This window comes from Mus caroli, unplaced genomic scaffold (genome assembly GCF_978045245.1).
Source record: "Mus caroli unplaced genomic scaffold, Mus_caroli_1 scaffold_9, whole genome shotgun sequence".
Taxonomy (NCBI): domain Eukaryota; kingdom Metazoa; phylum Chordata; class Mammalia; order Rodentia; family Muridae; genus Mus; species Mus caroli.
This window is the reverse complement of record NW_028227264.1, coordinates 94,936,122-95,001,137: the sequence shown is the minus strand read 5'-3', so window position 1 is coordinate 95,001,137 and position 65,016 is coordinate 94,936,122. Positions and strand designations below refer to the sequence as shown.

Here is a 65,016-nt window from a genome sequence, read left to right as displayed (position 1 = left end):
GAGAGACAGAGAGAGACAGAGATGAGACAGAGAGAGAGAGAGAGAGAGAGAGAGAGAGAGAGAGAGAGAATTTCATTTAGAAAACAGTCTGTCAGTCACCTTTAATAGAAGTCCTGTTTCAGTTCACAACAGTCAGCAGTATTTGTTTTCGAGTTCCCTTATTGTTTCCGGCAGTGTAGGGAAACTGTTTTGTGGGCGGTCAAGACAGAAGTATCTGTGAGGGAAGGGTTCATGTACACTGACTCAGGCAGGCAGTGGGTGGGGAGGAAGAAAAGGCTGAATACAAAACAAGACAAGGAAAAAATGCCTACTGCCTTACATTCGTGCCTCCAACGTAAGACGCCAAACATGTACAGACGGTTGAGCAACATAGGGCCCAAGGAATGTGAGGAGAGTCATCCCGAGGCATCACCAGTCCAAAAAGGCTCAGTATGCAACAGGGTTTCTCAACCTGTGGGTCACGACCCCCAGCCTCAACTGATTTTTTCATATGGGTCGCCCAAGACCATCAAAACAACAACAAAATCCAACACCCTCCCCAAACCAAACCAAACAAACAAAAAACTCCACCCAGATAATTTACATGACAGTTCACAACAGTTGCAAAATTATAGTTATGACGTAGCAACAAAAAAAAAATAATTTTATGATTGGAGGGTCACAGCAATAGGAAGGTTGAGAACCACTGATACACAAAGGAACTGCGAGGAGATTAGTCCCAGGAGGTTCTGGGTAATAATAGTAGCCTTTGTTGGGGCTTTCTGTTTTCCAAGACACGAATTTCTCTCCGTGCTGTGGGCCAGTTCTCAATGGAAAGAGAATCCCAGAGGATGGTGACTCAGTTTCTGGCAACAGGCTTTGCAGGAACAGGTAACAGCAGAGCCTCCCCACTGCCTCTGTGCACCACCCTCTCGGGTTTCTAGAAGTCTCGCACATTCCGTGTCTCTGAGCTTCTTCCTGATGACTGTACACTCAGCTTGCCTAACGCAAACTGCCTGGTCATTATTTCCTCCCACCTAGGATGCCCCACCAAAGTCTGCATTGCAGCACCGTCCAGCATCTTTCCTTACCCAGCAGCAGGAGCAGTCTGTCTCAGGATCCAAACATTCCCCATGTGTGTCAGTCTTCAGGAAATGACCCATATAGTTCTAGAAGGACCGAACAGAGTTTTGAAGCCTTTGGGGTTGGTTGGTTTGTTTGTTGTTTTTGTTTTTTGTTGGTCTTTAGGCCGGGAAGCTCAATGGGAGAGTGTTCACCTACTATTTATTTATTTATTTATTGGTTTGTCGCCCACCATTCATGAGGTCCTGGATTCGTGCTCGGCACTGGAAAGAGAAAAATGATGGAGAAAGGGAACGAGAAAAAAAGGAACAAGGCTAGGTTAGATTGAGCTGACCCAGTTTCTTGGTTTTTTGGGTTTTTTTGTTTTTTTTTTTTTTGAAACAGCCTTGGCTGAGCCGATCCTCCCTAGGTAGACTAGGTTGGCCTTGCCTCCGGAGGGTTGGGATCAAGGGCATGCACCACCGCTCCCAGCTTCCAATTCCTTGTTGTGGACTTCACCAGTCAGAGATGTAGGTATGGAATACAACGCTCAAGATCAAGTACAGTCTGGAACAGAGGTCATCAGACTTGAGGCTTGTTTCCTCCCTTCAGAGGTGAGACAGGTAAGTAACTATGGCATCCCCCTGCAAGACTGATCTGCAGCGTTTCAGATGTGAGAGCCTCTGCATCCCTGTATCCAGCCAGCAGAGGAAGTAACAAACACGCTGAGTTTATTTTAAGTAGGCTGTGATAAATAAAACAATGCTCGGAGCTTTAAAAATGAGGATTAGGTGAGCAAGGGATCACGGGACAGAATTTTTAAAATTGCACGTCTGTCTGTGGAATTAGTTCCCTCATTCTATCATGTGGGCTCCAGAGATGGGACTCAGGTCATCAAGCTTGGTGGCAAGTTGAGAGAAGATCCCTGCTACCTAACCTCCTGTTTCCCTAACAGAGCCCAGCCCCAGGGTGCAGAGAAGTCAGACCCAGTACAGCTAATAGTCTCCACAGGAGTTAATGTAAAAATTACCTATCTGGGGCTGGTGAGATGGCTCAGTGGGTAAGAGCACCCGACTGCTCTTCCGAAGGTCCAGAGTTCGGATCCCAGCAACCACATGGTGGCTCACAGCCATCCGTAACAAGATCTGGCGCCCTCTTCTGGAGTGTCTGAAGACAGCTACAGTGTACTTACATATAATAAATAAATAAATCTTAAAAAAAAAATTACATATCTGTCCCTCTTCACTGAAAAGACCTTTTTCTATCAGATTTCCCACTACGTGTATACTGCGGCCCTAGTATACAAAGTTGGCATCCTCAGTCCCTCTTGCACACAGTGGGAGATTTAGAAATGTCTGATTACCTGATAGGAGTGACAGGGATGGCCAGAATGGTCAGTTACCTCTGAGCTAACTTAAACTGTCCCCAATTCAGTCATCCCAAGGTCCTCTGACTAACCTGACAAGGAGGTCCTTGTACATTCAGCTTCTGTTACTAAAGGGAGACCATTAGTTTTGAAGTTTTATGTGGAAAAGGATGTTAACATTGGTGGCAAAGCAAAATGGACAATTTAAAGAGAAAGGACAAAGAGCATCAAGAAGAAGCCCTCCCATGTGAGGGACATTCAAAACTCTCACACACGCAATCGACATTGGGTGTGGATGTTTTAAAGCTTATGAAGCCATCTGGTCTCATAACTTACTTAAGGACAAAGAGGGATGACAGAGAACATATGACTCAGGTCACGTGACAGAAGGCTTTCTAGAAGAGTGGGATTAGGTCAATTCCAACTGTTTTAAAAGGAGTTTAGTGAGCAAAACAGGGTTGCCTCGCCTCAAGTGACCCCAAGTTACCTATTTATTGCTTTAGGGAGGCAGGGTGTGAAAGCAACTAGCTGTGACAAGCAGGATTTTCACATGCTGTTTATTTATGAGCCAATAGGCTGACTATGAAGCACAGATTAATAGACTTTCAGGAAAAATGATCTTTAGAAAGGAAGCACATTTATTTGTTTAATGGCCATATCCACAAGGAAAAAAAACCCTGAAAAATTAACAATGATTATCCTTCTAATTTAATGACTTCATTTTTATTTCTAAATTTTGAGAATTACTAAAAAAAAAAAAGTTAAGAGGTGTAAATTGTAGTGAGTCTAAATGTTCTACATGAAGGGGAAAGCTACTCTCTACCAGTTCACCTAAATTCTTCTTGGATCTTAATAACTGATGACCAGCCTAGATCTTTTACTCAGCATTTATGCATGTCTGTATACACACACACACTCACACGTTCATACACACACATATGTATATCATCCTTTAAGCCCACACCAGGATCATTCTCTGATGATTCAGGCTTTCTTCTTTCTCTATTTGTGATCTTTACATGTTGATAACAGCTGCATGGTATTCATAATTGAGATGTAGCATAATGTATTAATTCTTCTCTAGACTGACATTTAAATTTTGTCCCCCTTTTATGATTGCAAGTAGAAAGCAGACAGAATAACCAAATGCTCTAAATATTCTATATTTGAAAAACCTAAAAATATTTTTTTGTTTTTTGAGACAGGGTTTCTCTGTGTAGCTCTGGCTGTCCTGGAACTCACTTTGTAGACCAGGCTAGCCTCAAACTCAGAAATCCGCCTGCCTCTGCCTCCCAAGTGCTGGGATTAAAGGCGTGTGCCACTATGCCAGGCCTAAAATTATTTTTTAAGCATTAAAAAAAAATCTAACTTACTTTGGACTGGAAATGAATGTTTCCAGATAGTTCTCTTTGATATCGCCCATTTTACTGCCTCCACCATGATCCTTAGCAAGCGATTTGAAAAAATGATATTGTGAAGAGAAACTGCCTCTAAAACCTGTTGCTAGGGACATGGGTTTTTCATTCCTATTTACAAGATAAAGAAAATCAGCTACAAAGGTAAACTTAACTACTACAGCTCTCCCTAATATGGCTTTGTTCTTCCTATTTGCCACATTGTCAGATGCTGTCTCTGCCTGCTGTACATTGTGGATACTCCTCTTCTGCAGGATCCCAGCACCATGATGCTGTGCCCAGGGGCATGCACCAAACAACCATAAAATAAATCCTGTAAAACCATGAGTCAAAACAAGAACTTCAATACTTTAAAGTCATTTCTATCGAATACTTTACTCAAAACTATGCACCCCCCCAAAACCCAATACACCTTGTAATATGACTGCCTAGTTGGGTTTGAGATTATAACACACAAAGACACACAAATATTGGTTCTATCTAAGTCTCCAGTTGGCATCTGAAACAGGAGACAGTCTTATGGGACTAAGTTTTAATTTGTAGGAAAGAGGAAGTCCAGAGAAGTCAGGGTAATTATTGTCTCAGGTGGCTCCTTCAAGGTCACCTCATGGTGTCAGTGCTCTTTGGCTATGTGCCAGCACCTCTCAAGGGGTTTGGTATTTGCTTCCTTTTTACCTTCAGGTCTAGAGGTTCTTGAAGGAATGAGTCACACTAAGCAGTGTAAGCAAACCTGGGGTATATAAATACTATGTTTTCCAATTCTATAAATCACCCATACATCAGTGCCTCAGTGAAGAATACCTTATGGAATTATATCAGAATCACATCCCAATTTTGGTATATCATCTGTTTTCTGATAAATCCTAACAAATACAACTTCAAGCTAGAAATCATTAGATTTAGACATTAGATGAAGACATTCCTTTTTCCATTTTTTCTCTTCCTCCTTCCTTCCTGTCTTTTTTTTCTTTTTTCTTTTTCTTTTCTTTTTTTTAACCAGGGTGGCCTCAAATGCAGAGATATAGCAGCATTTTTTTCTGTCCAATTACATTAAAATATTAGTGCAGCAGGAGGCCTGGGATAGGACAGGGAAAAGGGAAGCAGATCTAAGAGTTGCAGAGAGAGGCAGAGAGTGTCTCAGGAGAGGAGGAGAAGCCAAGATGGAGACGGACGGACAGGAAGGAGATCCCGATCCCGCGTGGGTTTAAATACTCTCAGGTGGTTATGAATATCACATAGGGATAGAATAATTGGGTTAACTTGTCTGATCTAGGTGGGCAGCTTGTATTATTATCAATTGGCTCTGAAATTATTGTGTAGGCATCTTGTGAATTGAGAATTTATTGATATATAAATCTGACTTGTTAATTATGAGCTTTACTGTAATGTGGGACTGCCGACCACAGGGGGTTATGGCTGAGAGGGTACAGGCAGCATTGAGGCAGTGAACCGACCGAATCACGTGGGGAACGCCAGGGTCAGTTGCTGATGGGGCTAGTTTAGAGGCAGAGGCCCAGGGATCATGCCAGGGCAGAGAGTTGCCGGCAGTAGCGTGGGAAGCCTGCTGGTCATTTTTAATATTTCCCGCAACACAGAGATCCATCTGCCTTTGCCTCCTGAGTGCTGGGATTAAAGGCTTGCACCACCATGACTGTTCCTAAGCTCTTAAGAAAAGACAGAAGTGCAAATATAATGTCAATTTGTCATACAAACTTTGAAGGCAAAGTAAACTATAACTCATGATCTGTATTAAACTCAGAAGCATGGAAAAATTTATATTTCAACCAGACCCAACTTTTGAATGTACTTTCAGAGTGTAGAAAGTTACTGACCACTATGCAAATTAGGTTGGAAGGGTTGCCTTGGTGGGCTCATGATGAGGTGTCCCCAACCCCACCCTCCAGGTACCAGCCATAGCACAGGTTTAGCATAGAATAATTTGGAGGCATGAGGAGGGGAGTTGAGAAGGGGGTAGAGGCAGAGAGAGAGACAGAGACAGAGAAGAGGAGGGGGAGAGAACCGGGGGCAGGGGGGAAGAAGAAGAGGCCAGCCAGGAACACACTGGGGGGGGGAGGGAAAGAGGAATGGGAGAGAGTGAGAAAAGGGGTCAAAGAGAGAGAGAGAGAGCAAAGAGAGGCCAAACAGACACTTTAATAGCAAGACAGGTCTACCTATTGGGCGGAGTCTAGAAGGAATACCAACAATTATTTGTTGGACTATCTCTTTTCAGATATTCCCATGCTAGGTGGCCTCTTAGGTGATATCTGTTAGATTTCCTTGGCCCTGTTTGGAGCCCTCTTCCATTTTAGCCACATCTCCATAAGACATTCCTCTGCTCGATGCTAGCATACCCAGGGGAGGGTCAAACTCTATTACTCCAAAGAGAGACTTTCCAGGATGAGTGAGTCCCTTGGCACTGAATTTAGTTTAAATCAAACACCCCGGTGGGTCTGAAGTTCGAGGAACAGGAACACAGGGACTACCACTCAGGAGCCATTTAAAGACTTGCATCAGGAGGAGTCTCCGGAGTAGCGAGGTCAATGTGTTGACCAACTCATTATTCTCATAGCTTTATTCACGTTTTTGTGGTGCCAGACATCAAACCCAGGGTCTCAGGCATGCTCTAGCACCAAGCTCCATACCCAGCCCTCGATCCTATGGCTTTATACTCTTATCTAGCCCAACCTTTACTCTCTAAACAAATCTCTCTACCAGCCTCCTTCAATATATCGCCACTTGCGTGTCTCAGGTGAATCCCCAAATCAACAGCTCCTGAATGGAATCCATTCCCACCCTTACCAGACAACTTCTAACCTGCTCTATCAGTCTTTCCTCTCCTGTAGGTTGTTGACTAACCTTCAAGCCAGTCGACAAAGCCACACCCGGAATATTCTCCTTTCAGCTCCTACATCTATCAGATCCATTGGTTGAGAAAGCTTCTCTAGGTTTTCATTTCAAATATATCAGTCCTGGGCCCCTCATTTGAATTCTCTGGCATTTTGTCTTCTCTGAGAAAACTTAATTGATCCATTATGAAAAACACATTCATCCTTTTGGTTTGGAGCTGAATTTGGTGCCAATAGGCTCATACATTTTAAAGAATGTTAATATTCTCTGAATAATAGTATAACATTGGTTTTGATGTTATTTTAAATAGTTCCTGCTACTAAAATCGGGAGGGTAGCGATTTTGTTGTCTGGTCACCTTTGGGAATCCTGAGTCCAAGGGGCCACAACAAATGCAGCCTGGCCACAGCTGCCCGCCCCGCCTTCCTTCTGCAACCAGGGCTACTTTCCTGGCAGAGACTACAACTCCCAGAGTGCCTCGCGGGCGTATAGCGCGCGCTGGACGGCGCCTTTAGGACCCAGAGCGAAGCAAGATGGCGAGCGCGCGGTGAGTAGCCGTGGAGGTACCGCTGCCCTCTCCTTACAGGCCTGGAAGGCTTGTCCGTAGGCATTGAGGGCTTTAATGTCTGTCGTTGGAGGCAGGACGAGGCTGCCGGTGTCCCCAGGCTCCATCCTGCAGAAGGGCCGGCGTGTGGTTGCGCCCTTCCTGTAGCACATCTCGGCGTGCATGCGGGCGTCAGTCTGCACCAAGTTGACCTTGCGACTCCTGAGACTCCTCCTGATTCAAGTCTTTAAACCGGCTCCTGGGTGGTAGTCCCTGGGTTCCTGTTCCTAGAACTTCAGCCCCACTGGGGTGTTTGATTTGGAACTGAATTCAGTGCCAAGGGGCTCATCCTGGAAAGTCTCTCTTTGGAGCAATAGTTTGACCCTCCCCTGGGTATGCTAGCATCGAGCAGAGGAAGGCCCCCCACAAACGTTTGATTTTGGACTTGTAATCAGAAAACGTGGGTTTTCTTTCCATGCATAACACCAGTTAGACAGTGAACTACCAAAATAAAGCATTTGACTTTTCTCAGCCTTCGTTCCCAATAAACTGAAAGAGCACAGATTAAAGTGGGGTGCAAGGCATAAATAACCAGCTGAATGAACTCAGGGTTTGCAATTCGCAGCGCTCTTAGGATGTCTGGCATCAGCGTGCAAATATCAGCGAGCCCCTATCCTAATCCCTTTCTTGCCTATAGAGGGTCACTGAGACCAATAGAGTATAGGGGCACAGTAATTATATACCGTTTATTTACAACATCTCATGAAATTTGTGGTTGCTTCTCGAAGTTTACCACTGAAGAATTGGAAGGTCGTTTAGTTAATGACTTGCCTCAAATCTTCCAGTTTGTAAGTGTGCAACACTAAAGTCTTTGGAAGCAAGTCCTTATAAATTTTCATGATTCGAAATAAATACGCTTGCTGCATCTTTAAATGTTATGTGACAGAAGATGAGATAGTGACATTGATGGGTTCCTCTTAAGTTTTTCATGTTGAATATTTAATTTCATCAGAAACAGTATTACTGTAAGTGATAGGATCCTATGGGTGGGACTTGGGAGCTAGTATGTAGACTAGCATTTGAGGAAGAGCTTGCAGCGTGTATTATGTGTGAGTGACTTTCTAATTACGTATTCTGCTAAGCGCTCAGTAAGTGAAGCAGACTGTGCAGAGTCCTGAGAAAGTTGCACTTAAGAGAAATGATAGCCGACATAGTTGCTCTGTTTCTCACATTTTGATCTCAGTGACTTTGTCCTGTTGTTAAATTGGAACGGCCAAGTTTAAAAGCCTTGTTTTCAAGTGATGAGCACTAGCTAATGGTGTTAGTGTTTCACTTTACCTTTGTAGCTGATTTTCTTTCTCTCTTAAACAGAAGCGAAAATCTGTGTGCCTAGTGGCAGCTTTCACTTTACAATATCGTTTTTCAAATTACTTGCTAAGGATCATGGCGGCGGCAGTAAAATGGGCGATATCAAACAGAACTATCTGGAAGCATTTACTTCCAATCCAAAGTAAGTGAGATTTTTTTTTTAATGCTTAAAAATGTTTTGTGGTTTTTCAAATATAGAATATTTAAAGCATTTGGTTATTCTCTATGCCTCCTATTTGTAGTCATAAAAAGGGGACAAAATTTAAATGCCTGTCAAAGAGGGGATTAATAAGTTATGCTTCATTGTAACTATGAATATTATAAAGCTGTTATCATTGTGGAAAGATCACTAAATAGAGAAAGAAGAAAATCTGATTTATCAGAATGATCCTGTTGTGGGCTTAAACGATTGATGATGATGATCACTAAATAGAGAAAGAAGAAAATCTGATTTATCAGAATGATCCTGTTGTGGGCTTAAATGATGATGATGATGGTGTGTGTGTGTGTGTGTGTGTGTGTTTGTATGAGTGTGCCTTTGTGTATATAGATGTGCATAAATGCTAAGTGAAAGATCTAGGCTAGTCATTGGCTTATCATTACGATACAAGAAGGATTTAGGTGAACTGGTAGAGAGTAGAACATTAGACTCACTACAATTTACACCTCTTAACTTTTTTTTAGTAGTTCTCAAAATTTAGAAATAAAAAGGAAGTCCACAGCCCCATCTTCCAAGGATCATCACTATTAATATTATAGGTTTTTTTGCCTTGTGGATATGGTCATTAAACAAATAAATGTGCTTCCTTTCTAAAGATCATTTTTCCTGAAAGTCTATTAATCTGTGCTTCATAGTCAGCCTATTGGCTCATAAATAAACAGCATGTGAAAATCCTGCTTGTCACAGCTAGCTGCTTTCACACCCTGCCTCCCTAAAGCAATAAATAGGTAACTTGGGGTCACTTGAGGCAAGGCAACCCTGTTTTGCTCACTAAACTCCTTTTAAAACAGTTGGAATTGACCTAATCTCACTTTTCTAGAAAGCCTTCTGTCACATGACCTTAGTCATATGTTCTCTGTCATCCTTCTTTGTCCTTAAGTAAGTTATGAGACCAAATGGCTTCATAAGCTTTAAAACATCCACACCCAATGTCGATTGCGTGTGTGAGAGTTTTGAATGTCCCTCACATTCTTGATGCTCTTTGTCCTTTCTCTTTAAATTGCCCATTTTGCTTTGCCACCAATGTTAACATCCTTTTCCACATAAAACTTCAAAACTAGTGGTCTCTCTTTAGTAACAGAAGCTGAGTGTACAAGGGCCTCCTTGTCAGGTTAGTCAGAGGACCTTGGGATGACTGAATTGGGGACAGTTTAAGTTAGCTCAGAGGTAACTGAACATTCTGGCCATCCCTGTCACTCCTATCAGGTAATCAGACATTTCTAAATCTCCCACTGTGTGCAAGAGGGACTGAGGATGCCAACTTTGTATACTAGGGCCGCAGTATACATGTAGTGGGAAATCTGATAGAAAAAGGTCTTTTCAGTGAAGAGGGACAGATAGGTAATTTTTACATTAACTCCTGTGGAGACTACTAGCAGTACTGGGTCTGACTTCTCTGTACCCTGGGGCTGGGCTCTGTTAAGGAAACAGGAGGCTAAGTAGCAGGGATCTTTCTCTCAAAAGATGAGATGCCACCAAGCTTGATGACCTGAGTTCCATCTCTGGAGCCCACATGATAGAATGAGGGAACTAATTCCACAGACAGACGTGCCGTTCTTAAAATTCTGTCTCCTGATCCCCTGCTCACCTAATCCTTATTTTTAAAGGTCTGAACATTATTTTGATAATCACATCCTACTTTTCTGTGTAGCCCTAGCTGTCCTAGAAGTTGCTCTGGAGACTAGGCTGGCCTCAAACTCAAAGATCCACCTGCCCCTATTCTGAGTGCTGGGGTTAAATGCACGCGCCACCAGTGTTCAGCTTAAAACTAGTTCATGAGCACAGAATATTGCCAGTGATTGTAGCCACAAACTAAAGTAAGAGCCATACGAATTAACTTTTGATTATCTATGCTTTTAAAAGTTTTTTGTAAGCTGGGTGATAGTGATGCATGCCTTTAATCCTAGTGCTTGAGGTAGAGGCAGACAGATTTCTTGAGTTTGAGGCCAGCCTGGTCTACATAGTAAGTTCCAGGACAGCCACAGCTACACAGAGAAACCCTGTCTTGAAAAACAAACAAACAAACAAACAAACAAACAAACAAACAAACAAATGTTCTTGTAATGGGCTGGGTGTGGTAGTACACCTTTAATCCAAGTACTCCCGGAGGTAGAGGCAGGAGGATCTCTCTATGTTTGAGGCCAGCCTGGACTACATAGTGAGTTCCAGAATAGCCAGGGCTACGTAGAAAGACCCTGTCTCAAAGCAACATCCAAAAAAGAAATCACTGTAGTGTGATGGACATGTTGGCATAAATCTATAATTCCTACCATTTGGGAGGCAGAGCCAGGTGGATTTCCATGAGATCAAGGCTCATCTGATACACACAATGAGCTTCAGGCCAACCAAGACAACATAGTGAGACTGTCACAAAATACTACTAATAAAAAGTAAAATTGCTGTAATGCTTTTTACTTCGAGCTATTCCAGGCAGCATTGATTACAGTGATCTTCACTGGATGGTGTGGAACACACTTTTAATCCCAGCCCTCGGTGGGGCAGAGGCAGGTGGGTCTCTGAGATTAAGGCTATCCTGGTCTGCAGAGCTAGTTCCAGGACAGCCAAGGCTACACAGAGAAACTCTGACTCACAAAACCAAACCAACCAACCAATCAAAACCAAACAAACCTGGACCAACAAACAAAAAACCCCAAAAGACCAACACCCGCCCCCACCCCGTTTTCCTGCCTATTTTGTGCATACATTATCTTTGTGACTCACTCGCTCACCCCATTGCTCCTCCTCTTCATTGCTGGCTTCTTTCCTCTCCCTAACAGCCCCCTTTTGTGCACTCATTTGTACATATGTTTACATCTAGATTTCCATATGAGAGAAGATATAGAACATCCCTCCCTTCATCCGCCTCCTGTTTCTCCCCCCGCCCCCTTCGCCTTAGACCTCTTAGACCTCTTCCCCTCCTCCTCCGTTTCTGTAAACCAACAGAAAACAGAAAGACGTACTGGGTGATGTGTAGGCTTACCTTTATGCTCAGGCGAACTAAACTGTTTTACTCTGGGTTTTTTGCAGACGGAGCTTTGTCTAGTGCTTGTCACAAATCTACATTCTCTTCTCTTCCGGATGACTACAATTGGTACGCATGAAAATTCACATAGCCGTTTTAGCTGGATCTGAAATGATTTTATGCTTGCTCTTCTGTTTATTCTGCCTTTAATTTTGCTTTTTAAAGTTGTCTTATTTATGTGGTATCTGGATTGTACACATTTTAGATAAAAAGGATTGCTGTTGTGTTGTAGTGGATACTCACATCTGTTAGAATAGACGTGCTTTTTCTTTCTGAAGCAGGCTTTAACTTTTTGCAAAAGTTAATTTGGTTTTATAGTTTTATATTAGGGCTTACATCTGTTTATCTGTCTTTTGTTTGACACTGAATAATTCCAGATTACACAGTTGAATTCATACTATGTGTTTGGTATTTATTCAATTGAGTTACTGTTCTAAGAACCAAGAAAAGTATACAATGTATTCATTTTTATTTCTATTTTACAGAGTTGATGTACAGAAAATACAATATATTTTCTTTTTTTAATTAATTAATTAATTTATTATATGTAAGTACACTGTAGCTGTCTTCAGACACTCCAGAAGAGGGAGTCAGATCTTGTTACGGATGGTTGTGAGCCACCATGTAGTTGCTGGGATTTGAACTCAGGACCTTCGGAGAGCAGTCGGGTGCTCTTACCCGCTGAGCCATCTCACCAGCCCCAATATATTATCTTAAATCATGTAGGTTTTATTGCAAATTTTAGTAAGTAAAAAAAATAAACAGACCAACAAAACAAAACAAAAAACCCCAAAAAGCCAAAAACCAAAACCAGCCCAGCTAGACTCAAACTCTCTACACAGTTGAGTCTGGCCTTGGATTCCCGTTTTCTTCTCCCAGAACTTATATATGTGCTACCATGCCCAACATTATTTATATTTTCTTTTAAATGTTTTTTTTTTAATTTATTTATTATGTGTAAGTACACTGTAGCTGTCTTCAGACACTCCAGAAGAGGGCGTCAGATCTCATTACAGATGGTCGTGAGCCACCATGTTGTTGCTGGGATTTGAACTCGGGACCTTCTGAAGAGCTGTCGGCACTCTTAACCACTGAGCCATCTCGCCAGCCCCTAAATGTATTTTGTGTGTGGGTATTTTTGCCTGCATGTATTTATTTGTACTATGTGTGTTCCTGAGGTCTGGGGAGGTCAGAAGAGGGTGTCAGGCCTGCTGGAACTAGAATGACTGACTTCCTTGTTAGCAGCCACATGAGTGCTGGGAATTGAACCAGGGTCCTTTGTAAGAGCAACAAGCTGTCTCTCCAGCCCATACTTTGTTTTTTGACACTAGTTCTAATTGTACATTTCGTGAGTACTAAGAAGCTAGTGATGAAATTAGACTAGATTATATATATATTTTCATCCTGAACACATTGAGTGATGTCAGTGTTTTATATTATGCAAAACTTCCTAAAGCCAGCTGCAGTGGTTATCCTAGCACATGGAACACTAAAGAGAGGATCATGGGTTCAAAGCCAGCCTGGACTGTCCAGCTGAGGTACTAGTGAGACCTTGTCTCAACCAACAGTGGTGGAGGAGAGGTGGCTCAGCGCTCTAAAGTGTGTGCGGCTCTTGCTCCTGCCCAGCACCCACGTGACGACATACAACTCATTCACAGCTCCAGTTCCAAGGACCGAATTCCCATCGCTGAGGACACTGGGGACACCCGTGAGGCACATACGTGCAGGCAAAACACCCATACACATAAAATACAGCCAATATATCTTTTTAAAAATATTTAGCTACTCATTCGGGCTGGACATGGTGGCGGACTTACTTCATTCCCAGCACTGGGGAGGCAGATGCAGGTGAGGCCCTGTGAGGTCCAGGTTAGCCAGAGGTACAAAGCAAGACCTTCTTTGTGACAGAAACAAACTAATAAATAAATAAATAAATAAATAAATAAATAAATAGAATTTGATAGTGGAAATGTTATTACAGTTATGTTTAGAATTCAGTGGTAAAATCAGTAAAACCATTTAATGCAGATGAAATATAATTTATGGTCTCATTACTGTTTATTTTTTTTTTATGGTAGGTAAGCTGGCATATTCTGCTATGGTCTTAGTTGTCACTTATGCTATAGATACAGGGTTTTCCAATCAAGCAATACATGTTCCCTTTAGCAATTTGTGGTTAATTAATTTTATTATTTAAATTTAAATAATTTGTATTCTTGTAGCATAAAGTATATTCAACATAGTTTCTCAGTCTGAAATTAGCAACCTTCCACAAATACATTTTTTTTTTTTTTGTTTTTTTTGTTTTTTTTGTTTGTTTGTTTTTCGAGACAGGGTTTCTCTGTGTAGCCCTGGCTGTCCTGGCACTCACTTTGTAGACCAGGCTGGCCTTGAACTCAGAAATCCGCCTGCCTCTGCCTCCCGAGTGCTGGGATTAAAGGCGTGCGCCACCACGCCCGGCTTCACAAATACATTTTTTATTACATGTCTTTCTTTGGATGCGAGCATGTGCGGGCCATGGCATGCATGGAGAGGTTAGAGGACAACTCTCTTTTCACTGTGTGGGTCCTAGGGCTCAAACTCTGGGTGTTAGTCCTGGCAGCAAGCACCTTTACCCACTGAGCCCTCTCACCAGCCCCTGTCAGTGTGTAAACTTTCAGTTCTGTTAGTGCATGAGTCTCTTTAAGGATAAAATTGCTCAGAGCCTCTTTCAGATTCGATCCAGCTATCAGAATCACCAGTTAACATTTCAGTTAGGCTAGTAAGTTCAGCAATTCTTTTTAGTATTTTTTTCTTTATTGACCTTCTTTGTCTAGAATATTTGTCTTAAGTTTGAAGTAGCATCTTTGTTTTTGTTTTAGTTTTTTTATTTTATTCTTTTTTGTTATTGTTGAATTTTGGGTTTTGTTTTGTTTTTTTGTTTTTTTTTTCTGTGTATAGCTCTGTCTGTGCTGGAACTCACTCTGTAGACCAGGCTGGCCTCAAACTCAGAAACCTGTCTGCTTCTACCTCTCAAGTGCTGCAACTAAAGGTGTGTGTGCCAATACACCCAGCTTAAAGTAGCATTTTGAAATGTGGGATGTAGGACTAATACCCTACAAGGCTTCCTCAGAATACTCCAGCCTGTAGTCTAGACTACCAATCCTCTGTTGTAATATGGAACTTCCAAGGTGGATTGACTTGTATGGCAGAGGTATACATGGCTGTATAGCTAGCAGATGTGTAGCTATCCATGGCTTTATAAAAGTCATCCCAGAAGCTCTTGGTTTGTCCCCTGATGGCATATGCTGCTGTAGCCATATCCTTGGGGCTGCATTTGACCTGAGCCACTTTAGCATACTGGCGTATGTGGGTGGAGCCTTTACCACTGCCAGGCTTTATTGTCCTTGCCCTTCTCTAGCAGTGACCAAGCCAGCTCAGTCAGTCAGCAGGTTCTCCAGCGCAGGAGCAGGGATTAAAAAGAAAAATGACAATTAGACAACATTGCAGCATGACCCCAGCCAGTTCTGAGGCTGAGGTGGGTTTATTTTTATTTTTTTCCCAATTCGCTTTTATACCATTTTAATTACATGTGAGTAATAAGGTCAAGCAGTACAATAAACACAAATAGTCAAGGAACAAGCAAGGCAATAAACAAAGTCCCAGGATCACTGTTTCTAAGAGCTTATCAGGATGACCAAGATATCTGAGCCTACTTCCCTGTCTTAGCCCAAAGTCATAATCTTGCCTGAAGCTTCTCTGTTCTAGCCTGAAATTAGATTCCTGCCTGAGCTTACTTCCTTGTCCTGGCCCACTGTTGTCAGATTCTTTTTTTTTTTTTTTTTTTGGTTTTTCAAGACAGGGTTTCTCTGTGTAGCCCTGGCTGTCCTGGAACTCACTTTGTAGACCAGGCTGGCCTCGAACTCAGAAATTCGCCTGCCTCTGCCTCCCAAGTGCTGGGATTAAAGGCGTGCGCCACCACGCCCAGCTCACTGTCAGATTCTTGCTAAGCAGCCCCCAAAGCTCTCCACACAGCAGGCAGAGGCTTAGCTTGCAGTGTAGCATGCTGGGTGATTTCTAATTAATTTTCTCATTAAGAGTATTCGGGGCTGGAGAGATGGCTCAGCAGTTAAGAGTACTGACTGCTCTTCCAGAGGTCCTGAGTTCAATTCCCAGCATCACATGATGGCTCACATCTGATGCCCTCTTCTGGTGTGTCTGAGGACAGTTACAGTGTACTCATATACATAAATAAATCTTAAAAAAAATATTCTAGCTGGGCATACCTGTACTCTTACTGGGAGACGAGAGTTGGGGGTGATTAAGAGTTTAAGGTCATTCTTGGCTACATAGTAAGTTTGAAACCAGTCTGGGAGACATGAAGTCTTATCTCAAAACAAAAGTTATTCTGCTAGATATGATGGTATGTGTCTGTTTTCCAGTCACTTTGGAGGCAGAGGGAGGGGGATTGCCATGCTTTGGAGGCCAGTATGGGCTACAGAGTGAGTTCTAGGACTAGCTGGGCTACAGAATGAGACCTTGTCTCAAAAAAACAAAACCAGGCCTAAAAGTAATCAAGCTGCCTTGAGTACGGTTTAAGTGTATTTCCTAAAACATTCCCTTTCAGCAAGGTGGACCTCGCCTTGACAGCCGACGGCAGGACAATAGTGTGCTACCACCCTTCTGTGGACATCCCCTACGAACACACCAAAGTACGTACCGGAGGGCTGTCGGATAGCCTTCCTTGTTTTGGGTCTTTTAGCTTTTCTAGTGAACTGTTTTGATTTTTATCTTCTTTCCTAAAAAGTTTCTTAGTATACAAGGGAACTAACTATTTAATGGGAATGGGGACATCATTTTTCTGACCTAAGACATTTGATGAAAACTAGGCTTTGTGGCAGAGACCTGTAATCCCGACCACCTGGCTTGAAGCAAAAGGAATTCAAATTCATCTTAGCAAGACCTTGTTTAAAATTTAAAATTTTATGAAGTTTTGTGAATCTCGGAGATTGGTAGAACACTCATCAGGTATTTGTAAGGCTTTGGGTTGACTCCCCAGTATCACACTCACACATGAAATAAACCTGTAAAGTATATTATATATCCCATACTACCATATATCATGAAAGACTTGTATTTTAGAGTACCGTCTTACAGCTTTTGTGCTGTTGATTCTGATAATCTTTTCAACTTTTCAGAGTCCGTTCATTAGTGTGTGTGTGTGTGTGTCTGTGTGTGTGTGTCTGTGTGTGTACATGTCTTGGTGCATGTCCATGCCCTGTGTGGAAGTTAGAGGATAACTTTCAGAAGCTGGTTATGGTTATCTACAGCCACCAAGTGGGTCCCAGGAATTGAATCAAGTCCTCAGGCCTGGGCCAAGTGTGCTTTCCTGCTGGACTATTATAAAGATCCAAATACTGGCCCCATAGGCTCATATATTTGAATATTCTGCTATTAGGGGGTGGCACTACTTGAGAGGGATTAGGGGGTGTGGTCTTGTTGGAGGAAGTCACGGGGGCCTTTGAGGTTTCCAAAGCCCAAGCTAGGTCCAGTGTCTTTCTCTTCCTGTTGCCTTTGAGTCTGGATGTAGAACTCTCAGCAATTTCTCCAGCTACTGCCTGCATGCTGCCATCCTTCCCGCCATGATGATCATAGACTAAACCTCTAAAACTGTAAGCCAGCTCCAATTAAATGCTTTCCTTTGTAAGAGCTACTGTGTCATGGGGTCTCTTCACAGCAAAAGAACAGTGACTAAGACACATGGACTGAGTGTGGAGGCCAGAGGATAACTTTGTAGACACAGTTCTCTCTTTCTATCTTCATGTGGGTACCAGGGATCAAACTCAGCCGCCAGGTTTTTTCAGCAAGCACTTTTATCTGTTGTCATCTTACTGGCCCCAAACACCTTTTTTTTTTTTTTTAAGATTTATTTATTTTTATTTATGTGAGTACACTGTTGCTGTCTTCAGATACACCAGAAGAGAGTATCAGATCTCATTACAGATGGTTGGAGCCACCATGTGGTTGCTGGGAATTGAACTCAGGACCTCTGGAAGAGCAGTCAGTGCTCTTAACCACTGAGCCATCTCTCCAGCCCCAAACACCTTCTTTTTAATATTTACAAACATTTTTTTTTTAAATTAAAGTGGGGAAGTCTAGCCAGACTATGGTGGCATACATCTTTAATCGTATTATTCAGGAGGCAGAGGCTGGTGGATCTCTGTGAGCTTGAGGCCAGCCTAGTCTACAGAGCATGTCAGAGAACAGCCAGGGCTACACAGAGAAAGCCTATCTTGAAAACCAACAAACTGTTGGTAAGGCTTTTGAGGTAAGTCTCACTGTAGCCCAGGCTGGGTCTCTTTATGTTATCCAGGCTATCGTAGAACTCATTCTGTAACTGAGAGTGTCCTCAAATTAATGGCAGTCCTCTGTCTCAGCCTCCCCAGTGTTGTGATCACAGGTGAGTGCCAACATGGCTGCCTTAAAACATTCGATCATTAGTAACAAATACCAAAACCTAAAGAAGAAAACTCTTGTTTAAGGTCCTGTCAGCCAAGTAGCAGCAGGCGTAGATACAGTGTATTTGCTAGAACCACACAGAAGAAATGAACGCTGCTGTACTCAGTACGATGGAACAACCTTTCTGAGGGCCAGCTGAAGAGGATCACAGGAGTTTGCCACACCAGTTCCCCTCACAGGAATCAGTAACAAGGGCTGCTGTAGCTTGAGGCCAACCAGGCAGTTGCTGGGCAGCGTGTAATTTTGGTGGATGTTTGCAGTTTGTAAGTTTGGACTTTGTGCAGGGTTGTGGTTTCTGTGAGGCTCGGTTAGTTCTTGCTGTCAGATGTATGTATGTGAGAGCTTCTCAGAGCCCCCCATTGTTACACATACACTTTTGTTTTGCTCCATTTCGATTCTGACAGCTTGTACAGTCTAATGCTATGCTTGTTAGACCCTTTCAAGGGATAGTCATTTACAGTGACTGATACTCAGCTTTGCATAAGAGTCGGTCTTCAAGATTTTTAATTGTCTAAGGAGTACTTCTTTAAAATGTACTTGTAGCACTTGTATCCTGTGGGGGACTTTAGGGGAAATGTCACTAAGTACCATCTATTGGAATCTTTAAGAACTTGAGGACTCTCAGGCACACTACATCACCATTCACTTGGTCTGTATCAACCCTTATGTTACTCTTATCAACCCGCTGTTACTCCTGATTTCAGAGCGGAAAGTAAGAGCTTAGCTGTATGGCCAGAGACCAAGACAGCTTTATGAAAGAAATCGTTTCGTTGGGGGCTTGCTTACAGCTTCATAGGGTGAGTCCCTCATGGCAGGGAGCATGGTGGCAGGTAGTCAGGCCTGATACTGGAACGGTAGCTAAGAATTTATATCTAATCTACAAGCGGAGAGGGAGACTGGGTCTGGCATGGGCTTTTGAAAGCCCACCTCCAGCAACACACCTCCTAATCCTTCCCAAACAGTTCCAACTAGGAACCAACCTTTCAAACATACGAGCCTGTGGTGGCCATTCTTACTCAACCCCCACAGAGGTCTGGTATATATTTTTCATTGTTTTTTCCTTAATAATATGTAAGGTAAACTGCCACATTGCAGATTAAAAAAAAATCATATGGGCCCCAGTATATAGGAGAAATAGGAAAAAAATAATAAGTACCTTATCAATGAGGTAAAATAATTGAGTAAGAACTTTTATTATTGGAAAGTGAACCTAAAATTTTTTTGTGTATAGACGAGTCTTTCTGACTTTGGATAATACAGCTACCTGAAGGTGCCCTGGTAACTTAACACTGGATGGCAAGGGGGTGCATGGCTGAGGGCAGTCGCTGTCTCATCACAAAGCCAGTCAGTTCCCGGCTTATGTTTCTACACTTCATCGTTGGTAATTTGCTTATTTTATAGCCCATCCCTCAACCAGATCTTCTGCATAATAATGAGGAAACCCACGAGCAGATCCTGAAAGCCAAGTTAGAAGTTAGAAAGCGCAAGCAGCTGGAGCAAGGGCCCATGATAGAACAACTGAGCAAGGTGTTCTACACCACGAAGCATCGCTGGTACCCGCACGGACAGTAAGTTCATCCCGCCCCTCGGCTCCCACCGCACACGCTCACCTCTGTCTTTGCATCAACAGCTTCTGCAGTGGCGCTGTGTGGGAACATTGACCAAGTGTGCCATGGTATATTTCTCAGTCTGCATATCCTGGAGTTCAAACAACATTAACACTTTATTAATGCAAGTCTTTCTGAAATTCTGCTGGCTTGTGCTAGTCCTTTATTACAGTTTTTACATTTTTCTTTCCTGATAATCTTACTGATCTTATTCTGAGCACTTTATCCATTTCTTTATTCTAAAGGTTTATTTATTTCCTTATCTTGCGTGTATGAGTGATTTGTGTCTGTGTAAATACACTACATGTGTTTGCCCCCAGAGACCTGGGGAGTACACCAGATCCCCTGGAACTGGTGCCACCCTGTGGCCACTGGGAACAGGGCCTGTGTCCTCTGCAACAGCAGCAAGTGCTCTTAACCTCTGAGCCGTCTCCGCAGACGCCCTTTATGCATTTCTAACAGAGTTTTGAATTATTACCCCCCTCTCCCCAATTGTGCAGGCTGATTGGTCAGTAAATGTCCTTAATTCCGATAAAAACTACTTGCAGTTCTGTTTACAATGCTCACATAGTGTTTTTCTCCCTCCCTCCCACATTCCCTCCCTTTTTTTCTTTTTGTGTTTCAAGACAGGGTCTTACTATGTAGCCCTGGCTGTCCTGGAACTCACTGTGTAGGCCAGGCTGGCCTCGAACTCAGAGATTTTTTCCGCCTCCAAGTGCTGAAGGTGTGCCCCATCACTGCCCAGCACATTGTGTTATTCTTGTCCTGTGTCCTACTATAGCTTTAGTTTCCCTTTCCTTGCGTGATTAAATTAGTCTGTCTTTGTGTGCGTGCATTTTTATGCTAGTGTGCGTGCACATGGGAGCCAGAGGTGAATGCTGCGTGCCCTCCTCAGCCACTCTTTACCTTATTTACTGTCGTCGCCACCCCCCACCCTATTTACTTACTTTTAAAGATCTGCTTATTTTTATTTATGTACACGTTTTGCCTACTTACAAGTGTGTGCACCACATGTATGCAGTGCCCCAGGAGGCGAGGCATTGCATCTCCTACAACTGGAGTTAGAGATGGTTGTGAGCCTACAAGAGGGTGCTGGGACTTGAACCCAAGTCCTCTAGGAGAACTGCCAGTGTTCTTGAGCACAGGGCCATTCTCTTGAATCTGATCTCACTGATTACACAGACTGATTGGCCAGCATGGCCTGGGATGCCCCTGCTTCTGCTTCCTCAGTTCTGGGATTATGAGTGTCCACTGCCTTACAGGCTGCTTTCTACATAGGTGCTGGGATTTGAACTCTGGTCTTCATACTTGCATGGAAGATACTTTAATTGAGCCAGCTCCCAGGCCTTTCTATTTACTTGGGTTGGTTTTTTTTTGTTGTTGTTGTTGTTTTTGGGTTTTTTGGGTTTTTTTAGATTTATTTATGTATAAGTACATTGTAGCTGACTTCAGATGCACCAGAAGAGGGTGTCAGATCTCATAATGGGTGATGGGTGGTTATGAGCCACCATGTGGTTGCTGGGATTTGAACTTAGGACCTTTGGAAAAGGAGTCAGTGCTCTTACCACTGAGCCATCTCACCAGCCCTATTTACTTGTTTGTTTATTTATTTATCTTTTCTTTCTATCTTTCTTTCTTTCTTTCTTTTTTTCTTTCTTTCTTTCTTTCTTTCTTTCTTTCTTTCTTTCTTTCTTTCTTTCTTTCTTTCTTTCTTTCTTTCTTGTTTTTTTCAAGACAGGGTTTCTCTGTGTAGCCCTAGCTGTCCTGGAACTCACTTTGTAGACCAGGCTGGCCTGGAACTCAGAAATCCACCTGCCTCTGCCTCCCAAGTGCTGGGATTAAAGGCGTGTGCCACCAGTGCCTTATCCTCTTTACAAATACAATTTTATTACATTTATTTGATTATTTGTGGTGGGGGAAGCATGGGCCAATTGGAGGACAACTTGGGGAGTTGGTGATCACCTTTCATATGGGTTCCAAAGATCACACTTAGGTCTTGAGGCTTGATGACAAGGCCATTTCACCACCCCTACACCCCATTTAAATAAAAGCATGTTTGCTTTATTTACTTGCTTATTTATTTATTTATTTATTTATTTTTGTATTGTTGAAATTGAACTCAGGGCCTTGTGAATTAGAGGCAATCTTTGAGCTCTGAGCTGTAGTCCCAATCTCGCCCTCCCCTCCCCCAAACTCCTTATGTCTTCTCTTGCATTGCTAGGGATCAGCCTGAGGGCCCACACATGCTGGTCAGTGTGTTGTTCCGTGGAGCTCTACTCCTAGCCCAGAATCTTCTCTCACATCCTTCTTCTTCCAAACCAAACTGTGAAGTGTTCTCTGTTTCTGTTTGTTGGTCTGAGCAGGCTCTGTTCTTACTCTCTTGTGCAATCCGGTACCCACCACCGAGCTGACTCTGTGCAGGACACACCCACTGAGCTCCCAAGCATAGTCACAAACTGCTCCATCATCAGGTGCTCAGTGATGGGATGACACCCCTGTCTGCAGCTGTTAGAGTTGAGGACTGAAGACAGTCGAGTACAAACAGCTAAAGCTGTCGCTGAACCTTGAAAGGTGGTTCAGACATATACATGAGATGGTCACAACTACCCAGGCAGAAGGATTAGCTTTTCGGGTGAAATGTGGAGAAAACCTCAAGTCGCTCTGATTGGTCCGGATGCTGGTAGATCCTGAAATGTCCCCCATTGTCCCTAGTTGATGATGCTGTATTGGGAGGTCATAAAACCTTTAGAAGATAGGGTCTGTATGGCAGATGAGTGTCAGTGGGTATGGTCCTCTGGGGACTGAAGCCTGGCCCTGCCTCTTCTCTTCTCTCTGCTTGATCACACGACCACGGGAGAAGTGCCAGGCTCTGGCTGCCACTATCATAGGTAGGAGCTTTCTGTGGACGTAGGATGGGTCGATGAGGGTTTTATGCTGAGGGATTAGAATGCAAACCTGCATGTCCAGCATTTATGCCATAGAACATTTTTAAGGATCCTCACTTAAGGAGAGTGATGTCAGGAAAGACGGGACAGGGAGGCTTGTTAGAAAGCCATTACAATAATCTAGTCAAAGACTTTGACTTTAGCAGGCCGCCACCAAGAGTGAGGAGGGGAAAGTGAGGTGTACGGGTGCTTTATGAAGAAAGACAGGCTGTGCTCTAAGAACTTTATTAGTGGTGAGTGTGTGCCAGGGAACCAGGGGCCTGGGGGCGGGGCCTTTGTGACTGCGGTGTTTTCCTGGGTAGTGAGTGGTGCCATTACTATGAATGGAGAAGTGAGAAAGATGAAGCCATTGTTAGTTATGCTGACTCTGAGGCGCGTGAGTCTTCCCGTAAGTGGCTAGAGGAGACTGGGTCCTGGGGCTCTGTGTGCTGTTCCAGGTCCTTTCAGGAGATCCTTTCTCCCTGTCCTGAGTGTGGCAGTTTTCCTGTGTACTACTTCATACTACCTTTCTTGGTGACGTTGACCCTGCCGTTGTTTTTATTAGAGGATCTGTGTGTGCCTTGCTGAGCATGGGGAGGTCAGAGGACAGCTTGCAGGCATCCATGCTCTCCTGCCGCCATTTTGCTCACAGAGATGGAACTCTGTTAAGTTTGACATTAAGCACCTTAACCAATGCCAGCCCAACTCTAACTTTTTTTTTTCCTCTAAAGACAAGGTCTCACTCTGACTTGCCTGTAATGATCCATCCATCATTACATCGATCATTACATCGATCATCGATCATACCAGGTTGGCCCAAACCTCACAGAGATCCACAAGCTTCTGTCTCACAATTGAAGGTGTATGTCACTGTGCCCAGCTAAACTCTCGACATTTTTATTTACAGTCATTGTGTAAATGACATACAGCCCATTGCGCTATACAGTTCAACATTTCCTCAGTGTCCTTCAAATATTTTAAATTAGGAGCTGGAGAGATGGCTCAGTATTTAAGGGTACTGGCTGCTCTTACAGAGGACCCGGGTTGGGTCCCTAGCATCTCTACATGGCATCTCACGGCCGTTTATAGCTCCAGTGCTACGGCATCTGATGACCTCTTCTGCCTCCAGAGGTACCGGGCCATCGTGTGGGACACAGACATATGTAGGCAAACACTCACAGGCATAAAATAAATACATCTTCATTTTAGCCCCCTTTGAGACAGGCGGGCCTAGAACTCAGATCTGCCTGCCTCTCTTCTGCTTCCTGAATGCTGGGATTAAAGATGCACCGTCATCCATCACCTGGCAACATTTTTTTTGTTTGTTTGTTTTTCAAGACAGGGTTTCTCTGTGTAGCCCTGGCTGTCCTGGAACTCACTTTGTAGACCAGGCTGGCCTTGAACTCAGAAATCCGCCTGCCTCTGCCTCCTGAGTGCTGGGATTAAAGGCATATGCCACCATGCCCAGCTGGCAACATTTTTTTTTAAGTTAATTTTTTTTTTAAAGTTAGACATTTTTAGTTCTTTGCAGTAAAACAGCCTTTCTTTCCCTCATCTAAAGGAGCCCCCACTTAACGGTGTCTGTAAGAACTCAGGGGGCGGGGTCCTTACTGTGCACTTGCCTTGTTTTGAGACAGGATATTATTACTTTGTCGTCCGCACTGGCCTGAAACTCCTTTGTAGTCCAGGCATCTCTAGAGCTGGTCACAGTCCTCCTGCTTCATTCTCTGAATACGTGGGTTACAGGCTAAAGGTGATGTATTTGTGTCTCTTTTCTAAGAAAGAAATTAGAGCTCTTGGCAAAAACATGCTGTGGTTATTATTATTCTGGGGCCTTGCTGCAGCCAAGTTGCCTTTAAGTATCTGTTAGAGGTTTCTGGTCCACTTCAGATCATTTAGTTCCCAAATAAAACACCCAGACACCTTAGATCTATAGTAAGCTTTAGAGCCCTGGAGCTGGACAGACAGCTGTCAGCCCTCCGTGCTAGTCTGTCTACTTCCCTGTGGGGATCCCCGAGATACCACTTGCCTTGTTCCTCCTGGGCCACTCCTACTCCATCAGGCCAGCCCTCACCATCACCCATCCACCTACCCCATGGCGGTCTCTTCTCTTCTCCTGCTTGCCTCTCTTCTTCCTTTTTTTCCTTTTAACTGGGACTGTCAGCCAGGTAATGAACACCTGCACCCCCACCTCCGTCTACTGCCCAGTCACAGGCTTTAGCCTTTTACTGACCAATGGACTGGGGGAGGGGGCAAGGTTGGCACAACAAAAGCTGGTGGACTTGTTGTGCAAGCCCTTGGGACAACCAGGTCTTAGGATACAGTATGTAGCATTTGAATACATAGCAGCACCAGACCCACCCCAACAAGCACAGTCTCTATTTTTTTTTTTTAAAGATTTATTTATTTATTATATGTAAGTGCACTGTAGCTGACTTCAGACACTCCAGAAGAGGGCGTCAGATCTCATTTCGGGTGGTTGTGAGCCACCATGTGTTTGCTGGGATTTGAACTCTGGACCTTCAGAAGAGCAGTCGGGTGCTCTTACCCACTGAGCTATCTCACCAGCCCCTCTATTTTTTTTTAAATGCAAAAGTGTCTTAAGTAAATTTTACTGTGTTTGAATAAGCAAGTTGTGGGTCTGATAACCAACTTTAAAAATCTTATATTTATTTGATAATTTCATACATATATGTGTTGATCATATCTCCCCTCAGCTCCTTCCCAACTTCTTGTCTTTCCATTTCTATTTTTGTTTGTTTGTTTTGTTTTGTTTCAAGACAGGGTTTCTCTGTGTAGCCTTGGCTGACCTGGAACTAACTCACTTTGGAGACCAGGCTGGCCTCGAACTCAACCTGGGAGTTCGTCTGCCTCTGCCTCTGCCTCCTAAGTGCTGTGATTAAAGGTGTGTGCCACCTCCGCCCAGCTCCTGTTCTGCATTTATCTCCATTTTTGATTTTTGTTTTTTAGTACTCATATTGTTTATGCATATGATTATGTACATAACAGGTGTTAGATTTTCACCTGCCTTTGTAACTATTAAGTTAGAGTTCATGAAAGCCAATTAAGAAGCCATCCCATAGTTTTGTATCTTTAATTATATTCTTAGATGTGTAGACATGATTCATGGCCTCACTGCATCTCCTGTTTGTCTTTTTTGTTTTACTTAAAATGTTATTATTAATGTTTATGTGTGTGTTCAGGTATGTGGAGGTGTTTGTGTATGCCACACTGACAATGTGGGTGTCAGAGGACAACTGTCAGGTCTCTATCTATCTATCTATCTATCTATCTATCTATCTATCTATCATCATCCATCTTTCTGTCTATCTATCACCTATCCACCTGTCTATCCATCCATTGGGGTGGGGGTGGGCTGTATGCAGAGAGGTTTATGGGACAACTTCAGGTTTAAAGACAGTCTGTCAGTAGCCTGGAACTCACCAGCTAGGCTAGGCTGGTCAGGAAGCCCCAGGGTCTTGTCTGTCTCTAGCTCCTCAGTGCTGGGAGAACAGTCCTGTGCCATACCAGTTAGCTCGAATTACGTGGGTTCTGGGGACTGAACTCAGGCCCTTAGGCTTGCAAGGCAAATCCTTTCCTGACTGAGCTATCTTCCCAGCCTTTTATTTTTGCACATTATCCAGCCTACTTTTCATCGTCCTTACTGGCTTTTGTTACAGGCTTCTTTCCCGAGCATTCAGATTGCTTTAATCTTTTATAAACATTGTTTATAACCAAGTACTGAAGTTGTGAAAATCCCCTGACTGTATTTCACTTGAAGGAGAAAGACTAAAGGCAAGGAGACGATTCAGAGCGTGTTATCTCCTATCTTACCTATGTTTAATCTTAATTTACTTTAATCTAATTGCTACTAATTAGCTTTTGACTGCTAATTAATGTGATCTCCTAGTATATCTTTACCCCTCAGGGTTGTGAGGCACTTTGAATTATAAGCAGACTTTAATTAGGCGGAATTGATTGTCCCAACACCTCTCCCAATAACGAGCTCAGCAGAAAACCCAGATGCTAGTTTGTATGCATAAAGAAGGCATCTAGCCTAGAATGATTGTCCTTTCAGATCGTCCAGCACATATTTGCTTAGTATCTGTATGTATGTACACGTGTAAATATATACAGAATCTTATTTGTTGCTAGCATTTGTGCATGGTGTGTGTAGGTTCCAAGGGTCGAAGTTAGGTTGCCAGCCTTCTGTGGCAGGTGCCTCTACTCACTGATCTGTCTTGTCTACATGTCTGTATTTTAATTCAAGTATTCGTTTCTGAACATTAGTGAATCATTTTTTCCTTAAGACTCAAGCAATTTATAGACTGATTTGTCAGTATTTCACAGTTTTTAAGGTATAGCAATCAGAAGAATGGGACTCACTATGATTTAAAAATGAGCTATACAATCTTCTTTTTCAATGTTTTTAGAGGTATTACAGTGTTGCTTTTAAAGGCGTGTAAGATACATAATGGAGACCTCCATATCCATTCAGGCCCCAGTCCCTGCAGGTAAACACAGGGTTGCCCCTGTGCTGTAACATTCAGGCTTGTGCTGTTTGAACTCTAGCACAGCCCTTTCCTGGGAGAACAGCTTTGTGACTGCATCAGAACAGACTATATGCCATATATATTAACATATATACCACCCTGCTGTTGCCACCTCCAGCCACTTGCACAAGTCCTCTGCTGACACGCATGTTGGCTCTTACTCTAGCGCTGTAGGGACATATGTCTACGTGACCAGAAATGCGCCTTGCGATGCCTCAAGTCCTCTAACTCTTTTGTTCTCTTCAAAGTTGTCTTAGCACTCCTGTCTTTTGTATTTATAGATGTATAAATTTTGAAATCAACATATCTCCAAAAAGCTTTTTTTCTTTAAAAGTCTGCTGGAATTTTAAACAAGATAACATTTGGTCTCCAGGCCCATTTCAGGCTAGTTGGTGCCTTACATAACTAGATATTTATATCTCTGAAAATGATACATTTTCCCATTTACGTGGGTCTTTAGAAAAAGGTTGTATGTTTGTTTGTTTGTTTGTTCTCCCTTTTGAGACAGGGTTTCTCTATGCTGCCCTGGTTTTCTTGGAACTTGCTCTGTAGACCAGGCTGGGCACTCAAGAGACCCACCTGCTTCTGCCTCCCCAGTGCTGGGATCAGGCGTGCACCAGTATCACTTGGTTAGAGAATTTTTGTAATGGTGGTTGTTTTTTGTGGGGCTTGGCTTGTGGGTTTTGTTGTTGTTGTTTGTTTGTTTTTGCTTTAATAACTTTGCTCATTTTTGAGATCATAATAGAATGACACTATTTTCACTTTCCTTCTCCCTCCGTCGCCTTCCTACCCCAACCTCTCTTGTTCCCATCCTTGTTTTCGTTCAAATTCATGACTTTGTCCTTTAATCGTTGTTACATGTTATGTGGTTTATATAATAGCTACATATATTCCTAAATATTAAAATAAAATCTGCTCAGTCTATATAATGTTACTTTATACCTGTGTGTGTTTAAGGCTGAGGCGTCAGGTTTTCTTGAGACAGGTCTTGCTATGTTCCCCAAATTAGCCTCAGACTTGCCTTTCCCACCTCATGCTCCTGAGGACGTGGGACCCCGAGTGGGTGGGTACCACTGCTCTCAGCTCAGAGCTCATTTACAGGTCGCAATGTATACATTCATCTCAAAAAGTCCTTTCATTGTGACTGCAAACAGAATTGGATTTTAAATTTCAATTTCTAGAAGTTAGTTGTTTTTAGAAATACATTTGTCTGCTGGACATGGTAGTGCATGCTGTGTAGACACAGGTTGGCTTCAAATATAGAAATCCTCCTGCCTCTGCCTCCCAAGTGCTAGGATTAAAAGTGGGCACCATTCCTGGTTGTGAAAGGTTTTTCAGCACTGACCTGATTCCACAAGTGGAAAATTCTGTACTTAACTCAGTTTTGAGGGTCACAGTCAAGTCGCAGCCACACTAAAAATATTATATAAAATTATCTTCAAACTTCAAATAAAATGCTTGTAATACATATATAAAATACAAGTACAGTTCATGTTTAGACATAATAATCACAAAACAGGCAAGACATACTCTTATTTTGGGGGGGTTTTGATGCCCCTCTTTGCTTTCAAATAACTACAGGGTGTTTCTACACCTACTTTAGCCTTTATAGTGGAAATAATTGCATTATCAATAAATTTTCTATAGAACATATTTATGATATAAAGTTTCTTTCAAGATAAGCATTTGGTTTTAATCCAGGTTGTGAAATTGTCCTCAAGATCTGAAAGGAGATTTTCCAAATTGTTTAATTGATAGGAAATAATTTTTACAATGGCGGATTGTGGCTTATTACTAAGAAATATCTGAGAAGTATGCGATAGTATATAAAGTTTTATTGACCTTTTTCAAATAATTCTAACAAAAATAGATAAAAATCACAGAAATTTAAGTTGTCTACCTGAAGTAACTAATTACTGGAATAATCTTACCTCTAATATTTTCTTCTTCTCAAGGTATCACAATCGTCGTAAGAAACTGAATCCTCCCAAAGACAGATGACTACGTGTGATTCCCTGAACATTGGGAAATTTTGCTTTGTGTCTTATTTGCCAGCTGAGAAAATATACATGGTACCATCATTAAGGTGGTTGGCATATAGGAAAAAATAAAAATACCCTTTGGTGTATTCAAGTGTGTGTTTTATTATGTTGATTCTGAATTTGAGGTTGTTATTTAAGAAGTCTACTTGATCTTATTTTCCTTTTTGAAACATTAAAGTCTTTTCCCCTGGGGACTCTCTTTTATTTATTTTGGTTTTTGAAACAGGGTCTCTCTGGCTGTCCAGGAACAAGACCAAGACCAGAGCGGCCTTGAGAGCCATCTGCTTCTACCTCTTTTTATTGTGTTGTATTGTGTTGTGTTGTTTTAAATTTTGTGTAAGTATGTGTACACATGAATGCCGTTGTGAGCCTGACATGGTGAGTGTGGTGGCGCATGCTTTTAATCTCAGCACTGAGAAAGCAGAAGCAGGCAGATATCTGAGGCCAGCCTAATCTATGAGTGAGTTCCAGGACAGCCGGAGTTACACAGAGAAACCTTGTCTCGGAAAAAAAAAAACCTTAATAATAATTTAATAATAATAATAATGGAGGGGGGAGAAGGAGGCAGAAGAGGAAGAGAAGGAGGGAGAGAATGTTTTTTGATGCAGTCTCTGTATAAGCTGCCTCTGTATTCACGTGCATCTCTACCTTAGCATAAGTGCTAGGAATCCAGGAGTGATCTACCCTGCACAGCCCTGTTACTTACTGTCTTAAATCCAGTATGATTAACTATTTTTACATCATCAGTGAACCATTGCTAATATGTTAGCATAGTTAAAATGTACATATTTCTCAAATTTTGTTTCACACACACACACACACACACACACACACACACACACAGAGGTGATTTTCACCCCACCTACCCTCATCCTCTCTCATCCCACTCCCTTTGAACCTCTTCTTCCCAGTCCCCTTCCTCCTTTCAGGCCTTACATTGTGTGGCCCACTGAGATTGATAGGGTTGCTTACATGAGCATGGGAGGGGTTATTTACTGGAGCAGGGGAACTTGCCAGTGGCTACACCACTCACTGATGGATAACGACTCCCTCTCCACCATCCATCAGCTGCCGATAGTTTTTCAATTAGGGGTGACAGCATATGAGTTCCTTTCTTATCCATGCTGGATGCGATGTGTGTGTCTGTGTGCGTTGCCTCTTGCGTGTTTATGCACCCCATATATGTCTGGTACCCTTGGAGGCCAGAGGATGGTGTCAGGTTGCCATATGGAGTTACATATAGTTGCAAGCCCACCATATGGGTGCTGGTGTAGCTGTCTATAAAAAAAGTAGTTTGGCTACTTTGTGGGTTCTTCTTTCTTCCACCCTCTCAACTCCCTAACTCTAGATAGAGAAAAAAACGATAGAGAGGAAAGGAAAGAGATCCTGGGATAAAGTCAAGTTGGAAAGGGGATGATGTTATGGGTAGACTAGGTCTTGCTGCTTGGGGTGTCCAGTTCTTTGGGACAGGTTTGATCTCTGTCAGGAAGTCTTAATTTCTTCTTGTTTCCTCTTTGTGTGTGACTACTAACAAACTGTAACCAACAGCCCACGCTGCCTCTCGGCCCTAGCATTTATATACCCTCTGAAAAGTCTCTATAATTCCAAATGTTTCAAAGTCACAGCCCTGCTAGAGCACGAGGGAAACCACAATCAGCTGCTGTGCACAGTGGGAAGCAGCCCCATAAGCCACACCTGAGAGTAAAACAAAAACACTAAAATATTCTAATATCTCTTTTTTTTTTTTAAACCAAAATGCCAAAATTGTCACTACATGCTCGGAATTGAACCTGAATCCTCTGGAAGAGCAGCCAGTGCTCTTACCCACTGAGCCACCCCTCAACCCTCTGCCCTGATGCTGGAAATTTTGACTGGGCTTGATCTTATGCAGACGATCAGACCTGCTCTGAATTATGAGTGGAATTGGTCACTAAAGTCTAAAAGACATTTTACAGCACTTGTCTGTGTCTTTTGGCTTGTCCCCCATTCTGCAATGTTTCCTGAGCCCTGTCTTCAAAACAAAACATCAAGAGACAACAAACATAACCACACAAAATTGCTTTAGAGCCTTTGCAAACAGCTGCAAACCTGTGATTAGGATTCTTCAGCAAACTGGCGCTACGGGAACGTTCTCAGATTAATTACTGTGCTCTTTGATGGCATAGCTGCCTTGGGATTTGTGTTTAGTTGGTAAGGAATCTAAAAGAAATTATGTATGTATGTATGTATGTATGTATGTATGTGTGTGTGTTTGTGGGTTTTTTAATGTGATGCCATAGAAATTGTTTGTTTGTAAGTCTTTTGTCTACACGTGTGTCTGTGTATGATGTGTGTTCCTGGTTCCTGTGGTGGCCAAAAGAAGGCATATATCCTCTGGGTCTAGAGTTGCCAACAGTTGTGAGCTGCCATGTGGGTGCTGGGAATCGAACCTGGGTCCTCTGGAAGAGTAGCCAGTGCTCTTCTGCTGAGCCAGCTCTCCAGACGCCCACGACTAGGTTAGAGGACAACTCGTAGTTGTTAGTAGTCATCAGTCTTGGCAGCAGGCCCTTCCAGAGAGTTGGTAAAGTGTTCTAGTCACACTAATGTTAAAACGTTTGTCTGAATGTTATAAAATTGAGTGAAGATAATTTCTTTTTCAAAATGGATGCCTAACCAAGTGTACATAGCGAAGGCGATGCAACTGGACAGCCAAGTAGCCAAGCGCAATGTAAAGAATAGCTAATAGGTTGGTTTTCCAGCTGAGCAGAGCAGCTTGGCTCTGCACCCTCAATGCCTTCTTCCGGAATTACATCAAGTTCAGAAGCCGTGCCTCGAAGACATGACTCCAGGACCACAGTATTTTTTCCAGAAGGTCTCTTAGTAATACCAAGTAGAATATGCTGTGGAAGCTATTGGACATGCAGGCACCTGTTTGGGAATTCTAGCTAATGATGGAGTTTGGCTTGCAGTAGAGAGGTGTAACAGCCACAAGCTTCTTGATGGAGTCAGTTGTTTGTTTGCTTGTTTTTTCTTCTGGAAAAGTTGATAAACTTAATGAGGACATGGCTTGCAGCATGGCAGGCACAACACCTGATGCTAAGGTCCTGACTAATTCATTGCTCAGAGGTATTTGTTCCAGTAACAGGAGCCAATTCCACGTGCACAGTTGTTTACAGCACAGTGCTATCACAGAGGCATATGCACAGTTTGGAGGGAGGTGTTCCGTTGCTGTTTCCTTGCTGTGTATTGGCTGGGGTAAGCACCATGACTTTCAGCTCTGTTAGAGTGACCCAAGTGGATCGGAAGCCATGAGCATTGGAGACAGCAGTGCCCGAGCTGTGTCAGTGTTGAAACCAGACTACAACGCAGGAGAATGGACTCTGAAGTCGGCACTTGCTCTAGCTGTCAAGGTGATAAAAAAAAATAGGACAATGAATGTTAGTAAACTGTCAGCTGAAGAAGTAGAAATGGCCACCCTAAGGAGAGAATGGAATGGCCGTGAGCCTGGTCCTCAGGCAGAGGAAGTGGAACAGTTGACCAAAAACCAAGAGGAGGAAGAAGGGAAATCTCAGCAGGAGAAGGAGAAGGAATGGAAAGGAGAAATAGACAAAATCGTGGATTTTATAACTCCTGAGCGGCACCAATTCTGTTAGATGCCGTCCTGGCCTTCCACTCTGGAAAGGTTTTCTTGTTTTTTCTTTTTTAAGTTGCCCATCAGGGAAATAGGACATTGCATACTGAATCGAATCCTTGTCTGTCCAGTTGGATGCTTTATTGTAATGATGGACATCTTTATAAACATCTTAATCTTAACACATAACTTTTTGGAATAAAACTTAGACTGACAAAAACAGAATAGTGAACAGAAGAGAAAAAGGTTAGTAATAATTGATAGTAATGTGAACCTCTTGTCCAATGGGAACATTTAGGTTCTCTCTATTTTTTTATTGTATCAAAGAAAGTAAGTCTGATACAAGCTTGTCAGAAATACCAACTTTGTTCCTAACTTTAAAATACTATTAGTCTTTTTCAAATTTATACTGAACAAAGCTATTTCTATTGAAAACATTTTATATTGACTTATATTAAAAGTTTTACAAAGATCAAGATAAGTTATGAGCATGAAAGAACAAGGCTTGTAAGTAAAATTAAATGATTAAAAAGTGTTTCTGTGAGTCCAGAGTTGACCAGTGTGGAACTCTAGAAGGCCAAACGCAGTCCTGTGTGAGTACTGTAGCAAATTAGACTTTAATGTATTGAAAATATAGATTAATGTAGTTCCTGAATTATGTCTTTCATGGGTTGCTGATTTTGAGTTTTCTAAACAAATAGTAACCCATCACAGTTGCACTTCCTCCGTATCTTCCTATCGCTTCCACGGCTGAGACAAAGCTACTACCTTCCTCACTGCCCTTCCATGAAATACCACTTACAGGTCTTAGTGGCCATTTACAATTACACGTGTGGGATGCTACTTTAAAAGCAGCCCTACTAAGAGCCGGCGAGGCTGTGTTTCCTTAACCTGCGGAACGCACTCTTGATGAAACCGCCAGAGGGCGCTGTGACACAGCATTCAGCCTGAATTGCTTCCCCTGTGGTTGTGACTTTGAAACGCCAGAATGGCAGAGAAATTTGAACATTGCTACTTGAGAAAGGGTGGTTTGATAATGTCGTTGCCGGAAGTCGTTCTACTCGTCTATCATTAAGTATTTATACAACAGCTGGTTGTGAGAAGATCCGCTTTCTAGCTGGCCAACTCAAACATCCTTAAGATCAGTGCTACTTGCTAAATAAATATCAGCCGTGCTACTTATATTTTTCTAATGACATTTCCAACTGTGGATGTTTTTCACTATCATTTTTTTAAAATTAAGTTTAGGTAGAAAATCTTGACTTACTCAAAGATAGCATTGTTAACTGTTTTTGTACTTTCATATATAAAAAGAAATCTCTTATGTATATTTAAGGATATATCAGATTTCTTTTTGTTAGAAAATATGGTTTTTTAAAGATTTTTCTTTTAATGTGTATGGATGCTTTCATTGCAGATGTGTCTTAGTAACACGTGGGTGTCTGGTGCCCTTGTATCTCCTGGGACTGTAGTTACAGACAGCTGGGAACTGACATGTGCTGCTGGGAATTGAACTCAGGTCCCCTGGGAGAGCAGCCAGTGCTCTTGACTACTGAGCCATCTCTCCAGCCCTTGTACTTTCTTTTTTGTTTTTAATTTTAAATGGTGTGTGTTTGTCTGTCTCTCATCTCTCCATGTGTGTGTCTGTCTGTCTGTCTCTCCGTGTGTGTGTGTGTGTGTGTGTGTCTGTGTGTGTGTGTTTTGTTGGGGATTGATCTCAGGGCTTTCTTTATACATGTCAGGCAAGCACCGTGCCTCTGAGTTGCCTCCTCACAAGGGCTAAGGGTTTTGTGACTCCTTCTTTTGGTCACACAAACCCGTGCCTTCCTAAGAAGCTAACAACTCTAGTCCCAGTCAGCAGAGGTAAGTGAACCCATTAGTTAAGATTCTTGATTTCCAGGGCCAAGAAGCCCATCCATCAACAGTGGAGTCCAGCAATGGGAGTCTGTTGGAGGTGGATCACAGGACTGTGGGAAAGTGGAGCTGGACCATGGGGAGACGTCAGTTGAGGACTTGGTTCCTGCCAGTAGGCTTGCTTTTCATCTTTTGTGGTTGTTGTTGTTGTAAACATTTATTCAATGTATGAAGAGGGTGTTCATTTCTCTCTTTCTACCATATGGGATCTGGATGTTGAACTTGGCCGGCTTGACGGCCATCTCTTCTACCTCCTGAAGTGTTTGGTAGTTCCCCGACTCCTGGTCTGTGTGTGTATGTGTGTGTGTTCATGCATACCCTGGTGTGGTGTGAGAGACAGAAGACAAACTTGGGGAGTTAGTTTCAAGGCCTGAACTCAGGTCATCAGGCTTACATGGCAAGCACTTTTACCCATCAACCAGTTGACATGCCCATTGTTGAGCTGCTTGCCGCCTCCTCCTCTTCCTCCTCTTCCTCCTCCCCCTCCCCCTTCCTCCTCCTTTTCACCATTGTTGTTTTTTGAGATGAGGTCTCATATCTCTAGCAGGCCCGGAACTTACCGTGTAGGCCAGGCTAGCCTCTGTTTCCCGAGTGCTGAGCTTGAAGGTATGTGCCACCATGCAAGGCAGTTAGGCATCTTCTAGTGTGGTCATTTGCTGTGTCTGTTTCTCCTACTAAACTGTAACCTTCACAACTGGGATTGATGACCTTACTAAGTTATGTGACTTGCAGGGTTCCTAGTGCTGGCACTGCCTGGTCTCTTTACCATCCCCACATAGTTTTGTAAAAGCAAACTGCCCTGGCATGAAGGATTTTAAGTAAGGAGTCCCTGTGGGACTCAGGATAGAAATGTAGCCACAGAACTCCTGAGACGGAAGGATTTTGAGACAGTTTATTTGTGTGTTTTCTTGAGCATAGAAACTGCAGTTTTTAAGCTGCTTATTAAAGTATTTTATATCTCTCCTCAACTTTACCTGCCTGCAGCTAATCACTTAGTAACATTAAAGCTGAAAAAATATTCAAATACAAGACAGCTTCCATATGTTCTAGGAGACATCTTTATCTTTAATCCCAAGTATATTTTTATTTGTGTGTGTGTGTGTTTGTGTGTGTGTGTGTGTGTATGTGTGGTGTGTGTGTGTATGTGTGTTTGTGTGTGTGTTTGTGTATGTGTGTTTGTGTGTGTGTTTGTGTGTGTGTTTGTGTTTGTGTATGTGTTTGTGTGTGTATGTGTGTTTGTGTGTGTGTGTTTGTGTATGTGTGTGTGTATGTGTGTGTGTGTGTATGTGTGTGTGTGTGTGTGTGTGTGTACATAGTTCCCATGGAAGTCAGAAGTGAGCACCAGATTTCCTGGAGCTACAGTGGCAGAAAGCAAGCCATGCAGGAGTTGAACTTGGGTTCTATGGAAGAGCAGCAGGTGCTCTTACTGAGCAATCTCTCCAACCCTAATTATAAAGACTTTTAAGAAAAGGGCTGGGCAGTGTTGACACAGGCCTTTAGTTCCAGCCTTTGGGAGGGAGAGGCAGGTGGATCTCTTGAGTTCAAGGCCAGCCTGGTCTACAGAGCAAGCCCCAGGAAACAGAGAAACAGTGTCTCAACAACAACCAACCAACCAAGAATAGCCAGCTTGCCAGCAATTATTGCTTATGTTCTTCATGAAAACCATTCCGACTTGGGCCACATGAAATCACAATGTAGGAATATTTGTTTTTGAGACAGGATCTCTCATAGTGTCGGTCTCCACCCCCAAGTGCTGGGATGAAGGTGGGGGACCTTGGTCTGGCCCGTCTTGCCCACCGAGCCGGGGAGGTGGAGCATGAATACACATTAGGATGCTTCAGTGTACTTTCTGATTTGCATTTTCTTGATGGTTTTTCACGTGTTTATTGCCCGCCCCCTTTAATAATTTGGTCAGTATCTCTGTTGTTCATCTGCCTACCAGTTGGTTGGATTATTCATTCTTTTACTGTTCTTTATATACTCTAGATATTAGCTCCTTATCAGATGAATACGATTCCTTTTTTCTTATTTTGTAGAATGTGGCTTTTTCTATTGATTGTTTCTTTTGCTGTGTGGAGGCATTTTAATTTAGTGCCGTTTATCAGTTCTTCATCTTATTTCCTCTGCTATTGGGGTCTCATTGAGAAGGCCGGGCCGGTGAAATTGCTCAGTGGGCTAAGGCACTTACAGCTTAAACCTGGCAAACCAACTGTGCTTCCCAGAACCCACATAGAGGTGGAAGGAGAGAATCTATTCCCCGGAGAGAGCTATTGTCTGTGCTGCTGTCTGCATGACCCTGTTTTCCCTCTAGTGATATAAACACTTCTAATACAAGTCTCTGTTCTTCACTCCATTACTAGGCGGTCTATTATAAAGTGTTTCCTTCTTTGGGATGAAAGCAGTGTTTCTATGGCTTGTAATTCTCACACTTGATCCCATCCCTAAAATCACAAAATAAATGGACTCCATTTCACAAACAACAGCTCTTTATATACTCAAAAGCATTTGTCAGATCTCTCTATGTTTCTTATTCATCCCCCCACCCCCACCCCCCCCCACCCCCCATTATCCATATGGCATGTTCTCCAAACCTCCCCTCTCTTGGTTGTCCCCCCCTTGAACTATACATTCATTCATCCTTTTAATAGCATCTCTCTGAGAATGTGTTATCCAGAACTGAGCACAATTTTCTTGCTCAGGATGCTTTCGTTGTGCTAATGGTGCCAGTAACACATTAAGGTTTTTTGTTTTTTGTTTTTCTTTTTTTTAAGTAGCCGTGCCGTCCAGCAGGTTCTCACTGAGTCATAATACCCTAAGAGAGAATCAGAATACCAAAAGAGGCTCTAAATTTGGATGATTTTTAATGCAAATATACTTTCTGCCCTTCTTGATTCCTCGCTGGGAAGAGAGGAGAACATTTATTTGCATTGCTAACCGCACTGATTTTTATTTTTGCCGTGTAATGTTAGCACACAGCTGTCGATACCCACCAAGGAAGAATTTTAGCAGGGGATGACGCATTTAGAAACCTCATTCTTGCTAAAGGGTGGATAGGGAAGGACAGATTGCAATAGGAACAAGATGGAATGCCAGGAACACCATTATGTGACATAGTGATGAGAATGACAGCTGACAATGGTCGGGATTAGGAAAACAGCAGAAAGGATAGGAGAAGAGGCTGGATTTCAGAGAGACAGACATAGTCATGTGAGCAGGACTTGACCACTAATCCGTACAGGAATGAACATGAGTGATGACGGATGAGACGGGGTGAGGCATACACTCACACACAGTTACACACACATACACACACTCATGTACACTCACTCACATACTCACAATCACATACACTCACACTCACACTCAGTTACACACTTACACACTCATATAACACTTGCTCATATACTCACATACTCACAATCACATACACCCACACTCACACACACTTACACATTCACATATATATATATACACACACTCATACACACTCACACTCAGTTACACTCGCATGCAATCACATACACTCACACAGTTACACACTCACACACACTTAGACACTCATGTACACTCACTCACACACATACAATCACATATACTCACACACTTACACACTCATATATACTCACACACATCCATACAATCACATACACTCACACAAGTTACACACTCACATATTCACAATCACATACACTCACACACACAGTTACACACTCATACATACTCACACAAGTTATACAATCACACACAATCACACACATACAATCACATACACTCACGCACAGTTATACACTCATACTCACAATCACATAACTCACAGTCACATACATACTCACATACCCCCATACCCACACACACACACACACACACACACACACACCAGAGCTCTTGACATCCAGATGAGCCGGCATTGGCAGTGAGGCCTGTGTTTTCCTGTTGGGTCTATGATCTTACAGAATCTGGGCAATGTCTCTGGGACCTGTATGAAATGAGACACCCAATGTTCACTTCACGATTCACCTCGCATAGTTAAGAATAGAATTATTGTGCCAACCACAAGATGACTAACATCCCTCTCTCAGGAAAAACGATCACTGGCTACAGCTTTACCCTTGCTTTGGTTTGCCCTCCTTGGAGAACCAAGGTTTCTTAGGATTCTCAGTCATGAAATACCCCTGCTCTCTGACTCTATTCAATCTAGAGCTATGCCTGCTTCCTTAAATGCTGTACACTGCACCAGCCTAATCCCAAATGCTGTAACAGATTCCCTCACATTCTTCTGAGATACCTCAAGGTTGCCCATGCTGACTGTTCTCTTTCATTGTGTTGCGTGATAACTCATCTTACTTAGCTCCACATGTGGGTGCAGAATATGGACATAAGGATTCTTTCCTGCTAGGATAAGGCTGTATAGAGTTATCATCTAGGAATAACAGAATAAAAGGGTAGCTCATCATCAATGTAGAGCTATTGCTTTTCTCAAATAAGGTTATTTTGTTTACATTGATATGGATTATTGCATATTGATACAGGTTTAAGGTTTTCATTGCTATAAATCTTTGCATGTTGATACAAGCCCCCAATTAAATGTCTCCTTTTATAAGATGCCTAAGTCATGATGTTTCTTCACAGCAACCGAGCAGTGACTGAGACATTAGTAACCACGTTAGTTACTTACTAAGTTAGTTACTAACTACCATAGTTAATTACTAACCATGTTAGTAACCACGCAGGGCAAATGTTCCATTCTGGGGGTCTTGGTGAAACCATTTTAGTTAGCGTTTAGCTATGCTGAGATGGCTAGTGGGCATCGCAGCCCATGGTGAATTTTTGGGTTAAATGGAGAAGCAGTGCAGGGGCCAGTCTTCGTCAGACTGGACTCTAGCTGACTCCTGCCTCAGTTCTGGTTCTGCAAAGGTGGCCTGAGTGGGTCCTTATCGGTCGGAGGATGATATCATTGCAGTGTGATCTTTCTGTGAGACTTTGCTATTCTTGGGATGGAAGGTGGGAGAAGGGGTAGGGGAACTTTCAATTACCTTGTCAGGGTGGGAGTCAGGGCAGTCCAAGGCTGATAGGGAGATGCCCAGTCACTAATGCCCGGACTAGAGCAGGAGGCAAATCATAGTTGTGGGTAATCTGATGCATCCCCATATCTCCGTATCTTCAGCTCGTTTGTTTCTTTTCTTTTTAAAATCTGGAGATAAGATGTAGCTGTCTTTTGCTACTTTGTGGCTTCTTTCTCCCACTCTTTTCTACCCTTCTCCACACTCCCAACCCCCTAACACTAGAAAAGAAAGGACAGGAGGAAATGGGACAATGATGTCGTTAGACTTCCTTGGGACAAGTTTGATCTTTGCCGCTGTTGGGATATCTAATTTCTTCTTTCTTATTTGTGCATGACTACATAACAAGCCACAACCAACAGCAAAAAAAATCAACAACCAACAACCCACCCTGCCTCTCAGGGCTCTAACATTTATGTACCCCTGAAAAGTCCCCAGGATTCCAAACATACACAATTGCAGAAACTATCTGCCTCTGATAAAATCATGCCCCTGCTAGAACACGAGGCAACTCATAGTCAGTTGTTGTGGGTAATCTGACACATCTCCATTTCCACATACCTAGGATTAAAAAAAATTTTTTTCTTATAATATTTCTGTTTTTTTAAAAAAAGAAACCAAAATTCCAAAATTGTTACTACAATAGGGTTTCTCTGTGTAGTGCTGGCTGTCCTAGAGCTAGCTCTATGAAGCAAGCTGTCCTTGAACTAATAGAAGAAGGCTGAAATCAGAGCCTCAAGAAAGAGCCCATATGTTTACAAGACAGGGAAGATGTCCTAGCAGGAGGTGCCTGAGGACTCAGAATAAAGGTGATGGCCAGAAGTTGAAGGACTGAGCTTCTAGACGGAGGATGGGCTGGATGGTTTGAGACCCAAGTGGAAGTCAGGCAAGATGAGGCTCCCCTGCAGCTGTCTGGCATGTCATCACTTTTGCGCACACCAGTTCTATCACATTGGCATATTTGGTTGCTTAGTGCAACCCCAGTGCTGAGGCACAACCACCTTCTTTTCTTCTTCTTCTTCTTCTTCTTCTTCTTCTTCTTCTTCTTCTTCTTCTTCTTCCGCTTCCGCTTCCGCCTCTTCTTCCTCTTCTTCTTCTTCCTCCTCCCCCTCCTCCTCCCTCTCCTCCTCCTCCCTCTCCTCCTCCTCTCTCTCCTCCTCCTCCCTCCTCCTCCTCTTCCTCCTCTCCGCCCTCCTCCAGGTAAAACAGAGATCAGACTGAGAGGTGAAGCTCAGTTTTAGTTTACTCTCTGAGTCTCAGAGGCCCAAAGGGAACCCCTGGGCCTCAGGGCAGGGAGATATTGTCTTTTAAAGAATATAGCCACTTGGGAAACATTTGGGCATCTGCCTGTGCTAAGGATTTACCCTAGCCTCTGAGCTCTCCTAATGCAATAACTTTATTAATGAAAACATCTGTGCTGACTTTGATATTGATACATCAATGTCGAGTAGCAAACTTGAGGTTTGATATGAACATCTCTAATTCTAAGGACCCAGTTTTTCAACCTTCATTCTTTTAGGAAAGGCCCACTTCCCCTGCATCCATGTCTAGAGGATCTCTACCTCCTAGCATAGTTGGTTAGGCTGAAGTAGCCACGGCATACAGCTGACCAGAGCAAAGTCCATTTTTTTCCCCATTAATTTGTTTACTTATTCACTTTACATCCTAATCACAGCCCCCTCCTCCTAGCCCCCCCATAGCTTCTTCCACTAACCCCCCCCTTATCCTCTGAGAATTGGGGAGACTCCCCTGGGTACCAACCGACCCATGGTCTAGTGCCCTAATGCTGAGCGTGTAACCTGGGCAATGAGAGCCCTTCTTCAGGTTTTTGAAAAGACAGCTGGGCCACTGGGCTTCTTTTCTCTCTGAGACAGACGGGGAGATAGGTCAGCAGATTTACTCATGGTACAAGTCCTCCCTCAGAAGAAAACGGGTACAATGGAAATGGATGAAAAGAGAAGATTTTGGGGCTAGGGAGAGGGCTCAGTGGGTGAAATGCTTGTCACACAAGGATGAGGACCTGAAGTCAAGTCCCCAGAACCAATGTAAAACTGGACTCAGCAATCTAGTCATCTCTAGCACTATCGCTCCTTCAGACAGATGGAAGGTGTGGACCAGAGAAACCCTGAAGTCCCCGGCCTGCTATGCAGCAGCAGAAAAAGTCAACAAAGGACCCTGGTCTCTAAGATGTGTAAGATGTGGAAGGTGAGAACCAACACCCAACGCTGTCCTCTGACCCGCACATACTGCACACTGCATGCACACGTGCGCATGTGCATGTACTCTCTCTCTCTCTCTCTCTCACACACACACACACACACATGCACTCATGCACGCTTGCACTCGAGTGCGAACACATACACGAGAGAGAGAGAGAGAGAGAGAGAGAGAGAGAGAGAGAGAGAGAGAGAGAGAGAAGGGTGGGGTGAGAGAAGATTCCAGATGGCTTTTTTTTTCTTTTTTTTGTCTGTAGGTCACCAAGTCTCCCCACAGGCACTCCCTTTTGCCTACGCTGGTTTGACTCGGGTTTCTGTTACATTTTTTCCAAGAGAGAAATCTCACTCTTGCAGTGGCTTCTTTTAAGTCTGGTTTTAATTTACACGGTCAAAAGCTAATTTTGTTTTTATTATTAAAAGTTAACTTAATTTTTGTAAGTGTCCCCAACATCTCATTCAAAATGGCATAGAACAAAGTGACCACAAATGACTTGCCTTTCGCCTAGTAAAAGCAGCAGATGTTCAAAATGACTCATGCTTTGTATGTAATACTGGGGACATCTATCCAAGGCAGGCCCCAAGCATCCTTTATTTTTTATTTATTTACTTATTTTTATATAGACAACTCTAGTCTAAAGCAGTGGCTGTGACCCCTTAATATAGTTCTTCATGTTGCAGTGACCCCCAACCATAAAATTATCTTTGTTGCTACTTCATAATTGCAGTTTTGTTATTGTTATGAATCATAATGTAAATATCTGATATGCAGGATATCTGATATGTGGGACCCCTGTGAACCGCTCATTTGACACCCGCCCCGCCCACAAGGGGGTCAGAACCAAAGGGCTGAGAACCACTTGTTTAAATCACGGTTTGATTCCTTATCTCCCTACCCCTCTGTTCATGTTCACAGCATTTGAACACTTTCTTCTGTAAACAAGAAAGGCATCTCTGGTAAGAGAAAGGATGTGTTTCGGCCTTTCCCTTTTTTTTCTCTCTGTTTGTCCTATATAAAGTTCCAAGTGCCTCTTCAAGTTCACACGTTGTCTAAGCACGACTGATCTCCACAGGTCTGCCTGTCCCTGTTGATTTTCCTCGCACCAAGCTCTTCCAGCTGAAAGGAAACCTGATCTTTGTGTTTACCCAGATACACTCTGTTTTCAAGGACAGCTGTCCGAGATGACTAATGGTCTGGGTTCTTAGAGGAGAACCCCTGGTCTGCTGCACTGTTTATGACAACAGCATAGTTTTTCTTAGCCTACTCCTTCTTAGAGAACCAACTTCCTGTTTCCTCTTGGGGAAGTCTCCTTCCTTAAACAGAAGTTTCCTAGGTCCTGCAATACTCTAAACTCTTACATCAGGAGCAGGAGCCATGCCTGGCCTCAAGGACCTCCACACGTGTGTCTCTGCAGGGACCACATGACTTAAACTAGTGCAACGGCAACAGGCAACTTTACTAATTTCTGCTGGCTGTGAACTTGAGGATTTGTTAGGGCTGGCATTTATGCAGCCATTTATGGCCACAAGGGGACAAATGACCTTCACAAGAACAGAGACACCAAGTCCTGAATATTTGACTAGAATATTATTATTATTATTATTTAAGGATGTATTTATTTCATTTATATGAGTACACTGTAGCTGTCTTCCTATGGGGCATCAGATCCCATTACAGATGGTTGTGAGCTACCATGTGGTTGCTGGGAATTGAACCCAGGACCTCTAGAAGAGCAAGCAGCCAGTGTTCTTACCTCTGAGCCATCACTCCAGCCCTAGAATATTATTATTATTATCATTATTATTTTGAAATACATTTAAATGTATCTTTGTGTTACAACCAAAAGATCCTTAGCTGATGTCAAAAAGACACATGGGCAATCACTTGCATAAGAGGAAAATTTGATACATTGTGCTTTCCTTTTTGAAAGAACAAGCTCTTAGAGGCAAATAAAAACTTGAAATCTTTTGGACTAGCCAACCAGGAGTGATGTGCGTGCCAAGGTGTTCATCTATAAAAGAGAGTAATGTGTAAGAAACACGGCCGGAGCCTTCCCCCTCCCCCCTAAAAATCCAATAAGTTGTCGAGATGGCAACAATCTGAGAGATTTAACCCAGTCGGCTACTACGATCTCTATGGCAACAATCCATTATAATGAGACAGCTGTCCTGATTAGTGACTCTGAGACACCAGGAAAATCCTCTGAAAAGCTGTAATAGGCCTCTCCAGAGGAGCAGAACCGATAGCATGTATATCCAAACTGTAACGGGATTCATTAGGGTGCTGACATGACCAAGAGGCTCAACGGTCCCACCATGGCCATCTGCTGTTGGGAGAGAGGGAAGCCCCACAGGTGCTTAAAAGCTGCAAGCCTTTGAATGAAGGGGACAACTAATGAAACACCTCTGTAACGAGTCCCAAAAGGCTCCAGATGAGTGGTTCTCAACCTGTGGGTCTCGACCCCCTTTGGGGGGGGTCACGCACTAGATGTCCTGCATATCAGATGCATTTACATTACAATTCACAGCAGTAGCAAGATTACGGTTATGAAGTAGGCATAAGAGTAGTTTTATAGTTGGGGGGGTCACTAGTTTGGGGGTCACTACAGCATGAGGGGCTGTACTAAAGGGGTACCACATTAGGAAGGTTGAGAACCGCTGCTCTAGACCCTTACTGGCGAAGTATGTGTTCAAAGGCCAAGGACGCTGGAGTCGCCTGTCCAAGTGGCCACGCAAAACCACAGCTGGGGAGATGGTTCAGTCAGTAAAGCTCTTGAGTTTGAACCCATATCAAAAAGGCCAGGTACGGTGCTGGGCTTTTGTAATTCCAGCACTGAGAAGGCAGAGACGAGCAGATCTCTGGTGCTCACTGACAAGACAGTTCTAGCATAGATTTTGGAAGCCTTAGGTAGTCATGAGAGACCCTGTCTCAAACAAATAAGCAAAGCTGACAGCTACTGAGGTGGAACACACACTCACACATAGACATACAAGCACACGTGTGTAGGAGGCATGAAAGCCATGTGGTCACAGATAAGCACTAGCGAAACCAGGAATGTTAAATGCGTAGGATTATTTCTTCAAAGGAGAGAATATATAGCTGTTTTCTGCCTAGAAGGCTGGGAGGGATGTGGTTAATAACCTGATGCCCTTTATTATCTGTGTGGGGCTGAGGCCACACCAGATCCTTCCCCACACCCTTATCATGAACTTGTTTTCTTGGTCAATCTATAAAACCCATCTTTATAGAAGATGTCACATGTAGTCAATCTATAGAACCCATCTTTATAGAAGATGCCACATGTGATTCACAGACTCCCAAAGTAGGCATGCCTTAAGTTTTATTGTTCACATCCGACTGAGTTAATGGTCACCAAGAAATTTTTTTCACTGAAGTGTGCTATGCTTAAATACCCTTGAAATAAACTACCCAAGGTCAGACTCTCAAAGTTTGAACTAACATGAGCTACTGAGTCGTGTTGAACTAGACTTCTTTCTTGCCTCTGCAGATCAACACTCTGGTGGCCTTTGTGTTTGCAGAGGACACCCTTGTAGGACACATATGTGCACCTGCACACACACACACACACACACACACACTTCATAGCTCCTCAAGCAGGGTACGCTGTGCAAGGGAGAGTGTCTCTCTCCACTTTTACCTCCACTGCGACTGTCTCCTCCTCACTCCCAGACTCCTAGATTGTCAGGGCAGGGGTTCCTTCCTCAGTTCAGAGCCATCTTCCAGGCTACTCTGAAAACACCTAGGGATACATCCGAAGCTGGGCTTTACCACTTTTTTGGCATCTCAAAAGCCAATCAAATTAACCATTGCATGAATCATCTGAAAATTCTATGCAGGCTCATAGAATTTTAGGTCTGCAATGTCACTAATTAGCTACACAGGGAAATGCACTTGTGGTATGATCAAAGTAAAGATTTGAGGATATTTTTGGGGGGGTTAAATTAGGTATATGAAAACAGTGGTTTTTCTTTTCTCTCTCTCTCTTTTTCTTATAAAGGCAAACATTTAATTGGGGCTGGTTTACAGTTTCAGAGGTTCAGTCCATTATCATCATGGCAGGAAGCATGGGGACATGCAGGCAGACATGGAGCTAGAAAACAAGCTGAGAGTTCTACATCTTGATCTGAAGGCAGCCAGGAGGAGAGTCTCTTCCACACCAGCCAGACTTGAGCATATATATATATATATATATGTATATATATATATATATATATATATATATACATATATATATATGTTAGGTTATACATATATAACCTAAAATCCCTACCGCTGCAGTGCCACACTGCCTCTAACAAGGGTACACCTCCGCCAATAAAGCCACACATCTTAATAGTGCCACTTCCTGTGGGCCAAGCCTACCCAAATCACCACACGTATCCTTCCCTCACACCCATCTCTTTTTTTTTTTTTTGGTTTTTATGAGACAGGGTTTCTCTGTGTAGCCCTGGCTGTCCTGGAGCTCACTTTGTAGACCAGGCTGGCCTCGAACTCAGAAATCCGCCTGCCTCTGCCTCCCGAGTGCTGGGATTAAAGGCGTGCGCCACCACGCCCGGCACACCCATCTCTTTGTGGTGAAAAACTCAATTCTTCGCTTTTGAGCCAGATCCTGCAGTGCAAACTTGGGAGATTGCTGAGGGAGAATAAAAAGTTCTAGACTTCTCTAGGTGACTCAATGAGCACAAGTATTGAGATAAAGACTGAAAGGAGAGTTAGGCGTGTGGCTCAACGGTAGAGTGCTTGATTGGTATGTCTGAGGCACTGGGTTCAGTTCTTAACACTACACATACACCTTTTCGGCTTACGTCTTGAATATACACAATACATTGTGCTTACCTACTGACACCCTATGGTGTAATAGAGCTCTAGAGTTTCCTTCTTTCCTTCAACGACAACTCCACAGCCATTAGTCTTTCCTATCCTCCCCTCTCCACTAATGGCCCCAGCCTTGGAAACCAACAGTGGTTTTTCAATTTGTACCAATCCTTAAGGTCCTGCTATATAAGGAAGTTTTACCAGCGCTTAGGTTTGGGGGATCTAGTACACTTTGGGAGAACAAATAAATTCCAACTCCTCTTTTCTAACTGTAACTCCATTGGCAGAACCAGAAGAAAAACATGTCTTAGATTTCCCAAAGCAATCCTCAAGGAATGAGAGACATTTTTATTCAGAGTGTTTGTTAGGAAGGCTTTGCAGAGGAAAACAAGGAACATTTTAAGGTAGCTCACTGTCATGTGGGCCCTGGCCCCATCCATTCTATGTAAATGAGTGGATGCCCAGGGCAGAATTCATTGGTGTGTGCCCAACGCTAGGCACAACATCTGGCATATGTAACAGGTGCCCCACCCCTTTTGCTCAACCCCCCTTATCCTTTAGGTGCTAGTTAGGGTAACTGTTGAGATAACTGTCCAAATGAGAACTACTTAACAGGGGCCTTCAGATTTCTTAGTTATGTTACAGTGTAACTCTGGTCAGCGAGGGGAACACATCTGTGATACACACAGTCATTCAGGGACACAGGCTCCATCCAGAAGGTGGCTTCCTCTTTTCTTGGAGCTGTGGACTCCTCTACTGGGTCCTGTGTATCTGCCTGGGAAGCAAGGAAGAAAGAATATAGAGAACAAAGGGTTATGTGCTTGGGGTTCTGGCCAGCCCTTTGTAGGCATAATGGTTTTGTGCACTGTGCAAGGGTTATCCTTGTGTTATTCAAATGCTGATTTCTCTGCCCTACTTTCCTGTTTCAATCCAGATGTGGCTTTGTTATGTTTATTCTTAGAAGCTCCCGTCTCAAGTTTGTATAAACGCAGCTCCTCATTCATTCTCTGCCTTGTCAGTAAAAGCCAGTGAGCCAATACAGAGCTTTAGAGAGAATAAGGTGGGACTTCTGATTCCAGGAGGGGTGGAGAAAGAGACAAGAAGAGAGGTCCGGGAAGCATTGTGAGAAGTGAGCTGGAAAAAGAAATGACTAAAAACATATCCCAAGTAAGATGGGAATATTGTCTGGGGGAAATTCGGAATAGCTTGGAGGTTTAGAATGGAGTAATAATTGCTCAATATTTGGCTGAAGGCAAGTTTAATAAATCTCATTCTCTCTGTGTGGTGATTTGGGGGAATTAGCTGGCTAAGGAATAACTGCCACTGCACTAATTTTATGAATCTATATTAATATAAGTGATCATTTAGCAACCCTCCAGGAGGCTCCTATCCCTTCCTCTCACAACCCCTAGCTCAGAGCAAAGTTTTATGGCAAGCTACCTCTCCAGCTCCGAGAGAGCTTGCAAGCTGCCATGTAACACCTGCAGAGAAGGGGTGAGTTGTAGACACGGGGACACAATGGCTGTAGTCCGTGTGTGAACCCTAACTTTTTTTCTGAAAGGGAATGGAATGCTTTGCCACCACCTTATAGGACTTATGAGAAGTAGCTGGGCCTAGAGGCTAACGCCTGTGACCTCCACACTTGGGGGACTGAAGCTCTTCAGCTCCAGCTTCCTTCCCTCTTTCTGTCTGCCGTGTGGCATCCAACAGTTCTGCCCACCAGTGACCCTATGCTATCCACATCCACAGCTGCGTTCTTGGTGCCCTGCCCTTGGTGGAGTTTCTGCTGAGATCTGTGCTTGTGTCAGATCTGCTTCTCATACAGCAGCAAACACAACGAGAGATGGTTCCGAGTCTCTTGTCCTCACACAGAACCTATCTGAGTTTCTGAGATCTTCTATAGTTTAGAACAGAAAGGCCTCCACAGGCTCATGCATCGAATTCTTCAGCTTGTGTTGTAGAACAGTTGTTCTCAGCCTTCCTAATGCTGCGACCCTTCAATACAGTTCCTCATGTTGTGATGATTCCTCACCGCCCCTCCCCTAAAATTATTTTTGTTGCTACTTTGTAATTGTAATCTTGCTACTATTATAAACTGTAATGTAAATATATGTGTTTTCTTATGGTTTTAGGCAACCCCTGTGAAAGGGTTGTTTAAACCCCAAAGGAGTTGAGATGCACAGGGTGAGAACCACTGCTCTATACGGTGGTGTAAATTTCAGGAGATGGGAACTGTTGGGAGGTCACTGGGGGCATATTCTTTTCTTTAAAAATTATTTCTTTTCTTTTTGGAGGTTATAATAGTATCATTTCCCCCACCACTTCCTTTTCTCCTTCCAAACTGTCCTGTATACCCCTCCTTACTCTCTTTCAAACTCATAGCCTTTTTTTTTTTTTAAATAATGATTGTTTTGTGTGTGTGTGTGTTCCTAAATATACAAATATAACAAATTTACTCTATATGTTACTTGTATATGTATCTTTGCAGGGATGGCCATTTGATAATAGATCATTTTAAAATATTTTTTTTCTTTTTATTGATGTGTGTTTCTCTGTGTGAATGTATGTCATACAAGTGAGTCCGTGGAGGCCTTGTCATATGTTTGTGGAGGCCAGCAGAGGGTGTCAGATGCCCTGGAGCTGAAGTGACTGGTGGTTGTCAGCCAACAGATGTAGGTCCTTGGAGCTAACCGCTGGTCTTCTAGAAGAGCAGGAAATCTTTGTAATTGTTGAGCGATCTCTCCAGCCCCAACAGGGAACATTACTGAAGAGGGCAACAGAACCTTCTGTCTTCTCTTCTTCTTTTCTTCCTTTTTACTTCCCTGCTGCAAGGGAAGTGGTTTTGCTCTGCTGAGAACCCCTTCCACAAGCCTTCGAGGGTGTGGTGCCTTCCCACAGGCATGAAACAGTGAGGCAAACTCACCATAGATCAAGTCTTCCAAAACCAGGAGCCAAAAGAACCCCTTTCCTGGGCTGAGGAGATGGCTCAGCAGTTAAAGGTTTGCTGTGCAGGCATGAGGAGCTGAGCTGCCCATATTAAAGCCTATCAGTGCCTCCTGGTCTTAGGTAGATCCCAGTGGCTTGCTGGCCAGTCAGTGCAGTTGAACCAGTGAACTCCAGCCTCTGGCCTCTACATGTGTACACATGGGCATGTACATGCATGGGTGAGCAAACCTACATACACATTGCATACTACACATGAGCACACACACACACACACACAGAGTTGATTTGTTGTGACATGAGTTAGAGAGATGGAAGGCAGACTAATACACATATGTAGTAGACATCTTGCTGTAGACTCTACTCTTTGCTGTGGTCAATCTCTTTTATTTATCCAGAAAGGAACCTTCGTGTGCTCTCATTATGGGTTGATTTCTCCAGAGGTGGGATGTCATCATAACCAGACAATCAGTTACATTTGGCTGTGTGGAAAGAGAAAAACTCAAGTTTCAAGCTTAATACTTCTTGTATGAATCAGACCATTGTGTAAAGAGAATTCCTGCTGAACCGGCTTCTGATCCAAATGTGACAGCCGTCCGATGCAGTCAGCAAACACTCCACCTTGAATTAGGACAAGGAACTGTTTGTTTCCTTCAAGAACCCTGGACTGATAACGCTGTCAAGATTGACACACCGGGTTCCTTGGAAAGTAGAAATTTTTCTGAGAATTGTTCCAGAAAAAAAAAAAAGAAAAAAAAAAAAGAAAGAAACCAGAAGATAAAATGCTATGCCCCAGGGGTGGGGTAGATGGTTCTGTGGGTAAGAGCAGTTGCTAAGCAACCATGAGGCTCTAGTTCAAACCCCCACCACTCACATAAAAAACCGGGCGTGGCCGTGCAGGTGCCTGCAAATCCTAGTGCTGTTGGGAGCAGAGCTGGGGGAGACACTGCTGGCACTTGCTGGTTTCTAGCATAGCTCTGAGTAAAAGGGCCTGTTTCAGAGGAACAAGGCAGATCATGATGGAGCAGGACATCCGATGTCCTCTAGCCTCCACTGCTCCTCCCCCACAACTTACATACACACATGCACACATACAAAGGGAAAAAATCAGGAGCAACAGTCTGCAATAAAATCTCCTTCCATTTTGGAAAGCATCAACACAAGGCCTTTCGCCACTTGATTGACTGGAGTGGGTGCTCAGGATTCCGTTTTAATAAGCAAGGCTGTTCAAGGATACTTCAGCTGTGTACTCCCTTCCAAAGTCCAGGTGCACACAGTCTTGATGATGACTGATCCAGGGGCTGGAGACATGGCTCTGTGATTCCAGAGGTCATGGGTGAGTATCCGTATGCCAGAACCCACATGGTGACTTACACACACATCTGTACCTCCAGTCTGAGGGGATCCAATGCCATCTTCTGGGCTCTGAGGGCAGCAGGCATATATTCACTCAAGCAGGCAAAATACCCATATGCATAAAATAAAATAAGACATTTAAAAGATGGTTAATCTAATTTCACATAGCCCTCTTTTTTTTCCAGTCAGTTCGCTTTCTAGCTTGACTATGACAAGCAAGTAAAGGCATAGATGTTCCTTCTTTAGCTGTAAACGCACAGATGGCCCCCTCTTCTTTAGCTGTGAATGTGATTCTGATAAGAAACGAGAGTTAAAGGAGCCAACATTAGTCTTTATCAATCCTCAGTTACTTTGACGCGCCTCAGAAAATGGGGTTGTTTTTAAAATTCCGAAACAGCTTATAAGACTAGGATGCTTGCCTAGCTCTTACTCAGGGACACACGACCCTTGAAGAGGGAGGCAAAACTGATGGTATGCATTAGAAAACCTGCCAAAGTAGGTTTTAAGGTCTTGAGCCCTGTTAATACAGACAGTGTGGCGGGATGAGAGTGGCGTCCATGGGCTCCTGTGTTTTGATGCTGCATTCCCAGTTATGGAACTTTGGGGAAGGGTTAGGCTGGCTTTGTTAGCGGAGGTCTGTCATAAGGGGAGAGGGACGGACTTGGAGGTTGCCTGTTATACTAAGAATTAATATAAGTGTAATTGATGAATGAATCTGGTAGCTGTATTTGTTTGCCTTATGCTAGTTCCTACTAACGGCACAGAGAAACCAAGATTTATTTAAAACTGTACCTCAATAGCTGAGCAGTAAAAGATGTACCTTAAACTTCTGTGCTAATCTGGCTACTTCCCAGCCCCATCCCAGAATACTTGCATATTATTGATCTTCAGTCCTGTTCCTCATGGCTCCAATTCCTCTGTCCTGCCAGCTCATCTGAATCTCCCTCTCTTCTCTCTTTTCCTCTGGTTGGCAAATGTCCCACCCTCTTCTCTATTCTGCTGAGCCATTGGGTGATCAGCACTTATTGACAAGGCAGAGAATAAATGGTGAGAACTGTTTACACAAACTTGGGACAGGAGATTCTTGGTATAAGCATCACAATGACATGTCCTGAATGAAACCCGACACTAGGGCAGAGAAATCAACATTTGAATAACCCAAGAGTAAACTTTACACAGAGCACAAAACATCATGCCCACCCCTGCCATCTGCAGGGGGTGGGGGCTGAGGGGCTCTAAGCCACCTCAGTGCAGTTTGAAATGTGAGTTCCCAGCCTTCACTCAGCCATCATGGACTCTAACTTCTGGATCTGCAAACAAGTCAGCTCTTTCTTTTATAGCTTGTTGTCTCAGTCCTAGTGTTTTAGCCCAGCAGCAGACAGGTAACCAATACAGGAAGTAATTCTATTCTTACACAATTATTTTAAAGAGTTAGTAAGCCGGGCGTGGTGGCGCATGCTTTTAATCTCAGCACTTGGGAGGCAGAGGCAGGCAGATTTCTGAGTTCGAGGTCAGCCTGGTCTATAAAGTGAGTTCCAGGACAGCCAGGGCTATATAGAGAAACCCTGTCTCGAAAAACCAAAATAAATAAATAGATAGATAGATAGATAGATAGATAAATAAATAAAAGAGTTAGTAATAAACACAGACAAGGGTCTGTAGTAGACAGCCCTTGCTTATCACAGTCCCAAGACCTCCAGTGTCATCTGAAGCTGCAGATTGTACCAAGCTTGATACCTACTATACTTGTTCTTCACTATCCATCCCTGTGATAGCTTAATTTATAAGCTAGGCAAAATAAGGTATTAACTAAAAGAACGAGTAACAGAGCGAGTGTGCTACCCTGTAATAAAAGTTATTTCAGACTTATGAATTGGTTACTTCTAGAATTTTCCATTTAATGTTTTCGAACTATGACTGATTCCATGGAACAAACACACAGAAACTAAAACCATAGATAAAGGGGCAACAGCAGTATATCCAAGGAAGGTCATTGCTATATTATTTACATGATGGAGAAATTGGAAATGAACTTGATTCTTTAAAAAAAAAAAAGGGAGACAGTCTACCATAAAATATTGTATTAAATCCAATGTTGGTGAAGATAGTGTAATAATATAAAAAAGATTCCAGTGAAAAACATATCTAGAAAAGAGCCTGCAATTATAGATAAATATTTGCCCTGTGAATATATGAACGCATATCACTTTATTTTTATTTATTTATTTATTTTTGATTTTTCGAGACAGGGTTTCTCTGTGTAGCCCTGGTTGTCCTGGAACTCACTCTATAGACCAGACTGGCCTCAAACTCAGAAATTCGCCTGCCTCTGCCTCCCAAGTGCTGGGATTAAAGGCGGGCGCCACCACTCCCAGCGAGTATCACTTTATAATCAGAAATAATTATTTAAAATGATCTGGAGAGATTACATGGCCCCACTCTCAACCCCTCCTCGGCTGCTCTAGGGTCTGGTTCTTTCCAAACATGTCCAAGGGCCAGGGTGTTCGTCTCTTAGTGGCTTTGGTGATTAAAAACTTCCAGCCTATGGACCCCTTGAGAAAGCCTCCTTGCAGGAACGGTAAGGAGTATGAAAGGAGCACAGAACTTTCATCTGGGGATCATCGGTGTCAGCAAGAAGACCATGAACAATTCCTGGACGGAAAGAAAAACCTATTGCCCAATGTGCTTTCTCTCTTAATCATGAAAATCTCAAAACAGAGGTGTTTCCCCAGCAGGAATCACCAGTTGATTATAATTTGGCAAGTATACATTTTCCTAGGACTACAGCACATCTTCTGGCAATGCCGAGAAAGTGATTACATCCTGACCAGGCTGGTTGAAGCATTTCTTTCCCCTCTACAGCCTGCCCAGATATAGCCCAGTATCCCAACACGAAGTCTCTCCTTCCTGCGAGGATGGGCCGACTCCTGCAAGCAGGCTGTAAAGGGGTGGGTTCTCACCCCCACCCAAGCAGCCCTGTGACCTGTGCCTTGCTCACTCTACCCCTCAGTACTGTCTTTCCTGAGGCATTGGCTCTGCCACCATAAGAAAGCCACCAGTGTCTAGAAATCTTGGCATCTGAACCACTTCTTGGCTCTGGGTCTTATTATTATTATTACTATTTATAATGAAAAAATGGCCAGAGAAATAAAGATTAGCATTTTTTAAAAGCGTCCTAGGTAGAGATGACACTTCTGCAATTATACAGAGGGGAAGAGGATAAAGACAACATGAAATCCTGAACGTGACCTTGAGGACATTCTTAGTGGTAGCCGGATCCATTTCTAGTATCAAGACAGGGTTTTATACAAAGAAGCTTTTGTTAATAATAGTTATTGACCATTTGGGGGGAGAGAGAGAGAGAGAGAGAGAGAGAGAGAGAGTTAGTTTTCTAAGAGGGTGGCTTAAAGGTCTTTAAATTTTTATAAGCATTTCCTTCTTTCTCTGTTTTGTTAAGCGTGAAGTTAGAAACATTTCTACCTCATTAGTTTCAATTCAAAGACTCCTTTAGGACACCTGCTACTTAAGCCCAGTTTTCTATTTTTAAGACCGCAATCTTAGCCGGGCGGTGGTGGCGCACGCCTTTAATCCCAGCACTTGGGAGGCAGAGGCAAGCGGATTTCTGAGTTCAAGGCCAGCCTGGTCTACAAAGTGAGTTCCAGGACAGCCAGGGCTATACAGAGAAACCCTGTCTCGAAAAACCAAAAAAAAAAAAAAAAAGCTTGACACTAATATTTGGGGCTGGAGAGATGGCTCAGTGGGTAAGAGCACCCGACTGCTCTTCCGAAGGTCCAGAGTTCAAATCCCAGCAACCACATGGTGGCTCACAACCATCCGCAACGAGATCTGGCACCCTCTTCTGGAGTGTCTGAAGACAGCTACAGTGTACTTACATATAATAAATAAATAAATCTTAAAAAAAAAAAAAAAAAAAAAGACCGCAATCTTGGGCATTCTTGAAAAGCATCTGCTTGTACATTTTAGTTCATTTTTAAGAAGTAGCTCCTGGCCAATCTGTACTAGATATAGAAGACTGATGTCTCTCTCTCTCTCTCTCTCTCTCTCTCTCTCTCTCTCTCTCTTAAAGATTTATTTATTATTATATCTAAGTACACTGTAGCTGTCTTCAGATGCACCACAAGAGGGCATCAGATCTTGTTATGGATGGTTGTGAGCCACCATGTGGTTGCTGGGATTTGAACTCAGGACCTTCAGAAGAGCAGTCGGTGCTCTTAACCACTGAGCCATCTCTCCAGCCCCCCCCCCCGTGTGTGTGTGTTTTGTATGGGGTATGTATGTGTGTTGTGTGTGTTGTATGTGGTGTGAGTGGGCTGTGTGTATGTGGTGTATGTGGTGTGTGTGTGTGTATGTGTGTGTATGTGTAAAAGGACAGTGGGTTGAAAGCCATATTCTGAATCAAGGGCTACACCTGTTAAGTGGAAACTGGGGGCTTAGCTATAAACAGAGTTTAAACAGGTAGATCAGAACACAGTTATGGAAGTCTAGAGTCATCCCTACCTCTGAAGCAAGGAAACCTGTGCCACACTATGTAGGTCCTCCCTGTCGCAGGATTTTCCCTGTCCAATCATATTAGGGCAGCAGGAGGCCTGTGATTGGACAGGGAAAAGAGAGGCGGAGCTAAGAGTTGCAGAGACAGAGAACATCACAGGGAGAAAGGGAAGGCCGAGATAGAAGTGGACATGAACCAGAGTAGCTTTAACTGCCAGGTATCATAAGGTTAGAATAATTGGGATAAAGCTTTCATCGTTATCATTTGGCTCTGAAATTATTATACTGGCATCTTGTAAATTGAGAATTTATTGATACATAAATCTGATTGGTTAATTATAAGCTTCAAGAGTTTTGCTTCTACCTGGTAAATGGGTGTTGTGGTGGCTGACCATGGGGTGGACAGTTGTGTGTGGGGTTGGTGTGACAGCAAAAGGAACTCGGGAGCTCTGGTCCCCGCCGGAGAGTTGGCAGGTAGAGACAGAGCCCATGGGACTGCAATGGGGCCAAGAGTTGCCAGCAAACTTGTGTGAATGTGCCCGGCCCTTTAAAAAAAAATATTTCCCGCAGCATCTCCAATACTGTGAATGTTGAAGAAAGTGTTACCATTTTTTGGAAACTTCAAGAAAATGATTCAATCACCTGACTGGGATTCATGTGTGCTCACAGAGATTGGAGAGCTTATATGAGTCTGACCTAGGCCCTCTGCGTATATGTTATGGTTGTATAGCCTGGTGTTCTTGTGGGACTCCTAACAGAGGGAACAGGGCCGTCTCGGAGTCTTTTGCCTACTTGTGGGACTCTTCTCCTCCTACCGGATGGCCTCATCCTCCCTTAATGTGAGATCATGTGCCTGGTCTTATTGTAGCTTGTTATGCCATGTTTGGTCGATGCCCCTGCACGTCCTGCTCTTTTCTGAGGGAAGGTAAAGGGTGATGGACCTAGGGAAAAAGGGAAGTTGTGGGGAGAGCCTGATAGGAGGGAAGGGAGGAGAAACTGCAGTTGGAATGAAACATATCAGAGAAAAACAAATAAAAATGAAAAAAAGAGAAAATGATTCCATTTTTGGATGTAGAAAGCAAGAAGACGTGGAGTGATTAATTAATAGGATACACTAAACCCAACTGCATTCTCTCAAGCAAACTTCCCCTGAGCTGGATTCCCAGATATCTGGGACCACTCCAAAGTCCTCAGCCAATCAATACATACTTTATGAGAACACACAGAAACAGTCAATGCATTTAAATACACAATGAGGGGTGCCTATAGGAGAGTTAGGGCCAAGAAAGGATTAAAGAAACACTTTTTTCACTGTGTCTGTGTTCCCACATAAATACCTGAGGCGACCAATTCGTAAAGAAGTGATTTTACTTTGGTTCATAGTTTTGACCTTAAAAAATGGTTTTTGCATTTATTTACTTCAATGTGTATGTACACGCAAGTGCATGTGTATACATGCATGTACATACGTGTGCCATAGTACACACATGGATGTCAGAGGACAGCTTTCTGGAGTTGGTTCTCTCCCTCTACCACATGGGCCCTGGGATTCTAACATCAGCCTTGGCAGCAAACGAGGCTGTAGTGGCAGAACCATCTCTCCAGCCCCAGCTCACAGTTTTGAAGTCTCATTAACTGCAATCATGGCCCCATGTCCCTGGTCCCATGATGAGTCAGTGCATCATGCAGGAACACATGGCAGAACAAAACTGTATGGGCCTTGGCCAGGCAGCACCAGAGAACTTGGGCCCCACAGACGCCTTCAAGGGTACACCCCTAAGATTTGTAATATTGCCAACTAGACAGGATCTAGAATAACTCTGAGACAAATCTCTAGGCACGTTTGTGAGGGATCATGTAGATAAGGTTAGCTGAATGTGTTACATATATATGTATGTGTATATGTATATTTATATGTATATATGATCGGTTACATACATATGTACAACAAAATTCATTTTCTATTGAACACTTGAATCACCATAAAATTAATTTTTTTTAACTCAAGCCACTGTAAGTTAGAGACTCTGTGTATACTAATGAAAAGGTAGAACCTAAATGTGGGCAGCACAATTCCCTAGGCTGGTGTCTTGCATTAAATGAAGGAAGCTGGCTGGCCACCAGGGTTAGTGGCTTTCTGCTTTCTGGCTGTGGACCTAATGTAACTAGCTGGTTCAAATTCCTGCTTCAATGACTTTGCCCCCAGGGTGGGCAGTGTCCTCAAACTTCTAAGCCAAAACAAACCCTTCTTCTCTTAAGTTGTTCCTTGTTGATTTTGTGACAGTGGCCCCTGGTGACCTTTAAGACCTCTCACCAGGTCCCAACAGTACCGCAGGCCATGGTTTGCCATGGGCACTTGGGTAGACAGACAGTCAAGATCCAGTGACAACACTCCCTCACTCCATAATGACATTCTACAATAACAACCTAAAGGAAGCACCCCAACAATAATGAATAGACTATAATGTGCATGTGTGTGTGTGTGTGTGTATGTGTGTGTCTAATGTGAAGGCTCAATAGTGAGTTGGGTAGGAACAGTTTCAAGCAGTGCATTGAAGCTGTTTCCAATTTTCCATTATTATACAGAGTCCCTAACTTACAATGGCTTGACTGGAAAAAAACAAAACAAAACAACCAGACTTTATGATAGTTCAAGTGCTACTGTTCAATAGACACCACACTTTGAATTTTGTTGTTCAGATGGTGTGTAACTCATCTTGTATATTATTAGCTTGCCGCTCCCAACTGTTGAAACAGTTTCATGAAAATATATCTATTTCTATATCTATATTTATATCTAAATGTGTGTATGTATGTATGCATATATGTATATGTACACATATATGTGTATGGTAGGATGTGTGTGTGTATGTATATATATACATACATCCTATTAGTTTGATGTCTCTGGGAATGTCATTGTTTACTGAGTCGAAATGTTAATTGGCTATCTGATATCTTTCTCTCTCTCTCTCTACACACACACACACACACACACACACACACACACACCCTTTTGCCCCTCTGTCCCTCTGCCATAAGCACGAGACCTCCGAGAAGTTCTGGCACATATTCCTTGCTTTAGGGAGTCTCTCTGATAAAGGGCTTGAGCAGGTTACAGATTTTAAACGCATACAGCCAAGTATCGAGAATTTGCCTAATGGACCTCCTTCTCCTCTGTTATCAGTCTACAACTGAATGCAGCGTTTCTTCTCTCTTCCTTTTTTTCCCCCTCTTACTTTTTATATCTCCAAGAAATGGCAGAAGCCATTCGGCGTGACTGTGATGCAGTGGGGCTCCGTGCTGACACTGGGATCACAACAGCAGGCGAGGAAGTTTGCTATCAGTGTTCCTTCCTGGATGTTGCTGTGCAAACTGAGTTTAAGCTTTCTTGGAAAGTGGCTCTTCAGCGAAACTAGAACAGTGTTCTTAATGTATTACCCAATGCAATCCCATCCTCTAGCTGTTGTAAGGAGGGTGACGTCAAAGTCCTCACAACCTGGGGAATGTCAATGGCAGTTCTACCTTGTGGACACACTGTGGACCATCTGCTCAAATAACGACTACCTTTGTGCTAGAGAGTCTGGTGAGCTGAGCACTTTTTAAGTCACCGTGACCTGTCCAGATGCAGCTTTGAAGGTGCCCACTTTCTATAACGCTCAGATGCCCACCTCATCCCTTTACAATGGAAACGGGAAGCGTTAGCTTTCTTTATCTGTCATAAGCAAGCATCACAAACTGGGTAACTTAGAAACATAGAAACGTGTTTTCTCACAGTTCCGCCAAAGACCAAGAGACTCGAAGGCACCAGCAAGACTAGATCCTTTCTCAGGTTCGGAGGGAGAATCGGTTTCCTGCCTCCCTCAGAGCTTCTGATGGCTGCTGTAAGATGTGTGATCCAGGACTTACAGAGCTTTCTCCTAGAAATTGTAGAAATAAACACCAAGACTACAGTATGGGCTCTTAGGCAACATTTTATCTGGAAGGAAAGCAGAGACGAGGAGACGGCCACAGTCATTGTGGGAGGTGGCAGCTGTCTGTGGAGAGAGACCAGGCAAGCTGCTTGGTTGCTGGAGTGGTCTGAGGGTTTGTTAGTCATGAGATGTTTCCTCGTGGCTTAAGGGGATTTTCCCGTACAAGATACGGATCCCTGTTCAGTTGGCCCTAGAAGACGTTCTGACTTTATCTTGAATCTTTTGTGATAAGATAGGGCACCGGGGGCAATCGTGTTTCATACACTGTTGTCATAGAGGCGGGAAACTCTTGGTGGGCAACAGGTTATCTGGTTTAAGGCCATAAGAATCTATGTCTGTCCTCCAACAGAAGTCTCAATTTCTGTCTCACTTGGTGCATCATTCCGCCTCCATCTTCTCTGTGTTTTCTCTGTGTGCCTTCATCCCTCTTTTCTCGTCTCCCGCTGTCCCTTTCTCTTGACACTGTCTTTGGACTTAGGGCCGGACCTAAGCCAGCATGCTCTCATCTTGAGATCACCCATAACTAATAAATGATGTCTGCAAAGATTCTTTTCCCAAATTAAGTCACATTCAGGTTCCCGGGACTAAAGCAGGCAAGTCAACCCATAAGGCTTCATGATCGTCCAGCTCTATATTCCCCGGAGTGGGAAGTTGAGGTGGATTCCCATTGGTAGCACATTGAATCCTTTGACTGCTGTTGTGTGGAGAACTATAACCCTTCCCCCACACCCTCCCCCCACAGACTTAATATTTTACATCTTTAGAGAGGTGACTAGATTAAATGAAGTTACTAGGAGTAGTTCCCTAATGCAATTGGACTGGTGTCTTCATCAGAAGAGGAAATGAGGTCACAGGAAAAGATGGCTATCTACAAGCCGAACAGAAGCCTCAGGCATCCTTGCTGACCCCAGATTTCCACCCTCCGAGGCCACAATGATGCAAATTGCTGTTGTGTTAGTCACTCTGTGGTGCTTTCATCACGGCACCCCCTCAAATGAACGCAAGTGCTTCAAACCCACTGTCTGCCACAGATCCCCAAGGCAGAGGCCCATCCCCCCCAGGCACTTTGGGGATAGCTACCACATTAGAAGAGAAGACCCCAAGTAAGACATCCTGTCTCTTACTAATGAATGTCTCAATGATAGGGCTTGTTATTCTATTTTTGGGTGGGTGTTAGGTTTTAGACCCAGGACAAACGGCTGAAGTGTGTATTTTATGTATGAAAGTGTACCTAGCCTCCAGGTTCTCCCAGCATCCCTCAGTCCCTACCTGTTACAAGGCATGGCCGGCATACCCTGCCTTCTGCCCTTAACTTTCCAACCCAGGGGCTGGACTTCCCCTCCCCTGGAAGCTCTTCCTTATATAATCCAGACATTTTGGTCCCTCTTTTCTCTCTCTCTCTCTCTCTCTCTCTCTCTCTCTCTCTCTCTCTCTCTCCATCTTCTCTCTCCCTGCATGTATAAGTTCTTTCTCTCTTCCCTTCCCTGCTTCTGTCTCCTTCCTCATGGTGTCTTCCCTGGCCTTATTCCTTGGGACCAGTGAACCCACCTAAGACCAACTTCCCAAGAAACCTGCCTTTATATACTTTAATCTGGTTTGAATTGGCTCATTTGATCGTGGGGTGGGGGTTGGTATTTTGAGACAGGATCTCTATTGGGCTAGCTTAGAACTCACTGTGTAGACTAGGCTGGCTTGGAACTCAGAGATGAAGTAGACTTATGAAGTCCTAGAAAAAGATTGGTTGGTTTCATGTAGGTGTTGGTCCCTGAGTTAATCATGGGTGTGTGTGTGTGAGGGTGTTGGCTGGTTTTGTGTCACCTTGACACAGACTAGAATCATCTGAAATTGAGAAAATGTCCCCATGACATTGAGCTATAGGCAAGCCAGCAAGGCATTTTCTTAACTAGTGATTGATAGAGGAGGGCCCAGCCCATTGTGGGCAGGGCCACCCCTGGACTTGTGGTCCTGGGTTCTATAAAGCAGGCTGAGCAAGCTGTGGGGTACAAGCCAGTAAGCAGCACCCCTCCATCAACTCCTGCTTCCACGTTCCTGCTCTATTTGAGGTCCTTTCCTGACTTTCTTCATTTACGGATAGGATGTGGAAGCGTAAGTCAAATAAATGCTTATCTCCCCAACTAGCTTTTGGCCATAGTGTTTTATCTACACTAGAAACTCTAACAAGACAGGAGGCCTACTGAATGAGAACTAGAGCGGGGCTCTGCAGTCGGTAGTGTGTGTATGTGTGTACCTGTACATGCAGGTGCACAAATGTAAAGAGGCTAGAAGTTGACATCAGCTGTCTTGTTTTGAGAAAGGGTTTCTCTGTGTAGCTCTGGTTGTCTTAGAATTCACCATATAGGGGCTGGAGAGATGGCTCAACAGTTAAGAACACTGATTGCTCTTCCACAGGTTCTGAGTTCAATTCCCAGCAACCACATGACTCACAACCATCTGTAATGGGATCTGATTCCCTCTTCTGGTGTGTCTCAAGACAGTGACAGTGTAGTTGTATACATAAAATAAATAAATCTTAAAAGAAAAAAAAAAGAACTCACTGTGTAGACCAGGCTGGCTTCAAACTGACAGAAATGTGTCTGCCTCTGCCTCCTGAGTACTGGAATTAAAGGTGTGTGCCATCACCACCTGGCTGACACTGGGTATCTTTCTTAATTACTACCTTGTTTTTTGAGACAGGATCTCTCACCAAACCTGAAGTCTATCAGTTCTGATAGACTTGGTGGCCAGCAAGCCCCAGGGACGCTCCTGTCTCTACCTCCCCAGTTCTGATACTGCTAGGTATGTGCTACTACATCTGGGTCTTTAAATGTAGGTGTTAGGCATTAAACCCAGTTCCTCATGGTTGTGTAGCGAACACCACTGACTAAGGAAACCTCCCCAGCCCCTGTCATCTGTGTTCTAAAAAGCTCTTCAGATTAAGATTCGGGTTGACATTTGACAACCACTAGAGAGAGGAGCAAGCTGTCCAGAGCTGAACTGTGATGCCACATGCCCCCACAGAAGCGCATGTGTGTGTGTGTGTGTGTGTGTGTGTTATTAACGTGTTGTTAACGTGTTCCCTCCAGATGAACCTGCAGGAAGCAATCAGTGAGCCTGGGGTGGTCATGGAGGGGCCAAAGACATATACTTCTGCAAAGAAAGCCAAGGAAAAAAAGAACTTTGCTTCATGGCCGCCTCTCTTGCCTGAGTGTCAGCTGTTTGACATCTTTCCACTCCTCCGAGCAACACAGAAGAACATGGCTCTCTCAGAAGACGAACTGGGCATCCTCCCAAAACTGTCACAAAATGGCACATCCTGCAGTATTTACTGATCCCCTGGGAAATGCTAACCAGAAATTGGGTTTGCTTCTTGACTTGTGTCTTCACAGTTGAAAACCTTCTAAAATGGACCTGTCGCTTTGCCACTCACAGACCAGGAAAATCCTAAGGGGCAAGAACTTGGAAAGATTTACGATCTTTATGAAGCACTCTGACTCAAATTCCGATTTGATTTCTGGAGAGACAAAGGCTGGGAGGCACGGAGTTCTCACTGACTTCTGAGCTTTGTGTGTGATCTCGGGGGGGGGGGACATCGTTTGTGGCACATCCCAGTGTGTACATCTATGGCTCATTTCCCATTTATAGCTGACATGTGAATGTCAGCTACTGGGTTGGCAGTTGCCGGAAGTGTGGCACATTTTAAAAAACACGGAGACACAGCTGCTAAAGTCACTGTTGTGTCCCTCAAACCTGAAATGGAGTGCTAAATGCATTGGAAGGAAGAAAACAGCATCCTAACAGCCATGGCCTCTCCAGGACCCCCCAGATCTCTGGTTCTTGTTTTTTTTTTTGATTTTTAATATTTTTATTACATATTTTCCTCAATTACATTTCCAATGCTATCCCAAAAGTCCCCCATAGCGCCCCCCACTTCCCTACCCACCCATTCCCATTCTTTTGGCCCTGGCATTCCCCTATATTGGGGCATATAAAGTTTGCAAGTCCAATGGGCCTCTCTTTCCATTGATGGCCGACTAGGCCATCTTTCGATACATATGCAGCTAGAGACAAGAGCTCCGGGGTTCTGGTTAGTACATCATGTTGTTCCAACAATAGGGTTGCAGATCCCTTTAGCTCCTTGGGTACTTTCTCTAGCTTCTCCATTGGGAGCCCTGTGATACATCCAATAGCTGACTGTGAACATCCACTCCTGTGTTTGCTAGGCCCCGGCATCGTCTCACAAGAGACAGCTATATTTGGGTCCTTTCAGCAAAATCTTGCTAGTGTATGCAATGGTGTCAGCGTTTAGAAGCTGATTATGGGATGGATCCCTGGATATGTCAGTCTCTAGATGGTCCATCCTTTTGATTCTTGTTTTGAGCATCAATTCTCTCCATTAGCCAGTGTAGGCAGCCCTGACTCTATGATTGGGAGGAGCAACACAAAGTGAAAATAGAGATCTTCTTGTGTGAAAGTTCCTTTGAGATGGGAACATTGAAGCAAGTGAGAGGTCTTTTTGAGTGTGGAGCCCCGTGCTTCTGAAGGAGTCTGACCCACGAAGATAGCTCGGTGTGTAGGAGCTGGGATGAAATTTTACGGACCCTGATACCTTTCAAGAAATAGCTTTATTTTTCTTCAGAAACCCTAAGAATAATCCTTTTATATACTTATTCTCTTTCCCACATGTACTGCTCAGATGTGATTGCTACGGTGAAATACTGGAGTTATAATGAAATACCGGAGACACACTCCTTATAAAGAAAAAGAGATTTACTTAACACCCAGTTTTGGAGCTCCAAGGGCATGCCCTCTATAATATGTTCTGGTGAGGGTCTTTTTGGCTGTGTCACAAGACTGCAGATAGTAATAGTGAGCTGCATTGCTAAACAAAGAGTTAGAGAGATTAGGACCCCACTCTGGCTCTTTGTCACAACCCTCCCCAGAGAATTAACTTGCAAGAAATACTTGTATTCCTTTCCAGGGCATACTTCCAATAGGCCAGTGGATCTCCCATGAAGCAATACCTCTTCAAGGTCCACCCAGCACCATCACACTGGGAGTCAATATTTCAATTCATGGACCCTTGGTGAACCAACCAGCTCCTTACCATAATATTATGAAAGAGAAAACAGCATAAGGAAGCAGGCATATTTGATA

At 43.4% G+C, this 65,016-nt stretch overlaps 1 protein-coding gene and 1 pseudogene across 2 annotated transcripts; both read left to right on the top strand.

Moving 5' to 3' along the window:
* Positions 1-7,155: 7,155 nt before the first annotated feature.
* On the top strand, positions 7,156-29,634 carry Mrpl42 (mitochondrial ribosomal protein L42). 2 transcript variants are annotated; one of them, XM_021175029.3, is made up of 6 exons: positions 7,156-7,215; positions 8,584-8,722; positions 11,828-11,891; positions 16,429-16,513; positions 19,722-19,888; positions 29,360-29,634. In XM_021175029.3, the coding sequence occupies exons 2-6, from the start codon at positions 8,656-8,658 to the stop codon at positions 29,403-29,405; spliced, it is 429 nt and encodes a 142-aa protein (XP_021030688.1). In that variant the 5' UTR covers positions 7,156-7,215; positions 8,584-8,655; the 3' UTR covers positions 29,406-29,634. The 2 variants fall into 2 exon arrangements, with proteins under 2 accessions (XP_021030688.1, XP_085699234.1); XM_085843108.1 differs by lacking the exon at positions 7,156-7,215 and adding an exon at positions 13,481-13,670 and having other exon boundaries at positions 8,589-8,722.
* Positions 29,635-32,487: 2,853 nt separating this feature from the next.
* LOC110302736 (proteasome subunit alpha type-4 pseudogene) lies at positions 32,488-33,078 on the top strand (annotated as a pseudogene).
* The last annotated feature ends 31,938 nt before the right edge of the window (positions 33,079-65,016 follow it).

Bases quoted from the DNA above. Each gene is read 5' to 3' on its own strand.
- Mrpl42 (XM_085843108.1), top strand. The intron at 13,671-16,428 runs GTGAGGCCCTGT...ATTCCCTTTCAG, and splicing joins CACTGGGGAGGCAGATGCAG to CAAGGTGGACCTCGCCTTGA. The intron at 16,514-19,721 runs GTACGTACCGGA...CTTATTTTATAG, and splicing joins TCCCCTACGAACACACCAAA to CCCATCCCTCAACCAGATCT.